The 72,089-nt window shown below is 37.0% G+C and overlaps 2 protein-coding genes across 2 annotated transcripts; one reads left to right on the top strand and one right to left on the bottom strand.

Moving 5' to 3' along the window:
- Positions 1-5,845: 5,845 nt before the first annotated feature.
- Positions 5,846-7,202, bottom strand: LOC113295823. The gene is made up of 6 exons (XM_026544154.1): positions 6,981-7,202; positions 6,850-6,892; positions 6,634-6,812; positions 6,475-6,537; positions 6,274-6,398; positions 5,846-6,172 (listed from the first exon to the last, which is right to left on the bottom strand). Exons 1-6 carry the CDS (start codon positions 7,185-7,187, stop codon positions 6,025-6,027), a joined length of 765 nt encoding a protein of 254 aa, XP_026399939.1. The 5' UTR covers positions 7,188-7,202; the 3' UTR covers positions 5,846-6,024.
- A 26,024-nt stretch (positions 7,203-33,226) lies between these two features.
- On the top strand, positions 33,227-37,206 carry LOC113295822 (nacrein-like protein M). Its single transcript, XM_026544153.1, has 3 exons — positions 33,227-33,236; positions 36,200-36,375; positions 36,736-37,206. Exons 1-3 carry the CDS (start codon positions 33,227-33,229, stop codon positions 37,204-37,206), a joined length of 657 nt encoding a protein of 218 aa, XP_026399938.1.
- Positions 37,207-72,089: the final 34,883 nt, after the last annotated feature.

Here is a 72,089-nt window from a genome sequence, read left to right as displayed (position 1 = left end):
TATTGAAATAAAAAACACAAGGATACAAGATACAAGTCTAGAAAACAACAAACAAACAAAAACAAGACCTAAAGCTAATTCTTGCTTTTTGCAGCTAATATACTTACAATAGCGTTTGGAGGCTCCTCCAGCCAAATTTGAGACCTAATACTAATTCTAGCTAATTTTGCAAGCTTGTCTGCTGCAATGTTACAAGACCTTTTTTGGGAAACAACTTGACAAGACTCTAACTGTTGAAGCATTTCTTGACACTCTAAGATGATGTTTTGATCTTCCCATTTAAAACCTTCAACACTACCATTGCAACTGCTAATAACAGACTTATTATCCCCTTCTATAATAACTTGATGGAGCTGCATATCTTTAATCCAATGAATAAATCTGAGCAGCACCAAAGCTTCAGCTTGATTCACATCTCTGGCTCTTGTTGAGAAGGCCATTGCTGTCAAGAACTTCCCTGTAAAATCGCGAGAAATTAGAGCAAACCAAGCATTAGTATTCTGAGATACAAAGGAAGCATCAATATTAATCTTTATCCAATTTTCAGGGGGTTTTCTCCGAGTCTCTTGATGGCTAGAGCAAGATCTATCTTGATTTTTTCCTTGCGTTTCAGAATTGTTCAAGTGCAAGCTATTAACATAAGCTATAATTCTGTGCACTATGTTTCTAGGATGATGAGATTTATTTTCATGCAGTTTTTCACTTATAGCTTTCCATAAATGCCATAAGGTACATGCAACTACACAAGCTAGATTGTTATTAGTAGCTTCCAGAGAATGGCCATCTGCGAACCAGGATATTATCCAATTTTTCGTAGAAGTATGCATGCTCTTAGACTGGTGGAGAACTGCTGATATACCAAACCAAACAGCATCTGAGAATCTGCAGCTACAAAGGAGATGAGTACTGGTTTCTTCTTCTTCATTGCAGAAAGTGCAGAGACTGCTAACATTGGAATTTTAGGAATAAGTATTTCTTCCGCACTAGTCTGGACCCTGAAGAAAGAAAAAAATGGTCCAAAAAACTTATTTTGGACCTCCGGTTAAACTGGACTTAATGGAAGGACCATCCATTAAACCAGCCTACTAAATTAGTACCTAATGGTAATTCCTACGGGCCCATTGAGGCCAAATGGTGTGCTTCTTCTCTATTCCCTCTCAGACAAAATATGCCCTGGGGTTTGTCGAAGAAAACTCATACAGAAGGTGCTAAGGCATGACCTATTGATGCGAGTACTAAATTGACCAAAAATGACGCAGAATTGCTAGAAATCCAATTGAGTATAGATCTATAATTGGTGATCTTCACTACTTAACGTGCACAAGACATGCAAAAAAAAGGGTTATTTAGTTTTTGGTACTTACATTTTGTCCATCATTAGTGTTTGGTCTAACTTTTGTCCAGCTTATGATTTGGTACTTGGAAATAACGTTGACTACCGTTGACTGCCTGAACCAGACTTTAATTAATTTTGGAATAATAAAAAAACTGAGTTTACAAATGTACCCCTGAAATGTGTCTAGGATCTAACGATTATAAACAAAGCATTTAGCGTACGATCATGATATAAGATATAAATTAACCCTAATTATCTAATCTTCTTCCTCCATTCCCAACTTCATCTATCCCCTAGAACTCGGCCACTACTTCATTTAAACCCCCGGCTTTTGCACACAAAATCAGAATTAGCTGCAAGCAGAAGCACCTTGATTTCTTCCGTGATTTCAAATTCAAAGCTAACCCACATCTCATATTTTTTCATTGATTTTCAGTAATCATTATATCCACCATTTATCCATAAGAATCAACAGCAACCTAATTCCTTTTCATTAGGTGTACAGACGGAGAATAAGAAATCAAGCACAACACAAACTTCATTAAACTTCTTAGCACATCACCAGTATCAACAGCATCAGATCCCCTTTTTTCAAATGATTTTTCAATTGTAATTTCACTTTTTCTATCGAGACACCCGCTGCTTTGTTGTTGTAATCCAAATCCATTTGAAACCCAATTTTTCTGGTCTTGTGAGCTCTTGAAACCACTACAATCTAGTCTAATTCCTCATAAATCTAAGACAACAAGAACACATTTTTAACTAATTTTTCTTGGCCAAAAACCAAATTCAAATCCCAAATCAAACTGAAAATCCTAAACCCGATTCAACCTAGAACCATTACAACTATTAAATCTTGAAGAATAACTTTTCCATCGATCACTATATTTAATATATACAATAAGTTTAACAATCAAATCAAGTTTCTATGGATTTCTTTTTCCAAGTTTTTGCCAGTGATAATGTTACGATCTTCTTAATATCTTCTTCATATCGTAACTCGAATATCGATCAAAGGAAATGGTAGAAGGGTTTACAGACGAACCCACCGTCCGGTAATTGTTTAATTCGAGGAAAATCGGCCTCCCAACGATTACTTCGAGTGTAATCAGACTCCAAACTAGAGAGAACTCTAATCATAATTCATTTTCACTGGATAAGTATTTCATTACAATGGGACTCGTTATATAGAGTTTACATAGACACGGTTACAAAACCAACTCACAAATAATCTTCCCTACAAAGCAGGAGTTATCCCATTCCCCACTAATTTAAACCACTAACAACTACTAATTCAAAAGCCTATTAGATAGGCACATCAACACGTTGTAATTACTAACACTAATCCTAATTAACCGTAACATTCCATCACCCTTAAAAAATAACCTTGTCCTCAAGGTTATGCTTTACTGTTCTTCATAACTTCATCCGCATGACTTCTTCAAATAATATAATGTTGAGAATCTTGAAAAGCTTGCTTAAAATCTTCAAAGGCATGTAAAACTTCTTCGACTCCCTTCAATAATTCTTGAGTTTGAACTTCCAAGAGAAAACAATTATTTTTTTATTTTTATTTTAAACAACTAAAAAAGAAAAATATAAATCAATTTTTTTTCTAGTCAATCAGAATTTCAAAATCAGGAGAAATACTTAACAAAAAATAAGAATATTTTAAATATCCTCTTTAACCCAAATAAAAAATCTAGGTAAAATATTTGGACAGGTTGAAAATTTTCTCCATATAAGTGAAACCCATTTTTTTTATAACTCAAAACCTAAAACAATTTAAGCAAATCCTAATAAACTAAGAATATGGAAAATTTTAAAAATTAAAAATTCTCCAAGTAAAACTGTTTTTTTTTTTTTACAAAAATCAAAAACCTAAACCAACTGTAAATAAAATCCTAATCTGTAAAACGAAAATAAAAAGAAAAAACATTAAATAATAGAAACTACTTCTCTGATGATCTTCGGGATAGGTAATGGTGAAGATTTTGTGTTTTGCGGAAGCGAAAACCTTGCTCTGGTACCATTTGTTACGATCTTCTTAATATCTTCTTCATATCGTAACTCGAATATCAATCAAAGGAAATGGTAGAAGGGTTTACAGACGAACCCACCGTCCGGTAATGGTTTAATTCGAGGAAACCGGCCTCCCAACGATTACTTCGAGTGTAATCAGACTCCAAACTAGAGAGAGCTCTAATCATAATTTATTTTCACTGGATAAGTATTTCATTACAATGGGACTCGTTATATAGAGTTTACATAGACACGGTTACAAGACCAACTCACAAATAATCTTCCCTACAAAGCAGGAGTTATCCCATTCCCCACAAATTTAAACCACTAACGACTACAAATTCAAAAGCCTATTAGGTAGGCACACCAACATGTTGTAATTACTAACACTAATCCTAATTAATCGTAACAGATAACAAATGAATAAAAATGGTAAAAGATGATAAGAAATTTGATTTGTTGAGAAAATAGAATAGCCAGACAATCAAGATGCGTTTGGTGATTATTGATTCTTTTTTTCTTTTAGTTACCGACCGTTTCCCCGTGAAGTTGGATGGTGATAGCGGCGACAATGGGTTTAGAGAAGACGAGTTCCCACTTGCCTTTTATTTTCATTATGTAAACATTGGTAAAGGGTGTGATTGTAAATTCACTTAATAATTTAATTTTATATAATCTTTTTAATAATTTCTAGACAGAAGTCAAGTTTTAACTGAGTCAACCGGAGTCAATATCATTTTTAAGCACCAAATCCTAAGTTGGACAAAAGTTAGACCAAACACTAATTTTGGACAAAATGTAAAGGTTTTCCCTATTCCCACCCCTAAATTTCCTATTTCCCATTCATATTAATTCTCATCCCAAATTATCCTAAGTACCATCCAAGTAAATTTTAAAAGATCCTAAATCCTACCTTTGACTTTATTTTTTACACCTTACATTTTTATCCACCCCACTACTAAAATCCCTAAGAAACAAAATCCTGTATCATTTTCTTTTCACCACCACCGTAGGCCGTAGCCAGCCTAGTCTTCCCCGACCGAGCCGCCCTCCTCTTACCTCCTCCAATGACCACCACCTCGAATTCGTTGCCTGATTTATTGGGCTAGTTGATGAACCTTTGTTTGTGTTTGGTGAGACGATGAAAGATACTAATGTCACACCGAATGTTGTGATTAATAAGGGAGGCAAGGAGAATCTTTGATGAGATGAGTAAGAGAGGGATATGAGGACGTATAATTGTCTCATTCATGGGCACTGTTTGTATGAATGGAAAGAAGTAAAAGCATAATTTGGTGAGACGGTGAATGGAAGGGTTTTGCCTGGAAGAATAACTTTCAATATATTGCGGTCATCCATAACTGGACGAATGAGATCGTTAATGGTCTCCATAACTGGACGACCAGTTCTTCGTAAATTTTAGAAAAAATTTAAATTATAAAAAATCTACTGATTTAACATGAGTGGTTGATTAGGTAATTAATTATTAAATCTTTTTCACTAAATGAGTTTTCGATAGATTATTCTTCTTGCAAATTCGATTGAACTAGGGTTGGTTTTCTTTGGTGAAAAAATAAAGGTTTAGGAAGAAGAAGAATAAGAAGACAACAAAAATGGTAATAGTCATACTCAAAACCAATTTGACTTTTGTAGGTGATACATAGGAAAATCTAAAATTGAAAAGTAAATTTGTTTTAAAAATTGTAAAGAGGATGGGAAATAGGAAAAATGGGGATGGGAAATAGGTAAAACCAATGTAAATACCAAAAGTTAAATAACCCAAAAAATAATTACGGTTAAGTTGGTTTGTCAACATATGTAGCATACTAGAAGTACTCAGCTTGTAGCTGCTACGAGGATTTTGAGGTACATTTAGGGAACATTAACTTATGGACTAGAACTCAACAGGGTATTTCATTTTTACTGGGATTTGAGATGTTAACAGGGTAATTAGTGTGGATGATAGAAGGTGCACCGGTAGTTACTGTATGTTTCTTGTTTCTAATCTAATTTCCCGGTCTTCAAAGAAACAGACAATTGTTACTGAATCATCTACAAAAGCAGAGTACAAAGCTTCTTTTTCTCGTAGTGTAACTGAGATCGTTTGGATCTGTGATTTGCTCAAGGACTTGCATTTCGCTTTACCTGCATTCCTAAATTAAGTTGTGACAACATGAGCTCTATCTCCTTAACATCTAACAGTCCTGCCCTCCAGAATGTAGCATGTACAAATTGCTTACCACTTCATAAGGGAACTGGTTCAGTCCAAAGCATTAGCCATGGTCTATGTCTCCACCTTGGATCAAATAGCTAACATCTTCACCAATTCTGATTCGAGCGCCCAAATCAGTTCTCAGCCTACACGGAACTCTGCTTCTTGTTCTGAAATGATATGCCCGGCTGAGACCCCCATTTAGGAGGGTTTAGTAGATCACGATGAGACCAAAAAACCCAAAATAAACACCAGATAAAGTAAGAGCAGAATTCTTTTAGATTGAAAAATAATTTGTATTGATGTGTGATAATCAACAGTTGGATATACATAAGCTGGTTGACGTGTTTATGGCATGAAGATATATTGGACAAAAGAGCCCACATTTACTCAGCCAAAATACAAATACGGACAGGTTTCCAGGTGCAACCTATATACAATTCACAGGTCAGACCTACTCCAATCCTTGTTCCGAGGTATCAGATATATATCGCCATAAAATAGCTCCCACAAGATTGTTCAGCGCATGAGAAGTCATTGGCACAATGATGCTCGAAGATATAATTGCTGCATAACCATAAGCCAAGCCTACAAATGTTGCCCTGGAAAAAGTGGTGTTAATTCTTGTGAAGGATCACGAGCCAAGCTTGGATGAATTTTGTAATAAAGTGATTTTGTGACGAGTTCATCGGAGAAAAATTACCAGATAGCAAATGAATATTGTCGACCACTACCCAAATGCAAAACCCCAAACATGCCAGCAACCACGAGAACACTCTTCCAGTCAAGTCCAAAGAGTGGCATCAATGCACCACGGAAAAGCAACTCCTATGGGTTAACACATAATCACACATATTAGCTCATTGTCTGAAAAAAAAAAAGTTGTTCAAACATAGATTAATACCTCACTAAGCCCAGGCAGACATGCTACGAGGATGTAATCCAAAGGTTCAAGCTGACTGAGGACCTGAAATTTAAATGCTTGTTTCAGATTCTTCACTGAAAACGTTCTAGAATTCATTAAAATCACCAAAATTTGAGATGGATAAACACAAATGTATGCCATTTGATTGGATGCTTCACTAGATTCGGCAAAATTAGGCCAGGTTTTGAGTAGTAAGAATCGAGCCGACGATATAAGTACGACTAATCCAGCTATCAACTCAAGATGCCAGGTCTCGAAATCAACTATATAGCAGCAATCATTCAAGTTATTCTCTTTAAAGTTACGATAAAATACGGCTAGCATAGAGATACATACATGATAGTAGTGTAAAACAGTCATAGACTGGCCATCCTTCTTTGACAACAAGATGAGATCCCTACAGAGCCGGCCATTACAACAAATTCCAAAGAACATAACAAAGCCAAAGAACATAACAAAGAATAGAGATGAACAGCAAAACCTACCAGCCGAATTAGCAAGCCTACTGCGAACATCAATCCAGAAGTGACAACGCAAGCCTGAAGTACACCTCTTCTAGATGGACTAGGAAGTGCACTCTTCATAACAACGTTATCGTTAGTTAATTCTACTCCAATATTATTACCAGAAACAAAATCACCTCTTGAAGAAGATTCATCGGTAAAATCCCTCTTAAGTTCTTCCTTTTTCATTTTGCCTTCTTTTCCATCACTTAGAAAAAGAATTCGGTGAATATCTTCCACACTTAACTTGTGGAGATATGCTTCTTATTTATATTAGGAAAAATATTAGATTTGTTACAGATTTAGAATATATCCTAACAAACATAAGAAGAATTCAAATCTGTTTAAAGTCCAAATTTGTAGCCTATGGACTAGAGTTGTTGAGAGTCTTTGGGAAGACTTGGTGTGTTAACTAAGTCACGTACTAACACCGCCCCTCAAGTTGTACTGGAGTTGACGGATGTGCAACTTGGATCGAAGAATTTGAAATCTTGGTGATGAAAGACCCTTCGTAAAAATATCCGCCAGTTGATCTCGAGAACTAATGAAACGAACACATAGCTTCTTGCTTGCAACCCGTTCTCTAACAAAATGGTAATCGATTTCAATATGTTTAGTACGAGCATGAAAGACTGGATTCGCAGTCAAATAAGTGGCCCCCAAATTATCACACCATAGAATTGGCGCCGAAATTGAAAATCCCAGTTCCACTAATAACGACTGTATCCAAACTAATTCTGACGTCGCAATGGCAACACCTCTATATTCCGCTTCTGTGCTGGATCTCGAAACCGTTTTCTGTTTTCTAGCACTCCAAGAAATTAGATTACCGCCAAAAAATACACAGTAGCCGCTAGTAGATCTTCGATCATCTAAACTACCAGCCCAGTCAGCATCTGAATATGCCTGAAGAGAAAAGTCTGTGGACGGGCTAAGATGTAAACCATAGTCAATTGTGCTCTTCAGATAGCGAAGGATGCGTTTGACACTCTCCCATTGTTCGACATAAGGATTATGCATATATTGACAAACTTTATTAACAACAACAGAGATATCTGGCCGAGTAAGATGAAGATATTGTAAAGCACCAACAACGCTGCGATATAAAGTAGGATCAGACATCTTCTCAGTACCTTGTTGCCGCATCTTAGCACTTGACGACAACGGGGTAGAAACTGGTTTAACTCCATCCAGCTTCGTTCGCTTCAGCAGATCCAATACATATTTCCGTTGTGTGAGTGCTAGTCCACCATTTTTGCGCAACACCTCTATGCCAAGAAAGTAATGCAAATCCCCCATATCTTTAATAACAAATTCCGAACCAAGATCCCGTATGAGATTATTAATGGATTGTGGATCCGAGCCTGTGACTATAATGTCATCTACATAAACAAGTAAATATGTAATCGAAGACGATGTTTTTAAAACAAAAAGAGATGTATCCGCCACAGAACCCTTGAACCCAAGAGCTAATAAATAAGTACTCAACCTCGAGAACCAGGCCCTCGGAGCTTGTTTAAGACCGTACAGAGACTTATGTAATTTACACACATGAGTAGGACGATTCGGATCCACAAAGCCAGGGGGTTGCTTCATATAGACATCTTCATATAATCGACCATGCAGAAATGCATTCTCAACATCTAGTTGCTTCAAAGACCAATTATGCATTACCGCAATAGAGAGAACTAGTCTGATAGTGCAAGGTTTTATAACCGGGCTGAAGGTCTCACTGTAATCAACACCCTCTTGTTGATTAAAACCCTTCGCAACAAGCCGAGCTTTGTAGCGTTCAATGCTGCCATCCGAGTTTTGTTTTACACGAAAAACCCATTTGGAACCCACGATATTCATACCAGGCAGTTGTTTTACAAGTGAGTACGTACCATTTCGGATAAGAGAATTGATTTGGTCGCCCATTGCTGCTATCCATTTTGGTAATTTACAATCCTCCGTGTAGCAAGAAGGTTCCATAAAGTTTGAGTCCAACAGGGGATGTTTGGTGGCCAAGAGACTGAATTTTTGGGCAGGCTTCACTATTCCGGACTTTGATCGTGTCTGCATGGAGTGAGTAGGTATAGCTGCACCGGCGTCGATGTCTGCTGGAGGGTGAGACGAAGAGAGCAATGGAGATGATGACGTTATAGACGCCTCAGCAGACAAAGTTGCAGAGGGAGGAACTGGAGAGCCAACAAGAACTGAGTCTTGGTGTGACATAGCAGCAGTTCCACCGGTAGAGGCAGCAGTGGTAACAGGAGAACCATGACGTGAAGATTTAGTAACCGGTGGTGTAGCACTTGTAGTTTGCTCAGCAGAAGTTACAACAGCAGGTACAGGTAAATTATGTGAAGCACAGCCAAGAGACGTATTTTGAAAAGGTGAATGAAGAAAGACACTTGTGTCAGATGGAATCATACCTTGCGATGACTGGGTTCCTTGCTGCTGCTTGGCCTTGAAAGGGAATGTTTCTTCAAAAAAACGAACATGACGAGAAACATATATTCGTCCACTTTCACGATGTAGACAAAGGTATCCTTTGTGTGCATTGTTATATCCTATAAACACACACGGCAAAGACCGAGGCTCTAGTTTATTGGAGTTGTAAGGACGTAAACACGGATATGCTAAACAACCAAAGACCCTAAGAAAAGAGTAGTCAGGTTTTTTATTGAACAATAACTCTAATGCAGTAGTAGAGACACTTTTAGATTTTGGAAGACGATTTATCAGGAAGCAAGCCGTTATAAAAGCGTCGGACCAATAAGAATAGGGAATCGATGCTTGGAAAAGAAGTGCTAAACCAGATTCAGTGACATGTCTAATTTGCCTTTCAGCAATTCCGTTTTGTGCAGAGGTATGGGGACAAGTGAATCTGTGCTGAATGCTAGAATCATTTAAATAAGATGTGAACTTTTTGTACTCTAAAGCGTTGTCAGACTGAAAAAATTTTATCCTGTGATTTGTCAGATTTTCAACTTGCTTTCGAAAGAGAATAAATATATTTAAGGCTTCAGAACGTTGAACCATCGGAAAAATCCAAGTATAATGGGAATAAACATCCATAATTAACATGTAATACCGAAAACCAGTTCTAGACAATTTTGGTGAAGTCCAAATGTCAGACACAACTAAACTCAAAGGAATATCATAAGAAGTACTACTGTGAGAGAAAGGTAATCTCTTACTCTTGCTTACATGACACGAATGGCAGTAATCAAAAGACTTATTCGAAATAGGTAAAGAGAATCTACGACAAATGCTTGAGACAGTTCTTATCATTGGGTGACCTAGACGTTGATGCCATACTGGCAGAGTTGAAGCAACATGAACTTTGGGTTTTATAATATGATCCAGCTTGTTCAAGTCGTCAAAGATGTAAAGACCATTCCTATTCAGGCCGCGCAGCAACAGCTCCCCCGTCATATTGTCCTTCATAAAAAATTGAGAAGAGTGAAACTCAAAGAACACATTATTGTCTTTACAAAATTGTGAAACAGACAGTAGGTTTCTGTTGATATTGGGAACATGGAATATGTGATCTAACGAAAACACCCTGGAATTAATAGTAAATGTTGCATTGCCAACATGAGAAATAGGAACACTATTACCATTTCCAACTTGTACTTGTTCAGTTCCGTCATACTCATGAGGTATAGACAAATTTCTTAAATCCGATGTCATATGATGTGTTGCGCCAGAGTCAGTCACCCAGTTGTTGGTTGTATCCGATCCTGGAAGAGCAATATAAGCATCCAGAGTTTTTGGTTTAGGAGTAGAAGATTTCTCATACCGAAACCAACATCTAGGAGCCTGATGACCATCTTTTTGCATATCTGACAGGGTTCCTCAGAAGTTTTTGTTGACTGTTGTCCACGTTGTTGCATGTTGAAACGTTTCTGCTGGTTGTTGAATTGGTATTGTGGATTGTGATTACTGAGGTGATTCTGTGAACCACGGTTTTGCTGGTGCATCTTGGAACTGGATTTGAACTGTGGTGTGAGTCCTAAGACAACTACATTGACAGCCGGTTGTTGGATGGAGGGCAGCTGCTGTTCGATTCTCATATTAAAAGTGAGAAGATGGGAGTAGAAGGTTTCCATATCCATGTCGTCTTTTGTACTCAGTGCCGTGACAATGGGATCATAGGATTGATTCAAACCATTACTTATTGACTGCATTTTTTCATCATTGGATACATCATATCCAGTTGCTGCAAGCTGTTCAAATAGATTTTTAGCATCAGTTAAATATGTTTTGAGGGACTTGTTACCTTTGTTCATAGAATATCTGCTATTTTTCCTCTTCCTTACGCGCTGAGTTACTCTTAACTTTCCATATTGATGTGTACGAATATTAGGAGAATATTGACTGCACTTTCACACGTAACTTCCTTGATTATTTTCTCCAGAAAAGCCGATAATAACTCAACGTCATGTTTACTTCCAAACTCGGCTCCTAGCCAAATTTGATACCGTCCAGCAACCTCACCAGGCATGTTTAGTTAATTATAGCCCATTCGTAACAAATCCAACAATTGAATCTACTTCTAATTCGTCCATAAAATCGAACCCTAATATCAGTTCCGCTGCAAAGTCCTTTCCCGCCAAAATCTTGAGTTTGAAATGTGAAGAAGAGATGCCCCTATCCAGCTCCGGTGTCCCTTTAGCAACTGCCTGGAAATGGGTCACCCCTTAGTAATTAGGTTACCCCTTATCCAAAATCGAGGGTCCGTATTGTGAGTTTTCTGGGACATTTTCCGCACTTTTTCGGGGTTCCTTCGGGGTATTCCTGAGGTGCTTCCGGTACTCTATCAACGGAGGTCCAAACGCCGCATTTTCAGCCAATTTCGCCGCAAAACCTTATTCTTCTAAAAACACCTACAAATAAATAAAATAACCAAATAAGTATAGAATCTAGCACTAACACTATATACAATTGAGATATAATAGACACATAAATGCGTCTATCAAATACCCCCAAACTTATTATTTGCTAGTCCCGAGCAAATCAAAACTACAAAAAAAATCCTAACTCACCGTCGCAGGCATCGTCGATTGCATTTAGCGTATGCAATAAGCCTTTAAACCCCTAGGTGTCCCTAGTGGCCGAGTTATAGTCTCGGGAGGGCTTACCAGAGATATACCCACAAAACCTGTACTCCTAATTGGTCACAAGTTTCCAAAGAGCTATGAGGACATACATATTCTCAACCTATCTCCAAGTAAGTAGAATGCCAGAGAAATTAAAGGTGTCAGCTCTAAAGCTGACTGAAGAAAAGGGGAGACACATCTGCATGACTGCTAGATAAAGAGATATCCGCTATACAGCTAGATAAACATTGTAAGATGCGTCCGCTGCTTTACAGCTGGATAAGATTAGGAGAGAGATAAAAATGAGAGGGACATCTGCTACACAGCTGGACTAATTACGTGTGATGAGTTAAACCAGTGCTAGAAAGATCTTGTGCCAGATTGAAAGCGGACTAACAAAGCAACCAAATGTATCTTTCTTCGACTCTCTCATAGTGCTCAGTAGAAACAACGTCTTCTTCGGTCTTCAACTGTTGATGATAAACTATCGAACCTCATCGAACCTTGACAATTAACTCTTCTCTTCGATTTCTTGCTTGACTTATAAATTTCTTCTTCCCTATGGCCTTATTGAACAAAAAGAACGTAATGATGTTTCATATTTATTTTTATTTTTTTTAATTCTTTTTTTTTTCACTTTTTTTTTTTTTTTTAAATAGAAAAAATTACAAGACAAAAATTTACATGGCCATGAGAGAAGGACTTTCAAAACTTGGATCTTCGCAACTTGTGATGTCTTGGTATCATGGATTCTAACAACTTATATCATTTGCTCTTATAACTTCAACTTTGATTTTCGAATTATTCTCTTCTATTGTTGCTTCTAAACCTAAAACGTCTTCACTTTCTTCATAGATTTTGATGTCGCTCCGCTTGTTGATGATGATAAGTTTCTACTGAGAGATTCGCAATCCAGTAACTAAGACTACATTGTGAGGTTGCTTTGTCTTTCTGGCATTTCCTGACCTACTTTCCTTTCCATCATGTATGGTTAGGTCCATCACGGTTACCCTCTAAAAAGAACAAGTTCTCTCCTGAATTTCAAGGATCTCAATGTCTTTTTCTCTAATGTCTCAATAAGTTGTTATATGTAGCATTCCAATTTCTATCTTTTCGGTGAGAAACAGTATGTAAACTTAGCTAACCGGATACCATGTGACGCTAGAAGTTTCAAAAATGCGACTAAAATGTTTCTCCCATACCCCCAAACTTAAATCTAACATTGTCCTCAATGTTCTAAAGATAAAATTAAAAGCATGAACAAGGAGAAACTGTTACCACTTGAAGCAAAAGAGATAAGGAAAGATATTTCCGTGTCGCAAGAATATTGGGTTACCTCCCAAGAAGTGCTAAGTTTAAAGTCTTCAGCCAGACGTAGGAAAGGTATTAGTCACCACGTAGAATCATATAGTAGTAGACGGAATAACTGTGGGTCATCTGGATCAAAAAGTGTTACCCACAAGAAGAGAAAACTGCAACAGACCAAGAAGATACCGAACATACCCTTGCTTAAGACAACTACATATAGTTGTGGTTCAGGTTCAGGCTCTATTAAATGGTCTAAATAAAAGGTTTTCATCGGTTGGATTTCCTTAAAGCTAAGATCCGGTTCAGGTATTAGAGTCTGGAAAAACTCAACTAAGAACTTATAAGCAATGGAGATGATGACGCTGTAGACGCCTCATCAGACAAAGTTGCAGAGGGCGGAACTGGAGAGCCAACAGGAACTGAGTCTAGGTGTGACGTAGCAGCAGTTCCACCGGTAGAGGCAGCAGTGGTAACAGGAGAACCATGACGTGAAGATTCAGCAACCGGTGGTGTAGCACTTGTAGTTTGCTCAGCAGAAGTTACAACAGCAGGTACAGGTAAATTATGTGAAGCACAGCCAAGAGACGTATTTTGAAAAGGTGAATGAAGAAAGACACTTGTGTCAGATGGAATCATACCTTGCGATGACTGGGTTCCTTGCTGCTGCTTGGCCTTGAAAGGGAATGTTTCTTCAACAAAACGAACATGACGAGAAACATATATTCGTCCACTTTCACGATGTAGACAAAGGTATCCTTTGTGTGCATTGTTATATCCTATAAACACACACGGCAAAGACCGAGGCTCTAGTTTATTGGATTTGTAAGGACGTAAACACGGATATGCTAAACAGCCAAAGACCCTAAGAAAAGAGTAGTCAGGTTTTTTATTGAACAATAACTCTAATGGAGTAGTAGAGACACTTTTAGATTTTGGAAGACGATTTATCAGGAAGCAAGCCGTTATAAAAGCGTCGGACCAATAAGAATAGGAAATCGATGCTTGGAAAAGAAGTGCTAAACCAGACTCAGTGACATGTCTAATTCGCCTTTCAACAATTCCGTTTTGTGCAGAGGTATGGGGACAAGTGAATCTGTGCTGAATGCTAGAATCATTTAAATAAGATGTGAACTTTTTGTACTCTAAAGTGTTGTCAGACTGAAAATTTTTTATCCTGTGATTTGTCAGATTTTCAACTTGCTTTCGAAAGAGAATAAATATATTTAAGGCTTCAGAACGTTGAACCATCGGAAAAATCCAAGTATAATGGGAATAAACATCCATAATTAACATGTAATACCGAAAACCAGTTCTAGACAATTTTGGTGAAGTCCAAATGTCAGACACAACTAAACTCAAAGGAATATCATAAGAAGTACTACTGTGAGAGAAAGGTAATCTCTTACTCTTGCTTACATGACACGAATGGCAGTAATCAAAAGACTTATTCGAAATAGGTAAAGAGAATCTACGACAAATGCTTGAGACAGTTCTTATCATTGGGTGACCTAGACGTTGATGCCATACTGGCAGAGTTGAAGCAACATGAACTTTTGGTTTTATAATATGATCCAGCTTATTCAAGTCGTCAAAGATGTAAAGACCATTCCTATTCAGGACGCGTAGCAACAGCTCCCCCGTCATATTGTCCTTCACAAAAAATTGAGAAGAGTGAAACTCAAAGAACACATTATTGTCTTTACAAAATTGTGAAACAGACAGTAGGTTTCTGTTGATATTGGGAACATGGAATATGTGATTTAACGAAAACACCCTGGAATTAATAGTAAATGTTGCATTGCCAACATGAGAAATAGGAAGACTATTACCATTTCCAACTTGTGCTTGTTCAGTTTCGTCATACTCATGAGGTATAGACAAATTTCTGAAATCTGATGTCATATGATGTGTTGCGCCAGAGTCAGTCACCCAGTTGTTGGTTGTATCCGATCCTGGAAGAGCAATATAAGCAGCCGGAGTTTTTGGTTTAGGAGTAGAAGATTTCTCATACCGAAACCAGCATCTAGGAGCCTGATGACCATCTTTTTTGCATATCTGACAGGGTTCCTCAGAAGTTTTTGTTGACTGTTGTCCACGTTGTTGCATGTTGAAACGTTTCTGCTGGTTGTTGAATTGGTATTGTGGATTGTGATTACTGAGGTGATTCTGTGAACCACGGTTTTGCTGGTGCATCTTGGAACTGGATTTGAACTGTGGTGTGAGTCCTGAGACAGCTACATTGACAGCCGGTTGTTGGATGAAGGACAGCTGTTGTTCGATTCTCATATCAAAAGTGAGAAGATGGGAGTAGAAGGTTTCCATATCCATGTCGTCTTTTGTACTCAGTGCCGTGACAATGGGATCATAGGATTGATTCAAACCATTACTTATTGACTGCATTTTTTCATCATTGGATACATCATATCCAGTTGCTGCAAGCTGTTCAAATAGATTTTTAGCATCAGTTAAATATGTTTTGAGGGACTTGTTACCTTTGTTCATAGAATGGAGTTGTTTCTTGAGACTCATCATGTGAGCTCGTGTTTTTGGAGAAAAGTAGCTTTCTAGTTTATCCCATACCGCTTTGGCAGTATCCAGACCACGTACATGACACAGAACTTCCGGTGTTAGTGTTGAATTGATCCAACCAACAATAAGAGAGTCCTGTGCTTCATATTCTGTATAGAGGGGATTTATTTCATCTGAATCAGGGAGAGTTCTAGGTGGGATTTCTTTGCTTCCATCTATAAAACCAGTTAAACCATATCCTTTTAAGATTGGTTTGAATTGGGTTTTCCATAGAGAGTGATTTGTTTCTGTGAGTTTTAGGGTGACAAGGTGATGAATTTGGATATTTCTCATGCTGTTTGTTGTGGCTGCCATAGTTGTTTTCTTTTTTTTGTTTGGTATTGGTTTCTTTGCGGAAGTGTGTGTTGGATCGACTCGTGATACCAACTTAGAAAAAGAATTTGGTGAATATCTTCCACACTTAACTTGTGGAGATATGCTTCTTATTTATATTAGGAAAAATATTAGATTTGTTACAGATTTAGAATATATCATAACAAACATAAGAAAAATTCAAATCTGTTAAAGTCCTAGTTTGTAGCCTATGGACTAGAGTTGTTGAGAGTCTTTGGGAAGACTTGGTGTGTTAACTAAGTCACGTACTAACACCATCTCTTCGCAATTTCTTTACTGAGTTTTTACTAGCAAAAGATCTTACCAATGTATGCAAGTGCAACATCTTCCTTGGAAACAACAGCTGATTACAAATCTCACAACCTACACAAAAAATTAAGAAAACCCCACAATGAAAAACTGAACACAGATTCAGTTCAGATATGTAAGAAAAGGTTCAGAAAGTAAACAATGATATAAGGGTGTGATGAAACCACTAACCAGGTAATAAAGAAGTATTTCTCCATTTTAGATGATGATGCTGAATTGAGGATTTACGGATGCTTGAGGCTGTAACAAGTGTTCCCATCTTAACAGAAGAAGTTGCAAACCCTAATGAACCATCACAGAGCTTCTGGGCATAAAAGAAGGTTTTTGTATCACAGCCTTAAAAACAAAACGAAACACAGTTGCACAGAAAAATGAATCGATAGATTTTCAATTTGAATAAGTGCAGTATGGGGATTTCAGTTTTTTTTTTTTCAATTTCAAAAGTTCGTTTGGAGAGAAATATTTCCATTTTAGACCTTCTTTTAAAACATGGTTTAATTGGGGGCCTCAACAAATTCATATCCACTCCATTTATTGGGGTTCCAAAATGTAGTGAAAATACTATTTTGTCCTTCACTAATAATGCTCCCTACGTCCCAAATTAAATGAGCTAGTTGTAGTTTGCACAATTCTTAAGGCAAACAGGAAAGGGGAGTATGTTTAAGTATTTTTTTTACAATTATATCCTTATAGATAATAACTAGTACTCCCTCTGTTTCTGAAAGACCGTTCTCTATTCCTTTTTCGTCTGTTTCAAAATTGTGTCCAACTTCTGTTTATAGTCATACTTTTTCAATGAACTCTCTAATATACCCTTGAATTATTTTATAATCATAAATCAATTTTTAACGTGACCCAATATAAAATATTAAAGAAATTAGTATAATTAAGGAAACAAATATATCATTCATTCTTTTTAAGAAAATATACATTTAACTCTAAAAAATAAATTCCTTATAAAGTTTATACTTCATAAATTCGATATCTTTTATATTTCGTATTTATAATTCTCACTACAATTTTGGATAGTCTTTATTACTAGCATTTTTATTAAAATAAAATAGGTAAGTGTTGTGGTATTTTTCGTGCGGTAAATAAGAGTTCGTTACTCGGACTTGAAAAGATTTTTAAAACAAAAATATATACACAATTTGTCACAGGATCAAGAGATACTAGGACTCAGGATTCCACCAATTCTTATACTCATGCGAATCAACTATTAATTCTAGACAATTATAGCTTATAATGATAACAAATATCGACTCCTTTGCCAAAAATATATTTTGTAAAGTATTAGATGTAAATTATAAGCATGATGCATCAAGAGTTCCTAGACTAAGCATACATCATCAGATAATCACAAATAATCAAGAAAAATCATAAAACAACTCATAATAGTGCAAATAGTCATAAAAGAATTAAATAGAATTACTCATGCATAAAGAATGGTTTCCTCCATCATCCCAGTAATGGGGTTTAGCTACTCATAATAATCATGTTCTAAAAATAAATATTTGATGCTCAAAATATTATTAAAAGAGTGAAAAATATAATACAGTGAAACTACGACCCTCTTTAAGCGTCCAGAGAAGAACGATAAAACACCACTGATGTAAATAACGATACCTCACTGCTGCTGTTGACGCTGTTGTTTTAAGACCCACAACAACAAGTCGTTGTCACTGTTGATAAACGACTGTCTTATGGAGTCTGTTCTTCGTGCTCTTTAATGGCAGCAGCAGCAGCAGAACTCCTCCTTCCTGCAGCTCCCGTTCTTCGCTCCTCTAGCCTCTCTCTGTTCTCTGCTCGACCCCAAACCTCTTGATAAACTTTTCTCTCACTTCCCACCAGCCTTTATATACACAACAGGGTCCAAATAACTCGATTAAATCTGAGTTTATCTCCCTTTTTCCTTTCCCTCAAGTCTCGGTCTTCTCTTCAACTACAGGTCACGAATATCTGCTATTTTTCCTCTTCCTTACGCGCTGAGTTACTCTTGACTTTCCATATTGATGTGTACGAATATTAGGAGAATATTGACTGCACTTTCACACGTAACTTCCTTGATTATTTTCTCCAGAAAAAGCCGATAATAACTCAACGTCCTGTTTACTTCCAAACTCGGCTCCTAGCCAAATTTGATACCGTCCAGCAACCTCACCAGGCCTGTTTAGTTAATTATAGCCCATTCGTAACAAATCCAGCAATTGAATCTACTTCTAATTCGTCCATAAAATCGAACCCTAATATCAGTTCCGCTGCAAAGTCCTTTCCCGCCAAAATCTTGAGTTTGAAATGTGAAGAAGAGATGCCCCCTATACAGCTCCGGTGTCCCTTTAGCAGCTGCCTGGAAATGGGTCACCCCTTAGTAATTAGGTTACCCCTTATCCAAAATCGAGGGTCCGTATTGTGAGTTTTCTGGGACATTTTCCGCACTTTTTCGGGGTTCCTCCGGGGTATTCCTGAGGTGCTTCCGGTACTCTATCAACGGAGGTCCAAACGCCGCATTTTCAGCCAATTTCGCCGCAAAACCTTATTCTTCTAAAAACACCTACAAATAAATAAAATAACCAAATAAGTATAGAATCTAGCACTAACACTATATACAATTGAGATATAATAGACACATAAATGCGTCTATCAGTAAGTAACTAAGGGTAGTCAAGTAAAATAGTATGGTCTCTTTAATATTCTGAGAAAGTCAAAGCGGACTATCTTTTTGAAACGGAGGGAGTAAAATTTAGAAATGATCTATCTCTTAAACTATACCACGGTTTTTCGTAAACTTTATATATACCATTGAAAAGCATTTTAAAACACCTACGTAACGAACATAAACATGACTATCAAATTATACACATTTCTTATAGTAACAATAATCAATTAAAATGGTAGTTTTAGAAATATCCCCTTGATTAGAGATATAGCTCATCTATTTATGGGACAAAATTTAAAACCAACTAGTTCATCTAATTTGGGACGGAGGGAGTAAAACTTAAAATTCTATTAACCCTAACCTTAAGCCCCCAATTCCATTTACACTTAGAATTTTCACTTAAAATTCTATTAACTCTCCTCCCCTCCCCTTTCTCTCTGTCGACTCTTTCCTCCCCCATTAACGACCCCAAGAAGAAAAAAAAAAGATTCAACTGATTCATCGTCGTAATCGTCGATGCGAAAACTCTAATCGACGATTAACTTCTTCTATGAATATGGCTCGTACTAAGTAGACTTATAGAAAACCTATTCAGACCCCTAATCTCGTCGAAACAGTAAAAGCAAGGGTTTATGCGAGAACCAGGCACAAATCAAATCAGGCGGAATCGAAGCAAGGTACGACTCCAATTAGAAGGTTTGTGAACTAAAACCCCCTAATGTACTTGCCTTTTGTGTTTAATTTGATATATTGATTGTAAAATTATGTTTTATAACCGAAAATTTTCGGTTACAGTAAAAGGGTCGTCAACCCGTGGTCCCTAAACCCTAACGATTTTTCTTCTGCATGTAAAGACTATGAAAAATCGTTAGGGTATACGATGTAGGAGATAACAACCCTAATTCCGGTAGTTGAAAGTTTTTGATCTAGATTAGATTCGTTATTATATTATAGTAACATATGACGATCCTCTATAAACTAGTTACACAATGAATTAATTCAAAATAAAATCTCCATTGAAGAAAATGTTGAAGTTACATAAGCAGTAAAAAGAAAATTGAAAACCATAGAGATTATCTTCTCTCTGTTACACATTAAACACACAGACACAAAATAAATATTTGTGAGATGAAAAGCTAACGTACACTGACTGGATGCCAATCCTACTAACATACACATGACCAATGGAAGAGTGGCAGCTCATAGAACACACCTGAACCAATGAAAGAGTGACAACACATAAACTGATTTAAACAGAAACAATTGTTGTGTTATTAGCCCCTCTCAAGTTGAGTAGAGTTGTCTTTGGCAGAACTTTCAGCTTGTCTCTCAAAAGAGCAAATATAGGTCCTGACATACCCTTTGTGAAGATATCATCAGCTTGATCAATAATATAGATGTAAGAAATGTAGAGTTCCTTGGACTGAACTAATTCTCTGACAAAATTGTAGTATATTGCCAAATGCTTCATCCTTGAGTGAAAAACAAGATTGGAAGAATAAGAGATTGCACTTATATTATCACACAGCAGAGAAGGAGCAATGGGAAGAAAAATATGTAAGTCCCTGAGAAGTTTGCAGACCCATAAAACTTCAGCTGCAGAATTGGCAAGACTCCTGAACTCTGTCTCAGTAGAAGATCTGGCAACTGAATGTTGTCTTTTACTAGACCAGGAAATAGGGCTTGAGCCAAAGAAAATGCAATAACCTCCTGCACTTCTTCTAGAATCAGTGTCACCAGCCCAGTCAGCATCACTAAAACCATGAACAACACTTAAACCTTTGCTAAACAAAATGCCATAATCCATGGTACCCTTGATGTATCTTAGTATCCTCTTAGCAGCAATAAGATGATCAGTTGTAGGATTTTGCATGTGTTGACACACTTGATCTACAACAAATATTATTTAAGGTATTGTCCATGTAAGATATTTGAGAGCATCAACAAGAGATCTATAAGAAGTAGGATCAGCAAGAAGAGTACCTGAGGCAGCAAGAAGTTTGCAGTGGGGAACAACAGGTGAAGAACATGGTTTAGCACCAGCCATGTCATACTTGTCAAGAAGATGAAGAGCATACTTTGCTTGAGACATGAAAAGACTAGAATCATTTTTCTTGACTTCCAGACCCATTGATAGGGTAATGTGCTTGCAGATTAGTTATGTGCTCCTCACAGTAAGACTTAGAGTTACTTGTTAACAGAATATCATCAACATAGACAAGAATAATGGTGATTATTGAGCATGATGTTTGAACAAATAAAGATGAGTCTGCAAAAGATGGCTTGAAATTGTAGGATAAGAGAACTTGTTGGAGCTGGTCATACCAAGATCTAGGAGCTTGCTTTAGGCCATATAGAGACTTGTGAAGTTTGCACACATAGGTAGGAAGCTCAGGATCAATGAAACTAAAAGGCTGGGTCATATGTACTTCTTCTGAGAGATGTCCATGCAAGAAAGCGTTGCTTACATCTAGTTGAGCAATGTACCAGTTGTAGTTGACTGCAAGAGAAAGAATAACCCTAATTGTAGTTGGTTTGGCTACAGGGCTGAAAGTTTCAGAGAAATCAATCCCTTCATGTTGATGAAATCCTTTTGCAACAAGTTTGTCTTTGAATTTATCTATAGATCCATCAGGATTATGCTTAACCCTGAACACCCACTTGCAGCCTACAACATTTTGTGAAGGCTGAGGTGGTACTAAAGACCAAGTACCTGCAGTTTGCAAAGCATTAAATTATGCATGTATAGGTAGTCTCTATTCAGGACACTTTAGATCTTGGGATACACAAGCTGGTAATGAAGGACTTTGATACTTTAGCAAGGTTGCAGATAAAGTGTATTTAGTGGAGTATTGCTTCTTTTTAAAGATACCAGATTTACCCCTTGTAATCATAGTATGATTGTTATTAACTTGAGGTGCATAGTAAGTGTCTGGTGATATAGGAGAGTTAGTTGGTGGTGCGGGAGAAGTAGCTGGTGGTGCAGAATGACTAATTGTGCTTGTAGAGGTTGCAGGAACACTGTAGAAGTATCAGCTGGAGTAACTGTAGAGAAGTCCTTAGTAGTAGTAATAATGTGAGAAGCAGGAGGAAGAACTTATTTAAGAGGATACACAGCTTCTTAAAAAACCACATGTCTAGAGACATAGACTTTACAAATAGAAATATCTAAGCACCTATAGCCTTTATGATTAATTCATTTAGTTTCGGCTATATGATTGCATCTAAAAAGTTTATATGTGTTTTCTTTTGGTCATGAAGTGTCTCTATGGAAATTTCATTAGGATCCCACTAGTTTTCGTACCTTTGCTAATTTTATTGACAAAAAGGGGAGAATTAATGTGTAGTTCACAGTACAAATACAAATGGTTTTCAGATCATTATGTAAGGGGGAGTGGTTTTCATGTGAGATGAAGTATTGACTAAGGGGGAGTGATACATATTACCATAGTATTGTTGTCAAAGTTGTGATATAATTACTTTGACACTGTGTAACAATGATTGAGAGCTTTTGTTTTCTCATTATTATGGCTACGGATCTTCAACAGCGATGACGCTGATTTGAATATATTTGGAATCATTGGAGTACTTGGAAGTGACGAAGATTTTGAGTAATGTTGAAGAACCAAGGAGATCATGCATGTGGAAGAGAAGCTGCAAAGTTTATTTATTTTATATTCCATATGTATTGATAGTTTTGTCACTAAAATTGAAAAAGGGGGAGATTGTTAGAGCGTCGAACTCGCAAGCGTTGCTATCTCAAGCTTGTTTGTCAAGTTTAGTTGCCAAAACTATAAGTCTTGATTTCTAGTCTACTTATAGCTAAGTCTCGGACTAAGATAGAAAGTGTAGTTGAGCTCTAGACTCCACGGCGTTCATCATGCAAATAAGAAGAACTACTCAAGGAACTGGTGGATCTTCATCGACTAAAAGGTATGTGGAGACTTGAACTTATCTATCACTCAAAAGTTTATCTACTCTATCTCCTATCTTGAGACAAAAGTCGTATTGCTATATAGACTTCGATTATACACATTTGTTATTTTGAGCCGAGTTTATCTCGCTTATCTATTTCTCGAAATATGTGTTGGTAAGCTTTCTCTTTGGCCAAGTTCATCTTTACAAGTGACGAAAGTCATGTTGATTATTTCAATATCTTGAAAATCGCTTTGATGAAAAATAGTGTGTGAATAACCTCTATTTAACATCCTCTAAGAATGTTTCAATAGTTGAAATGAGAGTTTAGAATATATAACCTTGAAAGGATATAAACATTGTATGTGAACTCATACTTGTGTAAGTCCAAAATCCTTGAACTAAAGTATGCGTACTTTTCTGTTCAGGATGTCCGGAAGCTAAGTCCGCGTACCCGTATGCATACTGCCGGAAGTTCACATCCCGTGAATTTCTGCTGGAGTATGTGAACTTAAAACAAACTCAATCCGGGTACTTAAGTACGTGTACCAGTATGCATACTTGAGTGGGTTATTTTCTAAAAACGGTTTATTCGTGAACTAAGACTTATATAAATGTAGGATCATAATCTCGCAGCAATAATGTCTCAGCGAAATTATCAACAACACAACAGCGTCGCAAAACAATTTCAGAAACGATATAATAAACGACGTCAGCTAAAAGAAAGATATGATGGTCCTGCGAAAATTAGAGAGTTTGCGAGATTAACATTTGTAAGGTTGCGAGAATATCGCAAGCCATATCCGAAAATAAAGGACAAATTAGATGTCATCCACTATGTATTTCCTTATAAATAGTCGTTCAGTTGTAAAGGAGGAGAGAGATCTTTTTTGAGTCAGAAACAAGTAAATAGGAGAGAGAAAATCTAGAGCAGTGGTTATTCTTGATTCCTTTATCTTTTCTTGTAAGATTGTTCAAAGATTCATCAATTAGATGTCATCCACTATGTATTTCCTTATAAATAGTCGTTCAGTTGTAAAGGAGGAGAGAGATCTTTTTTGAGTCAGAAACAAGTAAATAGGAGAGAGAAAATCTAGAGCAGTGGTTATTCTTGATTCCTTTATCTTTTCTTGTAAGATTGTTCAAAGATTCATCAATAAAATTAAGATTATTAATCTAAAATGAGTTGAGTGTTAATAAAATCATATGAGGGTTGTAGTGTAGGATTTCCTGCAACTACATAATGGCGCTAGAAACAGGGACGTGAAGATCGAAAGTTGAAGATTGTTGTTGAGATTGTTCAAATCAAGAAAGTGATTAAAATAAATCAGTGAACCAGTTAAAAGAAAAATGATTAGAGTCAATGAAAATGACAAAAGATTGGAGTGTAATATGATAACAAAAACAATGATTGATGAGTTCCATGAAAACATTAAAGGAAGAATACATAAACGAAATTTTGAAGGAAGGAAGGTTATGGCAGTACAAAAGACATCATCCTTGAAAGATTGGGAAAAGCAAAAAATCACATTCATGGCGGCAGAAATACCAAAAGAAAATTTGAACCATACATCTCCATTGGTCATTACAGTGCCTATTACGCGAAAAGAGAAGGGGACAACAACAAAATCCACGGAAGAACGGATATTGAACAGAACTTTAGTCGATACAGGAAGTTCAGTAGATATAATATTTTATCATGCATTCAGGGGAATGGGATTTAAAGATGAAGAAATGTCCAGTTCAACATATCTTGTTCATGGCTTTGGAAAATCCACAACAAAACCTAAAGGAGAAATAGTGGTACGAATTCCACTAGGAGAGATCGAAACACATGTGACACTATGCGTGGTGGATATGGAATCGCCATATAATATGTTGCTAGGAAGACCATGGATACATGCGATAAAAGCTGTAGTATCAATGTTACATCAATGTATTAAATTCCCCACACCGAATGGAATAGGTAAAATTAAAGGAGATGTTGACAATGCGAAATTATGTCATCAAATTGAAGTAAAGCACTATGAAGGACAAGCAAAAAGGAAAAAATTTCGCAGAAAGTTGGCAAAGGAGGCAAAGAAAGAAGAAGAATTTAGAGTATACATGATAAGGGCAAAAAAAGGCAGGGGAATACCCAGCGAAATTTCGGAAGAAGGACATGTGAAAACAATAAAAGAACCAACACCAATGGGAGAATCCGAGTCCAGTTACACTGCCGCAGAACCAACAAAAGAAGTAAACGTTGGGACTATGGAAGAACCTATAATATTGAGAATTGGAACCAAGATGGATGTAGAAGAAGAAGAAACAACTGTTAACCTTTTGCGAGAATATAAAGACGTTTTCACAGGGAGCATGGATGAGATACCGGGAATAGATCCATAAATTGCATGTCACAAGTTGGAGATTAACAAGAATGTGAGACCATTTAAACAAAGAATAAGAAAAATCGCAACAGCATACCATTCCCAAATAGAAGAAGAACTACAGAAAATGCTTGATGCAAGAATTATAAGAGAATCTAAATACCCAGAATGGATAGCGAATATGGTCATTGTCCCAAAGAAAAACAAAGGAATAAGGATTTGCGTAGATTTCCCTGATTTAAACAAAGCTTGTCCTAAAGATAGTTTTCCGTTACCAGATATTCCTCAAATGGTGGAATCCGCAGCGGGAAATGATAGGGTATCGTCTTTAGATGGGTACAAAGGGTATAACCAAATCCCTGTCGCTGAAGAAGATCAAGAACATACTGCTTCCTTCGCTCCTAGAGGTTTATATTGTTACACGAAAATGCCATTTGGTTTGCGAAATGCGGGAGCGACATACCAAAGAATGGTAGAGAAGGTATTCGCAGGATACATAAAACATTAGAAGTATACGTGGACGACATGTTAGTAAAGAGTAAAGAAGCCAAAGACCATGTACATGACCTGAGGGAGATTTTTGAACAAATGCGGCGGTACAACATTAAATTGAATCCTGAGAAGTGTACTATTGGAGTTGCATCGGGAAAAATTTTAGGCTACATTGTATCAAAAGAAGGAATACAGGTTGATCCAGAAAAAGTGCAAGCAATTCTTGACATGCCAACACCAGCAACGATAAAAGATGTACATAAATTGAATGGACTTCTAGCTTCCCTGGGGAGATTCATCTCGCGATCATCAGACAAATGCAAATATTTTTTCGATATATGGTGGTTTTTCAAAATGGTTGTAGTAATAGTGGTAAAACTGGGTCTTTTCAGACTTGTGAAGAAAATAATTTTTTAGATTTAAATTAAAAATAAAAGATAAAACAAATTCACAATTCAAAATTATGTAAATATTATGGAAAGACCAGGGTTTAGGATTTCACCATTCACCAAAATTCATGTGATTCAATAATAATTATTATCATGCAATTCTAGACATTATAATTCAAATCAAAAGTAATTGTGATTCTAATCATTGCCTAAATCAGATTTTCAAAACATCCATTGTTAATCGCAAGCATGAAATATCAAAAGCAATAAACCAAGCATATTTCATCAAGAGAAAACACAATTAATTAATAAAAATCATTTATTCAATTTTCATTCGGTGCAATTAATCATAAAAGGATTGCATAAATGAATTTAAATGAATTTTACCATATAACTTTTGGAAGAATGGCTTCCTCCATCACCCCTGGGATTGGGTTTATCTCCTCATCCCAAAAACACACCCACAAGATAAATTCATGGCTAAAATAGGTGTTTTTATTGATGTATATAAGATGAAACTGGAATTAGCAACGCTGTAGAAGTGTTACAGCGTTACTGTTACAAAGGGGTAAGTGCTATTGAAGACTGTTGTAAACGAACGACACTGGTATTGTTATTTAAGACTGCTAAAGAACGTCTGACTATGTGAGTCTGTTCTTCGTGTTCTTGAATCTCTTCAATGGCAGCAGCAGCAGCATCACTGTCTTCTCTGTAATCGCTTCTCCTCGGCTCTCCTGGACTCTAAACTCTCTCCTAAGTTTTTCTAAACCTTCTATGATGAAAACACAGCTATTTATAGCTATCCAACTCCTTAGAAACTCGATCAAATCCGAGAATAATCTCATTATTCTTCTCGGGCAGTTTGGAGAAAAATCACTTTCCTGTTGATTCACGTGATTCTGTTGGCTATTCTCTCGTATCCAAACTATTCTCTGACTTGGAATGAACTGAATTGGTATATATCCACGCAAGAATATCCGATAAATCTCTCTGACCAATCCCAAACCCTAAACAGAGAAGTCGTATCTTGTTGGGACTTTGATCAATTATTCCGACTTATCCAGCCCAATTGGATGGGTCTAGACGATTGCATTAGGCCTGTTATGTCTTCTAGAGTCCGTAGGTACCAAATACACCCGTTTAATCTCCTCAGAACTCGCTAAGAATTCAACTCCAAAACTGTTGTCGCTGCAGCCAATTCTTCCCGCCAATTTCTGTTTTGAATTTTGAAGATGACCTCCCCCTATCCAGTTCTGGTGTCCCTTTAGTACATGCCCTGAAATGGAGTGCCTCTTATCCAAATTAGGGATGCCTTTAGCAATTCTTCTGGGATGTTTTCTGCACTTTTTCAGGGTTCCTCCGGGGTATTTCCGGTACACTATCAACGGCAATCCAAGGGCCACATTTTTAGCCAATTTTGCCGCAAAGCCTTATTTATCCAAAAACACCTACAAAAGCATAAAAGACCATAATAAGTACAAAATCGAGCACTAATAATATATACAAATGAGATATATTAGACACATAAATGTGTCTATCAATATACTCAAGAAGGGTGCGAAATTCAAATGGACTGATGAATGCGAAAAGGATTTTCAAGGGATCAAAGAACACCTTATGAATACAACCATTTTACAAAAAGCAGAATCAGGAGAGGAATTATTGATCTATCTTGCGACGACGTCGCATGCATTAAGTGTTGTGTTATTCCGAATAGACGCAGGAGTGGAGAAACCCATTTATTACATTAGCAAAACTTTTAATACTGCCGAGAAGAATTACTCAAAGATTGAGAAGTTGATCTTAGCATTAGTTTATGCATCATTTAAGCTCCGCATATATTTTCAAGCGCACAAGATAAGGGTATTAACGAAAGTACCAATTGAATCAGTGATGAAGAATTCTAAAAGATCAGGAAGAGTGGAGAGATGGAATGCACAAGTAGGCCATTTTGATATTAAATATGAAATTTTGTCTTCACCAAAATCACAAGTTGTTGCAGATTTCTTGGCAGAATTTCCTTTAGAAGAAAACGAAGCGGTAGAAGAAATGATGGATATAGAAGAAGAACACGGAGATCCAAAAGATTTATTATCAGAACCAAATATATGGGAGATATTGGTAGATGAATCATCAAATGGAGAAGGCAATGGAGTTGGAATTGTTTTAATTTCACCATAAGGAGTAAAGATGGCTTTTTCATTCAGATTGGAATTCGCGTCCACTTAATAACGAAACGGAATATGAAGCTGTGATACATGCCTTAAAATTCGCAATAGAAATGAAAATAGAAAATGCCAAGATCACTAGTGATTCGCAGCTAGTTATTCGCCAAATAAAGGGAGAATATACTACAAATGAACCATCCTTAAAGAAATACAAGAAGCTCATTGAAGAATTGTCAGCAAAAATCCCAAAAATAAAATGGAGGCACATTTCAAGGAAGGATAACAGACTCGCAGACGCTTTTGCTTTCATCTCAAGTATGATGACAGATCCAACTGTGAGATGCATAAAAATACAAACACTCCTGTCACCATCAATCAATAAAGAAGAAGAAGAAGTGGATGTGATGATAATAGACGGTGAAGAAGAAGAACAAACGAACAATATCGCAGATTGGAGAACGAAATTTCATGCATATTTGGCGAAAGGAGAAACACCAAGAAATAGATTGGAAACACACAAGTTAAAAAGCCGCGCAACAAATTACGAATTAAGAGATGGGCTGCTATACCGAAAATCCTTTAATGGACCATCACTCAGATGTTTAACACGAGAGGAAGGAGAAAAAGTGCTAAAAATGTTACATAGCGGGATGCTGGCAATCATAGCGGGGAAGATCTTTGGCACATAGAGCAAAAATGCAAGGCTATTACTGGCCATACATGCACGAAGATGCAAAACAAATATCAAGACGTTGCGAAGATTGTCAGCGCATGGAAAGAAAATACATGCACCTGGAGCACCATTGTCATCTTCAACCAGTGTGTGGCCTTTTGGAAAGTGGGGCTTAGATATTGTGGGGCCATTTTTACCAGGTTCTGGACAAAGAAGATACTTAATAGTCGCAACAGATTATTTCACAAAATGGACAGAAGTGAAGGCAGTACAGCATATTCGCGACAAAGATATCTTTACATTCATATTCGAAAATATCATTTGCAGATTCGGAATTCCTGCGCAGTTGGTATCTGATAATGGGAAACAGTTTGAAGGACAGAACATAGAAATGTTACTTAATGCATTTAAGATAAAATGTGGAAAGTCTACTCCTTTGTATCCACAAGCTAATGGGCAGGTAGAAGCAACAAACAAAACAATGCAGATATATTAAAGAAGAAATTGGAAGGACATCACAGAGCATGGTGCGAACAAGTACATAATGCAGTATGGGCTTATAATACAACTAGAAGAGAAGCTACTGGAATGTCACCTTTTTGTTTAACATACGGAGTTGAAGGTGTTACCAACAGAAGTTGTTATTCCGACAACAAAGAGAGAAGCTTGGGAGAAAAATCTTAGTGCGGGTTTGATCTTAAACAAACTTGATGAATTAGAAGAAAGAAGAGAAAAAGCTTTACAACATATGGAGAATTATCAGCGAAGATTAGCCCGAGAATATAATAAACGTGTCAAAGTACGCGAATTCAACCAGGAGATTTAGTTCTGAGAGACACCAATATATCAGCGAGAAAATGGTGGAAAATTAGCGAAAAAAAATGGGATGGACCTTACATCATTAAGGAGATAGTTGGAACAGAGCTTATAGATTAATGGATCCAGAAGGTAGAGATGTTGGTCATAGACTTGACAGACCATGGAACAGGTTGTACTTAAAAAGATATTATCCGTAAGAAGCTTTGAGAAGTTATGGATTCTGAAAGAATAATTGCAAGATTATTCATATCAAAACAAGATCATGATGTGCGAAACTTTCGCAGAGATAATCAAGAACAATGACATAAAAGAAAGGGGCGAACCTTTATGGCGTACACCCTAGTTCGCGAATAAAATTTCGCAAGAGGCAAATGTAAGACCTAAAGTACGTCATATAAGGGGGTACCTGTTGCATGGCTCAGGGAAAGGCTACACCGCCACCGGAACCTGAGTCATGGAGATTTGGGGTCAATAAAGCCCATCCGGGAGAGGCACCTTGGATTCTCAGCTTAAGCATATGACTTAGGTTGGGCGACTAAGGTAATAAGGACTCTCCCAAGGAGTGCAATCTGATCAAGGCGCGAGGTACACGGTTGAGTCAAGAGTGCCAGGGGCGTTTGAAGCGTACCTTGCCATTCTTGACAAGTCTTGGCTTATACTGCACTCGGCCTGAAGAAAACCCCACTTAGGGTGCAGTCTCGTAACCATAAGCCCTATAGGTAAAAGGGATAAGAGGCTGCGAAAACAACTGGTTGTTGTTAAGACTGGATGGGAGGAGCTAACCTTGTATGGTAGAAGTACGCCTCCTTGAAGGGGCAACCAGGGGGAGATAAGGGCGGCACCCTCCATTAGGGAGCTGATAAGTGTCTTAAGACGCAAATGTCATGAGGCTTTTTATTCGCAAGGGTATTAAGGCTTGTCATATTTGTGCAACAATCCTGAAGAGGCAATAATACAAAAGAAAAAGATAAGACGAGATCAATGGGTTTTCGCATGAAAGTGCGAAGACGTCCTGCGATTTCGTCGCAAGACGGCAATGTCATGGGGCTTTATTTTCGCAAGAATATTTAGGCCTGTCATATTGTCGCAACATTCCTGAAGAGGCCATAATACAAAAGAAAAAGTTAAGGCAAGATCAATGGGTTTTTGCATGAAAGTGCAAGGACGTCCTGCGATTTTGTCGCAATGACAAGAGGTGGCATAATAAGACCTTTAATTAGGAAGGCAAAATAAGACCACATGATAAAAAAAATATTTATAAGTATTCATAACAGATTATTTTTCGAAGAAAGATAATGAGAGGCAAGTATGGGAATCAATAAACAAGAAACATTATCTTTCTCACCAGCAAAATACTAAAAGGGAAAATTGATTCCAAAGTTGGTTGAAGAATATTATTCGCAAAAAAGTAATAATGATAGATAAGAAGCTCATGCCAATATTAATTCCAGTAGAAGGAGATAATAGACGTTCTTCGCCAATGTTCTCATTATCGCAAGCTTCTCCTTCATTTGATTCTGATCTTCGCCTTGATTAGCACCTTGATTTCGCCAGCAATTGCTTCTTCAGAAGAGATTTCTTTTTCATTCTCATTTTGATTAACACCAGCAGATGCTTCCTTAGAAGGAATTCTTCTTCATCTTCCAAGAGATTATCCTCTGCACCACTTTCGTAATCATAATCACTATCAGCAGGACGAGGAACTTCATCATCATCTACTTCCAAAGGTTCGATTGATGTAGGAGGAAGAGATTTAGACAAAATATATTTACAGGACTTCAGCCCGGAGATGAACTTGACGAAGAAGTGCTCTCTGATGATTCCTATCTTGAATATCCTTAAAGTAAGCAAGATAATCAAGTCTTCTTTCTGCTCGGTCGCGAGAACTAGTAAGGACAGAGACAAGTAATGCATTTTCTTTGCGAATTTTGGCATATTTAGCCTCCAAAGCAGAAATGGAGGAATGATTCTTCTCAGACTCTGCGAAAGGTAAAATACAAAATTTCAATAAGATGAAAACTCAAAAAGATATGACAAAGAAAAGATAGTTAAGGCAGCCAAACTATTATGACTACCTTCCTTTTGCGAAATAAGATGTTGAATCAAATTCAGACAACTATTCTCCCAACGGCCCATCGCATCATCAAATTTATCTCCAACTAAACCTTTAAGTCGAGACTGAAGATTTTTCTCTTTAGAAATAAGAAAGGCATTTTTCTTCGCAAGAGAAGAATAAGATTCTTCTAATATGGAATATTGTTCTTTAAGTTGATTCTCCTTTACACTTAAAGCTATTCTACCTTGAATGAGTGTACTTTTTTCAGCAATAGATGACTCTGTCACTTCTTTAAGTTCATTTCTCAAAGAGCGAAGAGATTGTTCTTGGTCATCACATACTTTCTGAAGAATGCTAAGTTGTTGCGAACATATCGCCATCTTGTTTAAACAAGATCGCTTCTCTTGAGATAAGGTTTTATTCTCATCTGATAAAGTTTTCATCCCTAAATTAGCTTTAGTTAAAGAATAAGAAAGGCGAGATATTTCATTACTTAATAAATCTTGCTTCTGAACTAATTGGGTATTTTCATTGGTAAGATTATTTATATGATCAAGAGAATATGAATAAAGGTTATGTAATTGGTTATATTGATCCATCAAAATCTCTTTATCAACACGGGCTTCTTCAACAACAGGTTCAAATTGATATCTCTCCATTATTCGTTTCTGGTTTAAGGATTAACATGCGAAAGAGGGATTTCAAGGATAATTAAATATGGGAAGGAAAAAACCATTAGAAAGGCAAATTGAAGACACATATAAGAAAATCATATCTCTCAATTCATCATTCTTCTTGCGAAGGTTGTCACGATCCAGCAAAACATTCTGAAGCTTTTGATTTTCGAGGCGAAGAGCATTACACTCTTTTTCCAAAGCTGTTTGCGAAGCAGCTCTGTCAGAACCGAAATACTTACTCAGAATTTCGCAAATACTAGACTTGACAGGATCAATGGAAGACTTCTTTCCATCATCTAGGACTTCAGACAAAACTTTGAAAGCAATATCTATTCCTTCCACGGTTTCTTTCGAAAAGGGAAGAGGCTCGGGTGGAAAACTAGCGATGATAGAAGGTTGAGAAACATTATCAATGGGAAGAGAAGAAGTTTCATTCGCAGAAGGATCAATAATGGGGGTTTCAATCATTGAAAAGTCAGTTGAAGAAATGAAGTCTGAGGCAGCTTTTTCGCGAATTGGAGATGATGGTTTATCTTGCGAAGATGTCGCAGGAGATTTATAAGAGATAAGTAAGTGGAATGGAACAGAGGTTTCAACAGTTTTAAGGTGGCGAGATTTCTTAAGAGGTTTATTGACATCCTTATCACCCCGCGAATTACAATCTAGATAAGAAACAGAGGCAACAATATTGTTATTAGAAAAGAATAATGTTTCTTATTACCTTCTGATTCGCAGACTTTCTTTTATGCACAACAATCTTATGCTGCGGTTTGGGAATATTAGGGTTCTGAACCGTGAATTTAGTGTTGGAGGCGCTTTTGCTGAAATAACAAGAGTATGGGAATCACATAAACAACATCAAATAACGCAGTAAGCAAGATCAATTTCAGCAAAACCCATAGGAAAGAAAAAATAAAACTAACCTTGATGAATCCATGGAAAACACTAGCAGGAAGATTAATTTGAAGAAAATTACGAATGATTAAGATCTACAGAGGAAATAGTATGAAGATGAAGGAGAACTTAAAAAGATTGAAAGAAGAAGAAAGAAGAAAAGTTGCAATAACAGAATTTGCAGAAGAACGATGAAGTTGCAGAGAAAATAAAAAGAAATAAAAAGAGAGTGAGAAAGAGTATATATAGAGGGAATTTTTCCTCGAAACATAAACACGATTAATACGGCAAGATATAAGCGGTTAAAAAGCAACAGTTACAAAAGACGTGTCAAAAAATAGATGGGAAAAAGGATACGTGTGATAAATGCAGAATATGAAATGATGGATAATTGCGGGATTTCTCACATCATTCTCTACTTCGCAGAGAAGATATGAGAAGAGGCAAGATGTAGGATCATAATCTCGTAGCAATAATGTCTCAGCGAAATTATCAACAACACAATACAACAGCGTCGCAGAACAATTTTCAGAAACGATATAATAAACGACGTCAGCTAAAAGAAAGATATGATGGTCCTGCGAAAATTAGAGAGTTTGCGAGATTAACATTTGTAAGGATGCGAGAATATCGCAATCCATATCCGAAAATAAAGGACGGATTAGCTGTCATCCACTATGTATTTCCTTATAAATAGTCGTTCAGTTGTAAAGGAGGAGAGAGATCTTTTTTGAGTCAGAAACAAGTAAATATGAGAGAGAAAATCTAGAGCAGTGGTTATTCTTGATTCCTTTATCTTTTCTTGTAAGATTGTTCAAAGATTCATCAATAAAATTAAGATTATTAATCTAAAATGAGTTGAGTGTTAATAAAATCATATGAGGGGTGTAGTGTAGTATTTCCTGCAACTACAATAAACTAAGGAATGCATATTTGCAAACCGTGGATATAATGTTCATGAATTGATTCGAGTGAATCAAAATCGTTTTTGTTTCGATTGTGTCTTATATACTTCTATGAGATCTAAGCAATTGAACAACTTTCTAACTAGTTCTTATGAGTCATTTGAACTAGTTATTGTGAAGATGAATAAGGTTAATATGAAAGTGCTCATATGGCTAACCATTGGTTAACTACTGTTGAACCAACTAGGTGTACACGTTTAGGTACGGTTACACAAACCTAAATGAACGTGCATTTCATTTGTGTATAACAAGCTAAGATTCGATCTAACGGTTGAAAGATATTAGCTTGAATATAATCAGGTTTTCATCTGACGGTGAATATTGAATGCTTTGTTACCAAGGTAGCATTGATTGCAAACCCATTTGAAGACTATATAAAGGAGAACTCTAGCAACTGGGAAACCTAATCCATACACCTAATTTGTGATACTAGTTGTATAAGCTAGATTCTATTCTCCTTTAACCTTAGGTTTCTACCGAGACCCTGTAGGTTAACGACTTGAAGACTCCATTGGTATTGTGAAGCCAGACCCAACTATTTTCTCTGTAGTTGCGTGATCTGATCTTGCTGTTTCTATCGTATTGAGTACAATTATAAAATTGGCTCGAGATTAATTTCTCTGATAGGCAAGATAAATAAGTAGTCACAAACATCTTCGTTTCATCGTTTGTGATTCCACAATATCTTGTTTCGCTAGTCGATTAAGATTATTGTGAGGTGATTGATATTTCTAGGTTGTTCTTCGGGAATATAAGTCTGGTATATCAATTGGTTCCTGTTCCTTGATTTATCAAAAGATAGAACAAAACTTATAGGTATTTCTGTGGAAGACAGATTTATCTATTCCTGTAGACTTTTCTGTATGATACAAATTTTTTTATTAAAGTCTTCGACTTTGGGTCCTAGCAACTCTTAGTTGTGGGTGAGATCAGCTAAGGGAATCAAGTGCGCAGTATCCTGCTGGGATCAGAGACGTAAGGAGCGCAAATGTACCTTGGATCGGTGTGAGATTGATTGGGGTTCAACTACAGTCCAGACTGAAGTTAGCTTGTAGTTGGATAGTGTCTGTAGTGGCTTAATACAGTGTGTGTTCAATCTGGACTAAGTCCCGGGGTTTTTCTGCATTTGCAGTTTCCTCGTTAACAAAACTTCTGGTGTCTGTGTTATTTCTTTTCCGCATTATATTTTGTTATATAATTGAAATATCACAGGTTGTGTGTTGAATCGATCAATTGGTAAATCCAACCTTTGGTTATTGATTGAAATTGATTGATCCTTGAACATTGGTCTTGGGTACCGTTCGAGTTAATATCTCTTGTATTCAATTAGACTCGCATATTTCTATTTGCTAGAGTAAGTATTGAATCGAGAAATTGAGAAATAACTCCTTGATATACTTTTCTTAAGATTGAGTCTGACTGTCTAGTTGATTCTCTTGAAAGTATATTGGAGTTAGTCCATACAGATCGTTGAACGAAATATTGGGTGAGGTTGTTAGACACCCACTTTTTCAATGGTAATGGTGGTGGTGGTGGTGGTAATGGTGGTTTTGGTCGAGGTGATGGTGGTGGTGGTGATGATGATGATAATGATGATGAGAAGGAGGAGGATGGAAATAATGGTGGTGGTGGTGAAGAGCAGGAGGAGCGGGATGAAGGTAATGATGGTAATGGTGTTGGTGGAGGTGATGATGATGATGATGAGGAGGAAGTAATGATGGTAATGGTGGTGGTGATGATGAGGTGGTTGCCTCGCACCCTCGGACGGCACCGGCGGTATAGGCGGAGCCTAAATCCACAATTGCACCCAGAGCGAGACACATTCCCGCCTAACATTTGCAGCCGGAACGTCTTCGCAGTGGGAAAGCTAGAGGAGAACCTAGTGATGGCTGCAAAGTTCTATTTGGATATCCCGGAACGTGGGCTCGCACCATCTATGAGACAATCGTAACAATCTCAACTTTGCTTGTTATTTGATTTGTTGATGTGCACTTTCTAAATATTTTTTTTATATTTACTTGTTTTTCTTTTGTAGGATCATAAGAAAGCCGTACGCCTTTTTAGGCGGCAATCTTCTTATGTGAAAATGAACATGTGGCCGCTAGAAGGTGAATGTGCAAGAGTCAAAGAGATTGTTGAAAACTCTGGTTTGTATAATGTCGTTCTGAACTCTGTGGTTGCATATGATAAGGTCGCAATATCAAGTTTATATGAGAGGTATTACGGTGAAGTCGATACATTCAAATTCCCTTTTGGCGAGATGGCATTGACTCCTAATAATGCAGACCATATATTAGGGTTGCAGGTCGAAGGAAAATCCACCAATGACAAGTTCAAGAAAAGGCTTACTTGGAAAGAAATTTATGCATTGACAAAGAATTTGTTTGGCTGGGATGAAGAGACGACAAATGGCCTTTCCGTGAAGGGAAATAAATACCCGAAGAAAGAGAACAAACTTTTAGAGATTAGGAAGATGTATGCTGGGTCGAAGATCAGAGACGGATAAAATGGTGACCTCCTCTCTGAGATGGAAATTCGTGCTACGACGGCTGCATATTTGTTGTACGTCCTTGCATCGGTTATATTTCCCGACAGCAAAGGTAACAGGGTCAGCGTCAACCTTCTTTAGCTTTTGGATCCCTTGGAAGAGGTGAATAGGTACTCTTACCGTCATAGTAACACATTTGAATGTGAAGCTTGCGAAGGAATCTCAGGAACAAACTCCTCAAATTAATGGGAATTTGTCTCTACTCCAGGTAATTGGATCGATGTAAGTTGTTTGCTTTATGTATGTTTTTTTCATTGATTTTTCTTTTTAATATTTATTGGATTGTTTTAATTTTTGTATGGTGTCAATATAAGTATGGATATACGATCATTTCCCCTTATTATTCAAAGATAATGAAGACGTCAAACTCAACCTAGATTGGAGCAATCCTAAACCAAGAGGAACCCGATACTTGTTCACTGGGTCTCAGGATAAGGAACAAAAGGACGTTTTGCTAGAAATGCGCCAAAAATTGGATAACATCACAGCTTAAGAGGTAATCTTATCCGTATAAGAATGATAGAGTTGGCACAATGGAAGATGTCGTGTATTACCATGGCCCTCTGTTTTACCCTTACGGATTTTCAATGTATAATTCGATGAGAATCATGCGTCAGCTTGGGTATATTCAAGATTCACCCAATGAGGATATGTACCACCATTCAAGCACAAGATAGACGAATGAGAGGCTAACGCGTCATACATGAAGTTGGTTTACGACCCAATTTCTGAGATCAAGCATTGAAATGATAGACACAATTACAGAAGCAACGTAAACATCAGTCTTTGGGAGCATGTGAATGAAGGTCACGAGGCAACACCATATTACTTTCAATGGTACGAAGGCTTCTCTCATGGTTGGGTGATATGGAAAGATCTTGTTGGCGGTCGGAGGATCAAGAAAGCATCTTACTCTGCTTCTACCCTGACACTAGAGATGATTCTACCATTCTTCAGCTTGTTGTAAGTATTTATTTGTAATTGCGTTATTCATATACATACAATTATAAGTTTGTTAATGTGTTAATCTATATTGGTATATGAATGCAAATAGAGGAAACGAATGAAGATTTTCATTAAGGGATTGTGTTGCTCGGCTGACAAGGGCGAGGTATTGGAACCTGAGAGACAACGTCGGTTGGCTGATTGCTGCTCACACATTGAGCATCCAGAGGCGAAGAAAATGTAGGATGATCTAAATCGTCAAAGTTAGAGGACCCGCAAAATAGCTAGACAACTAAGACAAGAACGTGCTGATCAATGTGAAGGAATCCAAGGTGAGGAAAGCCAAGAGGAAAAGGGAGATGGTGATTCTCAACGAGGTAGTGGAAGTTGATAGACGCATTTATGTGTCTATTTTGTTCTCAATTTTCTGTATTGTTAGACTCGATTAAGTACTTTTGTGTTATTTTGTGTTCTTGTAGATGTTTTTAGAGAAATAAGCTCTTGCGGCGATATTGGCTCAAAAAGTGGTGTTTTATACCCCAGGATAGAGTACCAAAGGCACCCCAGAAATGCACCGGAAGCGTCCCAGAAATGTGCCCGAGGAATCCAGAAAAATTACTAATTCCATCCCAATTGCTAAAGGGACCCCAGGGATGGATTAGGGGGAGGTCACTTTCTTCCCAGAATTTGAAAATAATATTTGGCGGGAAAATTTCTTTATGTACTGGCAGATTTTCCAATCGATTTTTGAAGGTGTTTTAAGGTGATTAAATCGCTGAAACTTAATGGGTATATGTGATATTTATATAAGAAGATATTTTGGTGGTTGGGATCGATCAAATTTGGCCAGATAATCGATTCTCGATTAAAACAGGAAAGAAGAGATATCGGTTAAACTTGGAAAGAAAATTACGTGAAGATGCTGCATGGGTTGTGGAAATTAAGTGCAGATATTCTCCTAGGTTGCGTATCAACATATTGTGGAAATTTTCAAGACAATTAACGCATGCATAGAAAGAAAATAGGAAATTATTCCCAAGAATAATTTTCCTTTACTGTGAAGATTTTGAGGAATTAATGGAGAGATTTGATGCGCCTAAAATGTATAAATAGTAGCTACATGAGTCCTGGAAGGGTTGTCGAGAGTTTGGGGTCGAGAGGAGAGCTCAGGAGGCGTGAATCAAGAGTTTTCAGAACTCTGTTGCTGCTGCTCCTGCTGCTCGTGAAGAACAGGGAAACGGCGACGGTTTATTCATCCGTCGTAACAGTTTCTTCAACTGGATTGCAACGTTTATCTTCATTGTAACAGTTTCTTCATCCTCGTTTGCAACATTTATCTTCAGATTTGTAACGATTATCTTCAGCATAACAGTTGAGACTTGAAACAGTCGGTCTGTAACGCATATACGCTGTTGCAGATTTCCTGTTTCATTGTTTTCTCTTCTTGTAAATACGAATTGAGCTTAATAAAATATTTTGAGAGGTATTTCACCATGATGAGCTAAACCCAACATTGGGACAACGGAGGAGGCGATTTTCGTCAGTCTGGTAAATTTAATTTATTCTTTTTATGACTTTTGCATTGATTTAAAATTGAAAAAATGATTTTGATTAATTAGTTATCATTTTATTTGATGCGGCATGCTTGCTTAAATGTTTGATGTCACATGCTTACGATTTATAACTAATATTCTGAGAATCTATATTGGCAAAATAAGAGTCCGTACATTTTATGTTTTGAGCGATAATTGTTAAGGATAAATAAAATGTACCATATGCATGAGAATTGACCATGTCCTTAGTCCCAGTAACTCTCTACCAATTTGTCAATACATTTGTATATATATTTATTTTCTAAAAAAAATTTATCCTTCACAAGTCCGAGAGTTTGTACCTCATTACTACAACCCCACGAAAAATCATTAATCAGAAGTCAAGGTCATCGTAAGAGAAGCCAGACATCAGGTAGTCAGGGAAGTCAGCGAGGCCTAGGTGGAGGTCGTGGTCATGGGTGATGAGATGTTCTTATAATTTTTTAAAGTACGGTCTTTATTGTAGACTTGAATTTATGTTTTTATGTTTTTTTGCTTTTTGTTTGATACAACTATCTACGGATGTTGGTGCTACGGGTTTGGTTTGAATGGTTTATTAAAACTTTGTTGCTTTCATTAATATGTTAGAAGTTGTTCTTTAAAAATCAGTGTTATTGTTATTCGTATGTAGACGACAACCCATACCCTAAAAAGCTAAAATATATGATCCAACATAAGCGTTGTCATCTTATAATTTATCAGACTAACGACTCCAAACCTGGCAGTCTATTCAATACTGAATCACAACAAAAGTCGTTAGGTTATTTATATAGCAGACTAACGACCCTACGCAAAAATTAGCAATGGGAGACATGTTTTTTTTTCATCATTATAATTTTTTCCATTTATTTGGAACCAAATGACGACACCTTACCAAATAAGAGTCGTATATTAAAGAGCTTTATCTCTTTCTCAATATAATCAGTAAATCAACGAGATAGAAATCCGTGGGACTGATTGATATGAGAATAACGCAGATGGTACCAAAGACCAATGCCCGAGTGTCAATCAAGTCATATCTAACAAACAAAATCGAATTTATCAACTATGATTGAACTACGGACAACCTGTGATATTTCAATTATATAAACAAATATATTGCGGAAAAGAAATAACATAAACACCAGGAAACAAATTTAACGAGGAAACCGCAAATGCAGAAAAACCCCTGGACCTAGTCCAGATTTGAACACCACACTGTATTAAGCCGCTACAGAATCTAACCTACTACAACTTAACTTCGGACTGGAATGTAGTTGAGCCATAACCAAGTCTCAAACCGATTAAGGTACATTCGTGTTCCTTACGCCTCTTGAATCCCAGTAGGACTCTGCGCACCTGATTCCCTTAGCTGATCTCACCCGTAACTAAGAGTTGCTACGACCAAAAGTCAAAGATATATAAAAAAATCTTTCTCCCACGGATAAGTGTATTCTCGTTGTTGTTTCTCTCTTTAGATAAATCAAGGTGAACAAGAAATTCAACTAATAATCCGGTCTTATACTCCCAAAGAGCAGCCTAGAAATATTAGTCACCTTACAATAACCTAACTGATTAACAGAAGAACTTATTGCGGAATCTGAAAACGCGGAGATATAACAACCACACCCAATATTTCGTTTGACAATCTATATGGACTAAACTCCAATATATTTCCGAGAGCACCAACTTAAAAGTGAAACTCAATCAAGAATTATTTCAAAGAGATTTATGTCTTTCTAAATACAATCAGCAAATCAAACAGATAAAAATTCGTGAGCCTGATTGAAGTAATAATAACTTGGACGGTACCAAAGACAAACGCCCAAGTGTTAATCAAGTTATATCCAACAAACAAGGTCGGATTTATCAACTGTAATTGAACTACGCACAACCTGTGATATTTCAATTATATAAACAAATATAATGCGGAAAACAAATAACACAGACACCAGAAATTTTGTTAACGAGGAAACCCCAAATGCAGAAAAACCCTGGGACCAGTCCATATTTGAACACCAAAATGTATTAAGCTGCTACATATTCTAGCCTACTACAAGTTAACTTCCGACTGGAATGTAGTTGATCCCTAACCAAGTCTCACACCGATTAAGGTACAGTCGTTTTCCTTACGCCTCTAGAACCACGCCGGCCTCTGCACACTTCTTTAAAAGAAGATCTCTAAACTGTCTTGTGATCAAAGAAACTGAGTTGTCCATATCTTCATCTGATGATTCAGTCTCAATAGGATCAACCACAGAGTTACCAACACTTTTACTTTTATCAAGTAATTCAGTGTTCTTTTGTGCTTTGAACGCAATATCCTTTCCAGTTTTGGATATATGCTCATGATCAAAGATCTTTAACTTTCCAACAAGAGTATTCCTGGAAAGTGTTTCAAGGTTATTTCCCTCAACGATGGCATGTTTCTTAGAATCATATCTAGTTGATAGCGATCTGAGAATTTTCATCACAATGTCCTTTTCAGAAATAGTCTTACCCAACGCAAAAGATGCATTAACAATTTCAGAAACTTTGTGATTAAACTCATCAAATGAATCTTCATCAACCATACGAAGGTTTTCCCAATTAGAATTTAGGTTTTGAAGCCTAGATTCTTTCTCAGAGGTATTCCCTTCGAATACGGTTTCTAATATATCCCAAGCATCTTTAGACCGAGTGCACGTAGTCACATGGTGCTGAAGATCCGGGGTAATAGCGTGAATGGTAGTATTTAACCCGTCAGAATTTTGCTTTGTAGAACTAATTTCGACTTCATTATATCTACCAATATCATACCATTGTAGGATCATAGCCATTAACAACAGGAACCCATAATTGAAAATCACGCGTTTGTAGAAAGGCACGCAAAGCAATTTTCCACCATAAGTAATTCGAGCCATCTAAGACTGGCGGTAGGTTTATATAGATAACAATTTTTTCCACAGAGTCAGATTGCTAAAAACACGGACTTATGAGGTCTAAGCGTGTTTGCCAGCTCTGACACCAATTGAAAACGCGGGGGTATAACAACAACACCCAATATTTCGTTCGGAAATTTGTATGGATTAAACTCCAATATAATTTCGAGAGCACCAACTTAAAAGTGAGACTCAATCAACAATTATATCAAAGTGGTTTATCTCTTTCTTAATAGAATCAGCAAATCGAACTAATAAAAATCCGTGAGCCTGATTGAAGTAAAAATAACTTGGACGGTACCAAAGACCAATGCCCAAGTGTCAATCAATTTCTATCTAACAAACAAGGTCGGATTTATCAAATATGATTGGACTACGCACAACCTGTGATATTTCAATTATATAAACAAATATAATGCGGAAAAGAAATTACACAGACACCAGAAATTTTTTTAACAAGGAAACCGCAAATGCAGAAAAACCCCTGGACCTAGTCCTGATTTGAACACCATACTGTATTAAGCCGCTACAGACTCTAGCCTACTACAAGTTAACTTCGGACTGGAATGTAGTTGATCCCTAACCAAGTCTCACACCGATTAAGGTACAATCGTGTTCCTTACGCCTCTTGAATCCCAGCAGGACTCTGCGCACTTGATTCCCTTAGCTTATCTTACCCACAACTAAGAGTTACTACGAACCAAAGTCGAAGACTTATAAAAAAATTTGTCTCCCGCAGCTATGTCTATCCTTTATTCTTTTTATTCCGTATTTTGATAAAAAGATGAAGGTGAACAGGAATCAACTAATAATCCGGTCTTATACTCCCGAAGAGCAGCCTAGAAATATTATTCACCACACAATAACCTAACTGATTACCAGAAGAAGTTATTGCGGAATCACAAGAGTCTGGGACGAAGAATTGTTGTGATTACTTTTTATATCTTACATATCGGAAATGAATCTCGATTAAATCTTAGAGAAGATAAAACTCAATACGATAGAACAGGTAAGATCAGAATACACAACTACAAAGAAAATAGTCGGATCTGGCTTCATGAATCCCAAATGAAGTCTTCAAGTCGTTAACCTAATAGTGGTTTTAGAAAACCTAGGTTAAAGGAGAATTAACTCTAGTTTGCAACCAGGACACACAGAAGTGTCGGATTAGGTTTCCCAGATGCTAGAGTTTTCCCTTATATAGTCTTTCAAATCAGGGTTGCTTACAATCAAAACTAAGATATCTTAGTAGCAAAGCATTCAATATTCATCATTAGATGAACTCCTCATTTAAGATTCAAGCTAAGTCTGCTTAGAAATTAAGTAATCAATCTCCACTGTTAGATGGTGTTAGCTTGATACACACAAATGAAATATACTTATATTTAGATATGGATGAACTGTACCCAAACGTTTATACTTTGTTGGTTCAATAATAGTTAACTGAAGTTAGCCATATTAACACTTATTAACTTAGTCATATTCATATAACCCTTCTATATTAAATATGATGATCAATCAATCATGATAGATAATCAAATAAATCTAAATGTGTTTCAAGAGAGTTGTTCAAATGTTCATCATTCCATAGAAATATATATATGAACCATTTGAAATAAAATCAGTTTGGCTTGTAATTGTACAAAGTACTTATACAAGAAACAATTCATGAACATAATTCCACGGTTTGTAAAACTATTTCATATACCTTAATATATTAAAGTTCCAGGGACTTTAGTTCGCAAAATAACCTGAGTTCATGAGTATGAAAATCCATACTTGTCAATTTTAGAACTTGGCCAATCTGTTCGCAAACTGAGTACGCAAACAAGAGTTCCAGACATTGTCTTTATCCAGCCGTTTGCAGACAAGGTACGCGAACAACAATTCCGGACATGGCCTTGTCTAGCTCACAAACAAGGTACACGAACAACAGCTCCGGACCTTTACAGGTCAACCAGTTCGCAAACAATAGTTCCGGTCTGAACTAGACTTACACAGTTAGTATACAAGGTATACACTCTGCATTATATCCAGACATAGTAGTCGTTATAAAACTCTCATTTAATCATTGAAACATCCTTGGAAGACAACAATGGTAATCTTACACATACCACTAGATTCAAGTAATTTTCAAGTGATTAATCGATCAATACGAGACTTCCCAAGTTGTCATTAAATATATGTCTCACACAAATCATGTAAAATGTTCAAGGTAATTTTCACATGATCATCTTTGACTTAATATTTAGTTTCCAACAAATAAATTTGTCTCTAGATAAACTCGTCAAGAATACAATGAACTTAGATAAAGCTAAAAGCTTCCAACACGTATTTCAAGAAATAGATAAACGAGATAAACTCGGTTCGAAATATCAAATGTGTATAACGTAAAAGTCTATATAGCTATGTGACTTAGTCTCATTAGAAGATAGAACATAATATACTTCTGAGTGATAGATAAGTTTTAGTCTCCACATACCTTTTGTTGATGAAGTTCCTCCAAGGTCTTCAGTAGATCTTCTTCAATTGGTGAACGCCGTGAAGACTAAAGCTCAAACACACACTTCTATCCTAATCCGAGGCAAAGATTTAAGTAGACTAGAAATCAAGTGTATATTTTTGATCAAATAAACTTGACAAACAAGCTTGAGATAGCAACGCTTGCGAGTTCGACCAAGCAGTGCTCTAACAATCTCCCCCTTTGTCAATTTTAGTGAGAAAACTATCAATACATATGGATTACAAAATAAATCAACTTGTAGCTTCTCATCCAACATGCTTAATTTCTTTGGCTCTTCAACTTCGTTGAATTCTTCGTTACTTCAAGTTCTCTATCGATTCTGAATCTGTTCAACTCAGCATCATTGTTGTTGAAGATCCGTAGCCATAAAAATATGAAAAACGAAAGTTCTCAAACATTGTTGTATAGTGTCATAGTATTATTATATAGAATCAAATTCCAATTGCATCACAACTTTGAAATAATATTGTTATAGCATTGCTCGGTTGAACCCACCAAGCGTTGGTATGTCAAGTTTGGTTGTCATATTTTAGTGAATCAAAACTCGTATTAAGAGTCGCTTGATTATGTACTAGAGTCAACTTCGTATATGTTAGATTGAAAGTATTAGGATATGAGACATTACAAGCATTGCGAAGTCTTGAAGATGTGAAGAAGCAAGGATCTACAACGACAACAATCATCCTTCCACTTGAGGTTAGTGATATTTGACTTGAACTGTTTCATTCCCTAACGTATCTTTCAAGTCGTGCATATTGAAAACAAAACTGCGAAACATATTTGAACTCTAGATAGACATAGTATTAAGGAATACAATACGAGGTTTATTGCTTAACCATTAAACTTTGTAGATAAGACATCGTCAAAATAATTTGAATGTTATTGTGATTATGTATGGGTATGAGGTGAGGATTTCATCCTAGGGAACAATGTTTTACATGTGTTCTAAGGAAGTAAGTTCATAAACTTGTTTGTGAACCGAAAAGGAAATTTTCAGGTGTTATTGGTTTTGTTATTCATTGCATATCTTATGAACAACCAATATGTGTGATTGAGTATAACACCAATATGTATGATTGAGTATAACCGCTCACAATTTGTTTGTGTTCTTGGTAGAACTATTCACAAAGGCCTGACTTATGTATTGGTATGACTTTTATAAGTGAAACCGATCTTAAGTAATCACCTGAGATGGTATGATCGGGTTTGTGATTTTATGTCTGACCAAATATGGGAAAGGGGAACCGATCCTAGTAAGAGGTGCAGTACATCACAAAGGGGAACCGATCCTTGTATGGGGTGCAGCAAAGTCTATAGAAGAAAGGGGAATCGATCCTATGGACATGTGCAACATATACAAGGTAGATACCATACATATGTGGGGAACCGATCCTAGTACCTAGTCAACCGAATTTTGGAACGCTAGTGTGACTATGCACGGTACTTACATGGAAGGTAGAACCGAAACTTGTTTTGGTAGAACCGTTAAACCCATGATTGTGATTGAATGTTTGTTTGATCAATCACATAGTTCTTGAAAGTCAGATGAACCAATTCTAAACTTGTTTGGAAGTGTGGCAAATCGTTTTCAAGGTTGTAAGTGTGAATGAGAACTTACAAAGTAAGGATGTCGACATACTTTGAACACGTGCTCTGAATGTTTATTTCTTTAATTGTTCAAAGTTATTCCTTAGCAGAATCCCAGGATTGAAACATAAGTAAGTTAAGAATCTTTTAATTAAGGTTATTAATTTCATTTTGTAGGGAAATATAAGAATTAGTAATGTGCATTTACTAATAAGATTTTCCGAGAGATTTCGATCATTATTTTTGGACAGAGCATTTCCAGGAATTATGGAAACTGAATTTGTGCTTTAATGAATATCTTGAGAATATTTTCGGTTTTGGAAATTTCTTGGTTCCAAACTTCCTTGTCTATAAATACTTGAAGTTCGCCTTTCTAGCAAACTAATCCTTCGTAACAACAGACTTCCTCTTTTGTTGTTGTTACTGGTGTAGACGCCTATTCAGAGAGGAGAGTAACCTAACTAGGCGAAATATCTTACGACCGCTCAGTTTAAAGTCTTCTTTGGGATTGAGAAGCTCTAGCGTGTATCGTTGGTGGGAAACTAGATAATTGCGGTGTATCTTTTGTTTTCGATTGATTTGAGACTAACGGTGGTTGAAATATGATTGCACCTAGTTTGTTTATGTTTGAGAATCTTCTCTTCTGATATAAGATTCATTCAAACTAGTTCAGAGTTTCGACAAGGATCTTTAGATTGTTGTTAGTTCTAAAGACGATCTTGTGATAATCCATTGTTAACAGACTTCGTTCTGTGCGTGATTGATCACAAGAGATTTAAGTGATTGTGTGCAGGTTTTTATTGAAGATTTAAGAAGATTTGAAGACAAATAAGATATTGAAGATATGACTTGGGTTTATAATCTTTGGTGTGCACAATACTTGTTTCGGTAAAAGAGGATCCAATTAATAATCTGTTTATCCTTGTGGTAGATTGGATTGATTAATTGAGTAGATCGGCATCAACACAATTCTTTGGATTAAGAGTGTTGTTGGCTTAATCTTAAACGATTATTTCGGTAATTGAATATAAGATAGATCTAAGGACCTGACGAAGGAGTTTATGTTAAAATAAACGGAAGAGCCTTTGTCCGACTCATATCACTTGGTTGAAGAGAGTTGATACCAAACAGATTTGTTGTTCCTTTACTGTTTGGAAAACGAACCAAAGGAATTGTTCTAAGTACGTGACTTATTTATAAGTTGGAGGCGTGGGAATACAGACGGAACTAGGTGAACTATAGGTTTAGTTGCTTGGTCTCAACTATACGAACTTAAGTGTAATTTTGTGTAGCGGCTTAATCCTGAGAGTATTCAATTCTGGAAAAGGTCCCGGGGTTTTTCTACATTTGCGGTTTCCTCGTTAACAAAATCTTGCTGTGTCGTTTACTTTATACTTCCGCATTATAATTTTTTTATTATAATTAAAGTAAATTACACAAACGTTAATTCCTATTTACTTGATAAGTGAATCCTATTGTGTTTGGTTAAGTACGAACCTTTTTATCAAGTACCATACTTCGTTGTTGTATTGTCTCGATCTCGTATCCATAGACGATCACACAAAGTGTGAACCGATTAGTTGTATTGTCTCGACTCAGTCCATAGACAATCTCTTTCGGAGAAAGGACTTATAGGTAGGAAAAGTTTTAGCTTGAGGTATATTTGGGTACCCCCGCCTTTTCAAATACTATGGTGATATGTATTACTCCCCCTTAGTCAATACTTCCATCTTATAATGAAAACCACTCCCCCCTTACACAATGATCCGTAAAACATATGTATGTAGTGTGAACTACCAAATAATTATCCCCCTTTTTGTCAATATAAATTGGCAAAGGTACGAAAACTATGGGATCATAATGAATTCTCAAAAGACAATTCATGACTAAAAGAGAACATATCAACTTTGTTTCGATGATTTCACATAGTCAAAACTTAGTGTATTCATCAAGGAGTTTATTAAGATACAAGTTAACTCCTACAAAATTCCAAAATCACTCTTGTTAGAGCATTGCTCGGTCGAAATCGCATGCGTTGCTATCTCAAGCATGTTTGTCAATGTTAGTGATCAAAACTATAAGTCTTGATTTCTAGTCTACTATATCTAAGGTCTCGAACTAGGATAGAAAGTGTAGTTGAGCTCAAGAACTCCATGGAAATCATCATACAAGACGAATGACTACTCAAGGAACCGGTGGATCTTCATCGACTAAAAGGTATGTGGAGACTTGAACTTATCTATCACTATAAGTCTATTTATCTTCTATCTTGAGAAAAAAGTCGTTTTGCTATATAGACTTAGATTATACACATTTGCTATTTCGAGCCGAGTTTATCTCGTCTATCTATTTTTCGAAATATGTGTTGGTAAGCTTTCGCTTTAGCCAAGTTCATCTTTACCTAGTGACGAAAGTCATGACAAGTTTATATCACTTTGAAAATTGCTTACTTTGACGAAAAATAGTTTGTGAATAACAAACTATAGAATATCAACGTCCTCTAAGAATGTTTCAATGATTGAAATGAGAGTTTAGATAATATAACCATTGGAGGATATAAGCATTGTTGTGGAAACACATATATGTATAAGTCCGTATTCCTTGAACCGAAGTTTGCGAACTTTGTTGATCAAGAGAACCGGAATAGTGGCGTGAGCTAAGTCTGCGAACTCAGTCTGCGAACCCATTCCGCGAACTGGCGGAAGTTCTCGACCCGAGAAATTCTGCTGGAGTTTGTGAACTCCGTCCGGGAACTTAAGTCCGCGAACCCAGTCCGCGAACTTGAGTAGGTTATATCTAAAAACGATGTTTGTGAACTTATTCTTATATAAACTAAGGAATGCAAATTGCAAACCGTGGCTATATAGTTCATGAACCGATTCGAGTGAATCAAATCGTTTTTGCTTCGATTGTGTCTTGTGTAGTTACATAAGATTTCTTGCAATTGAACAACTCTCTAACTAGTTCATTTGAGTCACTTGAACTAGTTATGGTGAAGAAGAATATGATTGATATGAAAGTGATCATATGGCTAACCATTTGGTTAACTATTGTTGAACCAACAAATGTACAAGTTTGGGTACGGTTACACAATCCTAGAAACGTACATTTCATTTGAGTGTAACAAGCTAGTTTTCGATCTAACAGTTGAAAGATATTAGATTGAATCTAATCAGGTTTTCATCTAACGGTGAATATTGAATGCTTTGTTACCAAGCTAACATTGATTGCAAACCATGATTTGAAAAACTATATAAGGGAGAACTCTAGCAACTGGGAAACCTAATCCCCACACCTTCTGTGTGATACTAGTTGTGCTAAGCTAGAGTCGATTCTTCTTTAACCTTTGGTTTCTTCTTCTAAACCAGGTTAACGACTTAAAGACTTCATTGGGATTGTGAAGCCAGACCGATACTACTTTCTTGTAGTTGTGTGATATGATCTTGTTGTTTCTGTCGTACGAGTACAATTGTAATAATTGGCTTGAGATTGATATCTCCGATAGGCAAGATATAAAAGTAATCACAAACGATTCCGCAATATCTTTTTTTGCTGCGTCGATTAAGATTATTGTGAGGTGATTGATAATACTTGGCTGTTCTTCGGGAATATAAGTCTGGGTTATCAATTGGTTCCTGTTCACCTTGATCTATCAAAAGACGGAACAAAACTCGTAGGTACATTCGTGGGAGATGGATTTATCTATTACCGTAGACTTTTCTGTGTGATACATATTTGTTTATTAAAGTCTTCGACTTTAGGTCGTAGCAACTCTTAGTTGTGGGTGAGATCAGCTAAGGGAATCAAGTACGTAGCATCCTGCTGGGATCAGAGACGTAGAAGCATAACTGTACCTTGGATCAGTGTGAGATTGATTGGGGTTCAACTATAATCCAGACCAAAGTTAATTTGGAGTAGGCTAGTGTCTGTAGCGGCTTAATACAATGTGTGTTCAATCTGGACTAGGTCCCGGGGGTTTTCTGCATTTGCGGTTTCCTCGGTAACAAAATTATGGTGTCTGTGTTATTTTTTTTCCGCATTATATTTTGTTATATAATTGAAATATCACAGGTTGTGCGTAGTTCAATCAATTAGAATATCCGACCTTTTGGTTGTTGATTTAAATTGATTGACACTTGGATATTGGTCTTTGGTACCATCCAAGTTATCTCTCTAGTATTTCATAAAGACTCGCAGATTTCTATTTGCTTGAGTATATATCAAATCGAGAGATTGAGATATTAACTCTTTGATATACTTTTTGTCTCGATTGAGTCTGACTGTCTAGTTGATTCTCTAGAAAGTATATTGGAGTTTGTCCATACAGATTGCTAAGCGAAATATTGGGTGTGGTTGTTGTACCCCCGCTTTTTCAATTGGTATCAGAGCAGGCAAACACGTTCAAGACCTTACAAGTCTGTGTTTGTAGCGATCCGACTCTATGGACAGAGGTGATATCTCAATTAACGTACCACCAATCTTCGATGACTCTAATTACTTGTGGTGGAAAATTTCTATGTGAGCTTTTCTTCAAGCACGTGATTTTCAATCATGGGTATATGTTGTTAATGGCTATAATGCTCCCGTCGTGGCAGTTGGAGATGTAAACGTTCCCAAGGATATTGGTGAATACACCCCTGCCGAGATAAATGCTACAAAGCAAAATTCCAACGGTTTGAATGCCATTATACATGCCATTACCCCAAATCTTCAGCACCATGTGTCAAATTGCACGAGGTCTAAAGATGTGTGGGACATCTTAGAAACCGTATTCGAAGGTAACTCCAGTGAAAAGGAAGCTAGGCTTCAAAACCTTAATTCCGATTGGGAAAACCTTCGTATGGCAGATGAAGATACATTTGATGAGTTTAATCACAGAGTGTCTGAAATTGTTAATGTATCTTTTGCATTGGGTAAGACTATTCCTGAAAAGGACATTGTGATGAAAATTCTCAGATCGCTGCCATCTAGATACGACTCTAAGAAGCATGACATCGTTGAAGGAAATAACCTTGATATACTATCCAGAAATAGCCTTGCTGGAAAGTTGAAAATTTTCGATCTTGAACTTGAACAAAGAGAGAAAAGTCATCAGTTTAGGAATCATGTTGCTGCATCTGGCTGTAAGTATCGACGTTCTAAATTGACTGATAAAAGTGATGAGAATTTCTTTAATTCGACTTTGTCACTGTTTATACAACAACTTAAGAAATCTCTTAGACAAAGAAAAAGAAAGTCTCAAAAGAAAGCTCAGTCAATCAATAAAAAAGTTCAGAAAAACTATGTTAACAGTTCTAGGTGCTATAAAAGTATTCACAATACTTTTAAATGTCCTGATACGGAGACGAGTGAGATAACTAAATCATGGATGGCTACTCTTGACTATTGTCCTGAGGATGATGTATATGATGGTTCTCTTAATATTTTTGTTGATAATCACATTTGTCCTCCTAACAGTCCTGATTATTCCATGATAAAAAATCTTACTTCCTCAGAAATTCTTCAACCAGTAAAGGAAGTCTTAATTAAAAGGATTGAAAATCTGGAATACCAACTGTCTAATTTAAAATTGGAGTTGATCAATCATGATTCTTACAAAACATATCGAACCTCTTCGACTATGAATTGTCAGTAAATTCCTCCTATATCATCCTTAATTCACCTAGACGACAAGGATCATATAGAAAATCATAAGAATTTATCTATTCCTGTGATTTCCTCACATGTTAATCAGGATCACCTTAAAACCTGTGACATGATGAGTGCCAAATATTGTATATATTTATCCCTTTTTGTTGGCATTTAACTCATCTTTTGCGCATTAATTCTACATTTTATCCCATATTCTGTATTTTCATTGTTTTCAAGAATAAATATTTTTCTTACTTAATTTTGCATTTTTAGGTAATAAATAAAGTCTGGATGACTTGCGGAGCAAAAAGAGCAGAAAAGTAGTGAAAAGCCGGGAGAAATCACGCAAGGAAGCCGCGAAGAATGGTGCGCACAACCTCATTTTCTACACACAAAAACGCCTCCGTTCTCAGCCATCAGATCAGTTCTCAGAAGCATCCGATGGTCGCTCCTTCATAGAGCATCAAAATCGGAAGTCTCTGCCAAGCACCACAGCGCTGAAATTCCAAGCCTTCAGATTAGATGGTAGTTGAATCCAACGGTTGATCCCTTGCTGTTCATCAAAGTTTGATATCTCCGCCTTACATTACAGCACCTAACCCCATCTGGAGCCGTCAGCTTCGTTGTATCACCTAATCCAACGGTCGCTCAGAGCTTGTTTACATCGTGCCGTTCGATTCAATTAGTAACTGATTATCCAACGGATCTCCTCGATGCGCATCAACTTCAGATGATCCCGCCTCACACCCTAGCGACCGAACACCTACACCCTAAACAAACGCATCCCTTCTCCCAAAATCAACTGAGCTCCTTCTTCCCCGACATTTGCAGAGCCACCTCTCTGCCACCACCTTCCCCGACCATTTCCAGCCACCACCTCACCTCTGCAACACCATCACTTCTTCACCAACATCATCAGTACCTCCCCAGTCCGTTCCTTTATCTCTCTAGCCATCTATTTTAGTGACTTCTCACCATTCTAAACCCTAGGTTGGAAATCACTAAAATAGATGAGGCTCTAGACATCAATCGAACACAGGAGAGGAAGCAGGAAGATCAGAGGAGGAATGGGTCGAAGATAAGAGAGTCAATTCCTCGATTTTGGGTAATGAAAGTTAAACCCTAATTTTTGGGATTTGGGGGAAACCCTAATTTTAATGTTTGGGTATAACTTGAGGGTTGGGTATCACTGTTAAAACTTGTTCTTGGACTAGCCAAGTTACCAATTAGGTTTAATTTCAATTTTTAGTTTAATTCCAATCTTTATTTTAACTGTTCAATTTTAGGGTTTTTATAATTTAATGTTCTTATTTTTAATTCTGTTTTGATACTAATGTTTAATTTTTGTATGATAATTTCCTGTTTTGATGTTTAATTTCAATGTGTGTGCTGTTTCATGTTTTGTTAATGATTTAATCTTTCACTGTTTTAGTCCCTGTTAGTGTTAGTTTATCATGTTAGGTTAATGTTGTTCACTGTTAATGCTTGATGTTCCTGTTGATGTTTGTGTAATGTTAATGTTTAGTTCACTGCTGTTAGTTTGATGAAATGCTAGGCTAGAAACCTTTGAAGCACTGAATTGATTGAGTAATGGAAGAAATCAGTGCTCATAGCAAGCTGATTATCTTGCCATTCCATTTTTGTATGCTTAGGTTGCACTGATTTGATTGAGCATTGGGGGAAACTAGTGCTCACTAGTGACAATGAGCAAGCTAGTTCTCTTCCCACTCTAGAAGAATGCCTTAGCTTTGCTCTGTTAGCTTCTCCACATCCCTGCCCTTGGCCTTAGGCCTTGGTTTGTTTTGTCATCTTTCTTTGCTGTCTAGTATTTGCTTTGTTTAGTTCTTGCATTGTTCTCTGCTTGTTTTCTTTATTGTCTTCACTGTTTTGTTCACTGTCATCTTTTCTTTCTCACTTGCCTTGCAATGCTGCATTGCTTTTCTTCCTTGCTTGTGCTGCTGTCTTCTTGGCCTTGTGCTGCTGTGCACTGCTTGTGCAGCTGCTGCTGCAACCCATCTGCCCTGCAACTCTCCTGTTGCCTTTTCCTTCCACTGCTGCTGCTGCTGCTGCATTGAGCCCAAAAGCCTCAGAAGCCCAAAAGTCCAAAGCCTGGGTTTTTAACCATTGGCCCTTTACAAACCAAAGCCCAGGTCTAATCAAAAGACCACAGTCCACTGTTAGCTCAATCCCACTGAGCCCAAGCCTAAGTTTAAGGCCAAAGCCCATTTACACTTCAAAGACTAACTGAGCCCAAGCTCAGTTCATTTTATTGTTATCAAACCCATTAGTACTCAAAGCCCAATTTAAGCCAAAAGGCTTCAAAGCCCATTAGCAAATTTAGAACCCAAAATAGCTAGAAACTACAAAACACACCCAGTCTCTGTGGATCGACCCGTACTTGCACGAGCTACAACCGACGACCGTGCACTTGCGGTATTACTGTAGGCCCGCGTTTTTCTGCGCTTAATTTTATACATATCTCCGGGCCCACCAAGTTTTTGGCCGGGGATAATTTTTAGGACCTTTTAGAAGCCTACCAAGTTTTTGGCGCCGCTGCCGGGGATTGGTGTTGTGTTTTTCTTGTGTTTTTCTTTAGCTATTTTGTATTTCACTGCATAGCATTTGCATCTGCATCTGCTTCACTTCATTTGCTGTTGGACCTGCTGTTCTGAACCTGTTTTCCTCTGCTGGGACGCCACCAAGGAAAAGAACCAAAACCCAACTGGGTTTTTGCAACAATATCAGAGCAGCTGGGCTGTGCTTAAAAGGTAACCCATTTAAGAGAACCCGAATTGTGGGCTTCCAATTTTTTAATTGTGGGCTTGTAATATTAAAGCCAATTTTTGGGCTTCTCTTATTTTCTGTTGGGTTTGTAATAATTTATTTGTGGGCTTGTTTGTTTAATTTGTGGGCTTGTATTTAATTTTTGTGAGCTTGTTTAAATTGGACTTGTATCTTGTATTCTGGGTTTAAACCCAGCTGAGCTTGTAACCGATCACGCTAGTTGAACTCGTTAGTGGGCCGAGTACCCAAATTCTAGGCCGAGATTTTGGACTCAGTTCCACCAAAAGTTTTCAACCAAGCGGAGCCAAAGCAGACACAAAACAAACAGTGGGCTTGCTCCCATTCAAAAACCAAATTTTATTTTCTTTTTTTAAAAAAAAAAAAAAAAACCAAATTTTACTTGCTCCCATTTTAAACCAAAATTTTTCTTTATCCCATCTTAAACCAAAAGTTTTATTTTACTCCCATTTCAAAACCAAATTTTCAAATGTCTCCCACCAAAACCAAATTTTTCCCAAAAATCCAAACCCTTTAAAAAACCAAATTTTGGGCTTTGTAACATAGTTACTTAGCTTTTGAGCCAATCATGTCTGGATTTTGGTCTGCTCCTGGGGATGGAAATAAAACTCTTAGAGAACTTGCTTATGGGCATGTGCCACGTTATGAACCTTCCACGGACCATGATGTCAATAGTCATAGGAATTATTATGGACACTTTCAAAGTCCCGAGCCGCAATACATGAACCCTAATGACTATTCATACATGCATCATTCATCGCAACGTGAAAATGAACATTTTGCTAGTGCCTCACTCACACAATCATCACTTATGGATCAAATAGAAGCTCGAATCACAGCTTTAGAAATGCAATCACATGAGGAATCTGTCACATCTAATTTTCTTAGGCAACCTGAAATCTATGCATGTCCCGCATGTGGTAGTTTAGACCACCCTGTTGAGAATTGTCATATTTTGCATAATTTTAGGCAATGTAGAGAAAATCCAAGGTATGAAATGCCCATAAATTGTGAGAATGGTAGTCATTGGGACCATAATCAATCCTTTGAGGGTTGCGATCAATATTTTGTAAACCCTAATGACCATGCACACATGTACCATTCACCACAATTTGAACATGAAGAATTTTGTACTCCCATGAATTTAGACTCCACCACAGAAGCTTTAAGACTCTGTCAGCAAGACTATGATAGATCTACATCACGAATTCATGCACATTTAGATCAGATTTTGCTTCACCGACAAAAGGAGGAAATTCATGAGGAAATGTATGTTGTCCCTAATGAAGTGTCTAGTCCCATTCATGTAAATAATGTTGAATATGAACCTAATTTAGAGGAACATGAATCGACTAATGACACCACCACTGTTAATGAGGACCAATATGCATGCTACCATGATGATGATTATGATGATATGTTAGAAGAACATGAAAATATTGTGGAACCTGTTGGTTCAAAACATATGGCTTCTCGCCCTCGACCTTCATGAATGTTGTTTTTCTAATACTCATTGTAATTCATATGATTTTGATATTGACATGGGATTCGTACAATTATTCTGTGAAGATGAGCATGACATAGGAATAGTTGAATCTTCTGTAGACACTAATATGCATGAAAATATATTTGATGTGTCTGATTCTCTACCTAGGTCACATTGTGATATTTCTCCTGATTTGCCGATGCATGAGAATAAATTTGTTGATGATGTTGATTGTGATCTTGCCAATTGATTGATGATTGTGAGCATGATGTGACATGTGTAGATGAGTTAGGAGATTTTGATTTGATTGATAATGATATGCCTATTCTTCTACCTAAGTCACAATCTGATGGCCTTCCACCCAACCTAGATTTGGTTTGTACCATATTGTAAAACCAATTTTTCTGAAAATTCCTAATCTAGGATTGGAACTGTGTGCTTCCCAAGTCCTTTGGACTATTTTGCTTCTAATATAAATCTTTGAGGAACCACAGTTGGAATTGCATGTTTGCCCGTCCCTAGCACAGTTCATTTCGAGCTAGACCTTTGCATGATGAACCCCCGAAACTGCGCGATTTTGTTTTCAAAATTATATCTTCTGTAAAATCCAGGTTTGGGGGTAGCTCATTTTGTTTCACAGTTTCACTTGCGTTTCTATCATATTATTATTGTGTGAAGCTGTTGAAATGTCTACACTTTGTCTTTTGGGTTGATCCTCAACTCTTTAGATTGTTAGTGTATGGTGAATTTTTTGTATATAATCCAGTAGATAAATTTTTAAAAACCCTTTTGTTCCTTTTGTATATATTTTGCTAATCCAATATGATCTCGGCTGAAATATGTTGGATTTTTGCCTTGAATAACGGAGTTTTAATTCTGCTTTCGCCGAAATCGGGTATTCTCTCTCCTTTTACTCTACTCAGCATGTTCCTTTCCATATGTTGCATTTTAATTCTTTCCATATTTTGAAACATTGAGGACAATGTTTAGTTTAGGTTTGGGGGTATAGAGTAGATACCACGATAATATGCCATAATTGAAAACAAAACTCCATCTTTTTGAAAAAAATTGAAAAAATTCCAAAAAAATTGAAAAATCAAAATTCAAAAAAAATTAAAAAATGAAAAATCATAAAAATGGAGCTCATTTACCTTGAAATGTTGACTCTTGTGCAAATATGTATTTTTATTAGGAGTCTTAGTCTAGATATTTAGGCACCCTGATTCTAGCACAATTCACATAGTGATAAGAAATTTGCACGCGCACGATCTACCAATACATGTATGGCCTCGATCTTCAAGGTGTTTGATAGGAAGTTACGATTGCCAATCACTTTAGAATACTTAACGAAACTTGACTAGCTTGTTCTTTGGTTGGTTGGGATAGAAGGTGGAGGTTACATTAAGAAAGACAACCATCGAATTTAACTGGGTGCATCAAAAAGGGCTACCTCTTGCAAAGTGTCATGTAATCTTTTGTTTCCTTTTGTATATGTATCAAAAGTGTTTCCTGTTAAAAAAAAAAATATATATATATATCAGAAAAATACAAAAAAATCAAGTATTTATCAATTCCATCATCTCTTGTTCCAAAAATAAAAGAGAATAGTCAATGTAAATAAGAGTCATGTAAATAGTCATCTTTTGTTGTTTCATTGTAATAAGCAAGGAGGGTGTATGCCATTGATGTACAACGCGAGTAATTGTGAAATACCTCCAACTCATTCACAATTCTCGTAAAGTCCGGACAGCTAGCTAGATTTCGACCTCAGTTCTTAGCCTGAGAAACTATCTCTTGGTGATTAGTAGTCATAACTTCAGATCTTTCTTTACACATGTGTAGATACACTTTACACTCTTATCACATGTCTTTTTTTGTTATCAGTGCTAGGATTGTGCCTTCGATAGCTAGATTGACATCTCCATTTTGCTGTGAGCTTAAACTGTTTTGCACATGTCACATTTGATGGAATCTGAACTTATATTTTGACCTAGAACTTTGTAGGTACGTTCTAAGCAAACCTTCACGAGACTTCAACTCGTCCACTAGGGACACTTAGTGGTTTAAAAGGCTTAGTGCATACGCTAAATGCATTCGAGAGACCAGCGACAGTGGTATAGGTAGGATTTCCTTAGTTTGTTTTTACTTGAGGACAAGTAAAATTCAGGTTTGGGGGTATTTGATGAGTGCCAAATATTGTATATATTTATCCCTTTTTGTTGGCATTTAACTCATCTTTTGCGCATTAATTCTACATTTTATCCCATATTCTGTATTTTCATTGTTTTCAAGAATAAATATTTTTCTTACTTAATTTTGCATTTTTAGGTAATAAATAAAGTCTGGATGACTTGCGGAGCAAAAAGAGCAGAAAAGTAGTGAAAAGCCGGGAGAAATCACGCAAGGAAGCCGCGAAGAATGGTGCGCACAACCTCATTTTCTACACACAAAAACGCCTCCGTTCTCAGCCATCAGATCAGTTCTCAGAAGCATCCGATGGTCGCTCCTTCATAGAGCATCAAAATCGGAAGTCTCTGCCAAGCACCACAGCGCTGAAATTCCAAGCCTTCAGATTAGATGGTAGTTGAATCCAACGGTTGATCCCTTGCTGTTCATCAAAGTTTGATATCTCCGCCTTACATTACAGCACCTAACCCCATCTGGAGCCGTCAGCTTCGTTGTATCACCTAATCCAACGGTCGCTCAGAGCTTGTTTACATCGTGCCGTTCGATTCAATTAGTAACTGATTATCCAACGGATCTCCTCGATGCGCATCAACTTCAGATGATCCCGCCTCACACCCTAGCGACCGAACACCTACACCCTAAACAAACGCATCCCTTCTCCCAAAATCAACTGAGCTCCTTCTTCCCCGACATTTGCAGAGCCACCTCTCTGCCACCACCTTCCCCGACCATTTCCAGCCACCACCTCACCTCTGCAACACCATCACTTCTTCACCAACATCATCAGTACCTCCCCAGTCCGTTCCTTTATCTCTCTAGCCATCTATTTTAGTGACTTCTCACCATTCTAAACCCTAGGTTGGAAATCACTAAAATAGATGAGGCTCTAGACATCAATCGAACACAGGAGAGGAAGCAGGAAGATCAGAGGAGGAATGGGTCGAAGATAAGAGAGTCAATTCCTCGATTTTGGGTAATGAAAGTTAAACCCTAATTTTTGGGATTTGGAGGAAACCCTAATTTTAATGTTTGGGTATAAATTGAGGGTTGGGTATCACTGTTAAAACTTGTTCTTGGACTAGCCAAGTTACCAATTAGGTTTAATTTCAATTTTTAGTTTAATTCCAATCTTTATTTTAACTGTTCAATTTTAGGGTTTTTATAATTTAATGTTCTTATTTTTAATTCTGTTTTGATACTAATGTTTAATTTTTGTATGATAATTTCCTGTTTTGATGTTTAATTTCAATGTGTGTGCTGTTTCATGTTTTGTTAATGATTTAATCTTTCACTGTTTTAGTCCCTGTTAGTGTTAGTTTATCATGTTAGGTTAATGTTGTTCACTGTTAATGCTTGATGTTCCTGTTGATGTTTGTGTAATGTTAATGTTTAGTTCACTGCTGTTAGTTTGATGGAATGCTAGGCTAGAAACCTTTGAAGCACTGAATTGATTGAGTAATGGAAGAAATCAGTGCTCATAGCAAGCTGATTATCTTGCCATTCCATTTTTGTATGCTTAGGTTGCACTGATTTGATTGAGCATTGGGAGAAACTAGTGCTCACTAGTGACAATGAGCAAGCTAGTTCTCTTCCCACTCTAGAAGAATGCCTTAGCTTTGCTCTGTTAGCTTCTCCACATCCCTGCCCTTGGCCTTAGGCCTTGGTTTGCTTTGTCATCTTTCTTTTCTGTCTAGTATTTGCTTTGTTTAGTTCTTGCATTGTTCTCTGCTTGTTTTCTTTATTGTCTTCACTGTTTTGTTCACTGCCATCTTTTCTTTCTCACTTGCCTTGCACTGCTGCATTGCTTTTCTTCCTTGCTTGTGCTGCTGTCTTCTTGGCCTTGTGCTGCTGTGCACTGCTTGTGCAGCTGCTGCTGCAACCCATCTGCCCTGCAACTCTCCTGTTGCCTTTTCCTTCCACTGCTGCTGCTGCTGCTGCATTGAGCCCAAAAGCCTCAGAAGCCCATAAGTCCAAAGCCTGGGTTTTTAACCATTGGCCCTTTACAAACCAAAGCCCAGGTCTAATCAAAAGACCACAGTCCACTGTTAGCTCAATCCCACTGAGCCCAAGCCTAAGTTTAAGGCCAAAGCCCATTTACACTTCAAAGACTAACTGAGCCCAAGCTCAGTTCATTTTATTGTTATCAAACCCATTAGTACTCAAAGCCCAATTTAAGCCAAAAGGCTTCAAAGCCCATTAGCAAATTTAGAACCCAAAATAGCTAGAAACTACAAAACACACCCAGTCTCTGTGGATCGACCCGTACTTGCACGAGCTACAACCGACGACCGTGCACTTGCGGTATTACTGTAGGCCCGCGTTTTTCTGCGCTTAATTTTATACATATCTCCGGGCCCACCAAGTTTTTGGCCGGGGATAATTTTTAGGACCTTTTAGAAGCCTACCATGACACCATGAAACAGGAAAAGCTTTCTCCTTTCAAACGTTGTTTGCAGAAGAAGAAAAAGAAATCTCATACAAAACCCTCATCCTTTGTAAAAGAGATTTCCAATAGAATGCATAGTTTACAAAAATCAACAACCAAGGTATTCAAATCTGTGCTAAAAGAAAGAAAGAATGATGAAGATAATTCTTCTTTCTTAAAAACAATACAGAAACAAGGTATAACATACACTTCATCCCCTCAAAAGAAGTTACTCAATCCTGCAGAGGATTGGAACAACTACAGCTTGTAATACTGTGTTGATGATTTTTTGTCTATCCCTCTTAAACAAAAATCATAATCTTCAAGAGGGTTGTGATTGATGAGTTATGTTATTTGTTTTTAGTTTTAACGTTTTTCTACTCAAAAAAAAAAAAAAAAAAAAAAAATTCTGAGGATAAACAAATTTTGTTAGGGTTTTGTTCAAAGGTCATTTTTGATATTTATATCCTATCCTCAGTTTCTTTTAAAATGAAGTTTTTCTCCTTAGCATAAACATTTCTTCTATCTTCTCTATCATGTCCTCCTCAAGTCTTTCAAGCAAGGAAAGTGATGTTTGGACTGTTCTCTTTCCATCTAAGAAGATACGATTCGATTCTTCTGATAATGTGATGAGCCCTGATACTCACATTTCCTCTCTGGACGGGAACATCTCTGTTTCTCAGTTTGATAAGCTCTCTTTAACCATGAATCTTGTCTTGGAACAAGTTCGTGCCCTAAAAAGTGAACTTGAAGCTTCTTCCAAGAGACTCGAAGAAAAGATGGATAATATGGAATCGATAATTGATCTAATCGAAGATGAGCTTGATGGATACAGAGAATATAAGAAGTGTACTCAAAGTAAGTGAAATGCTTTATAAGAGTTTTTTCCTAGTAAATTTTCTATTTTTCTTGTTTTATTTAGAACAATAACTAGAGTTTGGAATAGCCATTATTGTGATTACACATACCTATGTCCAACGTTTTCATCTTCATGATTTAGATTTATTGGTTTAAATTCTAAATTTATTTGGAAGATGATTTTTGCAGTATTAATCTTTATGGTTTTATATATTGCAATATTGTGCGTCCGTGAACTATGATTGTCCCATACCTTGTCAAAAGTAAAGTCTTTCGTATGTCGATATGCATGTATTGATAAAAGAATGAATAGACTTTTGACAAATACAAAAGTTAAGCCTATTATGTAAATTATTGATGGAAGATAGGTTAAAACCTTTTGTTTGCAAGGATTATGTCTATTGAATGTCATTATGCGAATAGTGATGGAAAATTGAATGAATCCTTGTGTATTCCGCAGTATTGATCTTCCATGATCCATATTTTTATGTATTACTGTGAGGCTCTGTAAAGTGTCTTATGTTGAGCACTAAACGGCCAAGTTGATTATTTTTATGATTAGCTTAGTTGTTGTTCCGTGAGGTACTTTATGTCGAGCATATTCAACTAAATTAATCATCTTGTTTGGTTATTTAGTTGTTGCTCCGTAAGTTTTCTTATGACGAGCATGACCAATTAAATTGATTACTTTTGTGATTAGTTTGGTTGTGTATTTCGATTAGATTAATTATTGGTTCTCTTGTGATTAATCTAATTGTATATTTTTTTGAGTCTCCATAGGGTCAATCAACCAGAAATTTAATCAATCAATTATAGAACTTGAAGAAAAAGCAGAAATATTAGCACAGAAAGAGGCCAGACTCCAAACACGACAAGCAAGGGGACACAGAACAAGAAAATGCATAATAGTTTCACAAGGGTCAGAACATCTGTTACAAGTGACAGAGTGCATATGCATTATAGTTTGAAGAACAGTTTTAGCAGGCAACACATTTCTAGTAGTTTTTCAAGTAAAAAGTTGAATAAGGTGAGGAACATTAATTTTCCAAATGCACTTCCAAAGTTTATTACTACGGGAGGGCCCAGACCCTCTAAGTCCCAATTAGGTATATTTAGAGGAAAATTTACCATTCTTTGGAAGCTACAAATCCCTCCTATATATCAGAAGTGCATAACTGGATTAAGGGAATAGTGATAATATTCTGAGCAGAAGCATCATCAAAGCGAGTGTTTAGTTTATTTAAATACCAAGTTCTAGTAGTATCATTAATAAAGTAAGAGACTTTAACACAAGGGTCGGGAGGGACCATAGGGTTAGGGGTAGCATATCCCAAAATAGGAATCCATTTGTCACACCAAGGATCAATAAACTTTCCATCTCCAACAATCCAGGAAATAAAAGACTTAATCATTTCTTTAACGGTGTGAAGGCATCTCCAAGTCCAGGAGCAGTCACTAGGACAAGCAACATTAATAAAGTCAGTCCTAGGAAAATAACGAGCTTTCAACACATTACCCAAAATGAAGTCAGGTTTCTCTATTATTTTCCAGGCATTTCTATCTAGCATAGCTAAGTTATTAAGCTCAGATTTCCTAAAACCAAGGCCACCTTCAGACTTAGAGGACGACAGGGCATCCCATCCCAGAAGATGGAGTTTTCTATCTGTAGGATCTAGAGTCTCTCCCTACCAGAATTGGCAAAGGTGGGAATCCATTTTACTACATAAGTGCTTATGGATAAGAAAAGCGCCCATTTGATACAAAGGAATAGCCTGGCCAACATGTTTAACCAAAGTAGTTCTAATATCTTGGGATAAAAGTCTATGGAGCCAAGAGGTAATTCTAACAATCACAGCTTGGAGGATACCCATATGGCTCTGAATCTTAGAGGCCTGGAAAGCTATTGGGGTACCAAGGTATATCTATTATGGATATCCAGAATGTTTGATAAATGATTCATAAGTGGGGTGGGCATCTTTTTACTAAACAAAATACCAGACTTATCAAATTTTATTTCTTTCCCGGAAGCTAGGCAATACTTTTGAAGATAATATTTTATAGTTCTAAATTATTTTTCAGTAGCTTTAGAAAACAAGAGGGAATCATCAACAAACAAGAGATGTCTCATACAAGGGGCATTCCTACAAACTCTAATACCTTCTACTAAGCCTTTACTGGTTAGGTTATCAGTATAGGCAGATAAAGCTTCAGAGCAGATAATATAAAGATAAGGATATCGAGGATCTCCATGTCTCAGATCTCTTTCAGGTTTTATAAGACCAGTAGGACTACCATTCAATAACACAAAATAAGAGATTGTAGAAACACATTGATGAATAAGATTAATCTAATGATCAGACAAACCCATTTTAAGTAAAACTTTACCAAGAAAAGACCACTCTAATTTATCATAGGCTTTAGACATATCAATTTTAATAGCAACAATCCCCTCTTTATTTTTATGATGATTGACTGCATAGACAACCTCATTGGCTAGCAGAATGTTATCAGATATGCTTATTTTTGGGACAAAAACACTTTGATTCTGGGATATAATATTATCCATGAGAGTTTAAGTCTATTATCCAGGGTTTTGGATAGAATTTTGTAGATGAAATTACATAAGCCAATTGGTCTGTATTGGGAGACTAGTTCAGCCAGAGGGACCTTAGGGATCAAGGCAATATTGGTAGTATTGAAAATTTTTGCTAGGTGACCAGTTCTAAAACAAGTTTGGGTCATGTCTATGACAGCCTCCCCAACAATATCCCGGTTTTTTTTTTGATAAAATAGGCATGTGAAGCCATCAGGACCAGGAGCTTTTTTTCCACCGATTTGAAAGACAGATATTTTAATTTCCTCAGCAGTGAGGGGGAGATTTAAAAAAGAGTTATCCTCAGGAAAAAATTTGACAGGCATATTTTTTAAAATTTCATCCTGAAATTGCTGAGGTTGAGAAGAGTAAAGGGTTTTAAAGTAATCCACAAAAGAAGTTCCTATACTCTTTTTTTCAGTTAATACAGTACCAAGAGGGTTTTTTATGAAGCTAATGGCATTTCTTTTTCTCCTAAAGAGAGTGACTCTGTAGAAATATGGAGAATTTCTATCTCCTTCCAAGAGTCAGATCTCTCTATATTTGTCCTTCCAGTAAAGCTCCTCAAGGTTGTGCAAATATTCCGGTCTAGCCCTTAATCTAGAGGTAAAATAAGAGTCAGTAGGATTGGAAGTTTGAAGATCTTCTAGTTCTTCTCTAATAGTTTTGATATTCATTTGGATGTTATCAAAAGAGGTCTCATTCTAGTCCCTAAGGCCTTTTTTTGTATTAATAGGCTTTGCTTTGAGTTTATAAGCAGGGGAACCAACCACATTGATATACCAAGCATTAGCTTATGCAAGTGGGATCTTTATCCACATGGCCATGAAGTGAAAGGGTTTAGGCATAAAATTAACTTCAAAGTTAAAACCAATATGCATGGGGTAATGTAGATTATTAACATAGAATTTAGGGCATAACAATTCAGCATACTGATTAATGAGACACCTATCAAGTCTTTCAAGAATAAGATCAGGACCTTGTTGCATATTAGACCAAGTGAACTTAGGACCATCGAAACCAGGATCATGCAAATCAAAAACATTACTATAAATCCTAAGATTAAAGAAAACAGTGTCATCAACGTCTAAGCCCCCATTTTTATTCTCGGGACCTAAAAGGGTATTAAAATAATCTACATAGAAATCCGGTTCATCTAATGGTATAGGTGGCAAAAGGCATTGGTTTTCCCAGAAGGTTTGTCTTAAAGAACTATTAGGTTCACCATAGATGAAGAAAATGTGGCAAGTTTTAGAGTGAATAATATCCTTAGTAGTAACATAGATGCCCATATTACTAGTGGAAACAATGCAAAGTTCAATTCCTTCTTCCAAGCCAGCACAAAACCACCACTTCTTCCAACACGGGGCACATAAGAAGTACAAGGGAAACCCATATTCCTCAATCTTCAAGCAGCAAAGTCGTTTTGCATTTTGGTTTCAGATAAGAAGACAATATCAAGGTTGACATTCCTAAGCAGGATACTAATATCCTTATTGGCAGATTTTTTTACCAAGACCACGCACATTCCAGCATATTAAATTCACATTATTAACAGGAAATGAAGTAAGGACAGCTTGAGAGGAAGAGGAAACAATATGGGTGGGGGAATAGGTAACCTGATTAGAAGAGTCCTAATTTCCATTAGATTGAGAATTGGTACTTCCACCAGCAGAATTAGTCCGTTGGGTAGCATCCAAGTTCAGATCAGTAGCCTCATGATAGGAATTGTTGCGGACACCATTATCAGTTGAAGTAGCATCAGTAGGTACAGTGAAGTTCCCAAAATTATCAGGAGAAGGATATTGAGGGTACGATGAGGTAGGTTGAAAGTAGAAATGTATCCCAATTTGGTGATAGGAGGGCAAACGGTAGAATAATCTAGCTCATAGTTATCAAATTTGGGGGTAGAGGTAATATAATCAACTAGGAGATAAGAGGTTGATCTAGTCCTCTTCCGGAGATCAACACGAGGATTGATTTTTCTTTTCGGGGTAGAAAGAGCATCATGTTCAGCTGCTAAAGATATAGCTTGTTCTTTTGATATAACCTTTTTCTGTGAAGAAGTAGTTGCAGTTTTGAATCTTCTAGCCGAGTTATTGGTACGGATCGGACCTGAGTTGCTCGATTCAGGAATATGACTTAGAACAGAAAAACCTACAACTTGACTGGCGACTTTCTTTAGAATAACTGGTGAACCATTGACCAACGGAACAAACAATTGAATTTTGTGTGTTTCTCCTTCATGAATCTTGAGAGTAGTAGATATACTACCAAATGGTCCCATGTTGATCATGCTTTTGAGAGGAGCCTGATTGGTATCATTAGAGCTATGGACAATAAAAACATCTTTTCCTTTATCCACATAACCATTGGGTTCCAACATTTGACTTTGTGTATCTGGAGCTACTTCAACTGGAGTCATTAAGGAATCAACAATTGGGTTGTTTTGTGCAAATATAGGAAGATCCTTTGCTTGATTTGTTGGCATCATGAGCTTAGACACTTATGCGTAAGCATATTTAGAAGCATAAGAACTAGCTTCCCTGATAAGTATTTGTTTTTCTAGCCAACTAGGGAAGACGGCATCTAATGACAAAAATTCCTTGGGACTTTAAAGTACTCGCATTCAATGGGAAAAGGTTCTTATCTACCTCTAGTGAGAAGTAGAATACCAGTTGGAAGAGCTCGTTTAATAGGGATTCGAACATAGATTTTAACATTCTTCTTGAGAGGATGATTATCATACGATTCTTTAGAATCGATAAGTTCTCCAAGATTAATCGTAAGCTTCCTCGGATCTTCAAATTCAACATATTCTTTTGGAACATTGCATAATATGAGCCACATTCGTTCTTCCTCAAACGAAACTTGAAAGTTTGCAGGCCATCCAGTAGGTGGAACAACTCGTAACGCTATAAGAAAGCCACAAGCAAACCAAGGGCGTTGTTCATTAACCCTATTGAAGTCGCTTTCCGTTAAGAATCTGATAAGAACTTTGTTTCTCAATCCACTGAAGTTAGTAACAGTAGGAGTTTTGGATAAAGGCCATTGAGAGCAGATGTAGTATCTGATAGAAGAGGTAGGCACTAAAGTCTCACTACACACATAACCCACCATACACCATTTCCAATTAGAGTCATTCTCAGCTAGAACAACTATTTTATCAATAAACACTGATTCAGAAAGGGAAGCAGGGATATTTTTGAGTAAAGTAAGCTTTTCAGCCATTTGAGAAAAAAGGTTTTGAATAGTAGTAGCAAAATGAGTATCACTTGAAGAATTAAAAGACTCCATATAAACAAAAATCCAGATATTGATCTTAAGGGACAAGTGAATATCTGTAAGCTTAGGATTAGATGTAGGGAAAATGTATATTTGTATCTGGAGATGACAATGCCAAGAGATAGTAGAGATCAGAGAGAATAATGACAGGTCATGGAGATACTGGTAGGACTTGAAAGAAGCCTACGACTATGTCTAACTGCAAGTGCACAATGTCGATATGCAACACAGGGCAAGCACAGGTCGATCCTCAGGGACAAGGTGGGTGCTAAAGTTGCTTATAATGGTCTTTACTAACTGATTCTATGTGACAAAGTGACAGATAATGATTTTTGTGTTGTGTTGAAACACAACTGAGCTATTTTGGTGTAACTGAACTAGTGACAGAAAGTAAAGCTAGAGTGTGAACAAAACATGAAAGTGCTAAGGTCCTTTTAATCCACCATTGACCTATACTATGAACTCAGCTGATAACATCATTCTTGTCCTTATAGCAGGTAAGGGTGAAGATTATACTCTTCCCTTTTACCTAAGGTGTTTCACCAGTGGATGAATCAATCACAACTAAGATATCAATCCTAAGCACTAACTGTCTAACTAAAGCACAACTAGTCAGAGGATTCATAACAGTCTCTAAGGCATGAGTTGTGGTATAATCACATAGTTTTATCCTAACTACAATGCATACATGGCATGCACTGTGAGAGCAAAATGTGACAAACCAAGATTGAAATTTTTCTAGAACAATTTAAGCATTCAAGAATCACACAAACAACATAAATAACATAGTACAAAGCTATGGTTTCATCTCAACCTTAGCTTAGTGAACTAAAACATGATCAAATTATATTACTGGATGAAACAGATGAAATAATAAAATTACAGAACACTAAGATCTTGGTGCTCCGGCTATCCCGGGCATGAATCCTACTCACACCCACACACTCAATTTATAGTTACAATGAGTTCTAAAAAAAATCCCTAATTTCCAAAACTAGGGTTTCGAAAATTACCTAACCAATTCGTACCACCCATGCTGGATAACTGCTCTATCACTTCGACCCATGCTTTTTCTTCTCTCCCCCTGCTCCAATTGACGCCTATGATGCTCTAATTGTTCCCTAACTCGAGTTGTTTTATTCACCCCAAACCTAGGGTTCAGTGGTTGTGATATGAGTAAAAGGACTAGGCTAGGGAGATGGTGGAGATGTTTGGAATGATTTGATGGAGATGGTGGCAGTGAACATCGGGGTCTAGTGGTGGCAGGATATGGTGGTGAAGGAGTTGCAGGTGATGGAAGAGAGGAATTTGGGGAGAAGAGGAGAATAACCCGATGGAGAATGGGTTAGGGAGTGTTTGGGTATAGGTGTTAGGTGTTGTAGTGTTGAGAGGTTGTATCAAATTCGATGTCCAGCGAAGATGATACGTTGGTTGATCACATCTGGATTGAATCGAACGGCTAAGATAGAACAAGCTTGCAGCGACCATTGGATGCGTGATACAACAATTCTGACGGCTTAGATTGGAGTTAGGTACTATGATGTTTGACAGGAGCTTCAAGATTTGATGCTCGGTGATGAGGCGAACGTTGGATGATGTGATGGATCCAATCTGACGTCTCTCATGGAAATGGGTATGGATATTGGAAATGGATTTGGGTAAGGGTTTTGAGCCTTGGGTATTCCAAGCCCATATCTTCTTTAAGGACAATTCTTCCTCTTCAAGCCCACTTCTAGTTGATCCGGCTCTTGCAAACATCATTCTTTGCTGCCTTTCTGCGGGAGTCTTTGCCGTTTCTTTGCTCTTTTCGCTCCTTCAGTTAACCAGGATTTATTTAGTACCTAAAAATGCAAAATTAATTGAGAAAAGTATTTATTCTTGAAAACAACGAAAACACAGAATATGGGATAAAATGGAGCGTTAGTGCACAAATGATGAGTTAAATGCCAATAAAAAGGTGCAAATATATACAATATTTGGCACTCATCAGATACCCATAAATAAAGTAATAAAAGTTTGTATAGGAGATTGAACCTTAAAAATAGAAACTCTGAGAGGATGAATATAGTTTATGCTGGTAAAGTGAGAATGGATTTGTGAAAGATTCAGGTTGGGTGTGTGTTGGTGAGGTTCAGTAGCAGTGGTGTTGGACAGTGTATCGGTAGTATCTGCATGATCCGTGATGGCTGTGTAATATTGATATTTTGTTGACGTAATCAGCCGAGACTGGTGGGATAATAAGACATCTACAATAATGGTAGAACCCCGAAGGTATAAAGTGTATTTAACACATGTGGTGGAGATTTAACATCATAGGAATTGAGATCCATTCTTATATTTTTATTTGCTTTTGGGGTGATCAACAAAGGTTGAATACATCCAAACGTAATTATGGTAGATGGGGTGCACTGAGAAGTGGTATAAAAAACATGGAACGTAATAAAGAGATGGTGTTGTACTCAGAGTTTGGTTTTGTAGGGTAGATTGATTTGTGATATAGGGGTTTGAATATTGATTAAGAAATAGTTGATGGATTTAGGATTCATGTAACTACTCAATGTGCCCCAAGAGCCAATGGTGCCTCCTAACAGGTGCTGCAATAATTGAACCTACATAAAATCAAAAGCCAATATTAATACCCAAGGAATCAAACCTAGGTTTGGTGGCTTACCAATGTCACTCGTAATGGTGGAACCAAAGAGACTGGAGAAAAGAAGGGGATTAGGTTAGTGTATTGAGGCGGTAATGTCGAAGAGGTGTAATTAAGCCTGGACTGAGAGGTTAAATAGAATTTGATTGTGAATGATATTTTTCAAAGAGTCATGATGGTTCTGGGTATTGTGTATGGAGTATTGAACCGGCGTGCATGGTCTAGAGACACGATCCTTAACCAAACGCCTTAAATGGCTATGAATGGTATTGATTAAGGGTCTATAAAATGGGGTTATCAAAAGATAAAAAAAAAGTATACCCAGAAAAGGAAAAAATTAGGAGAAAGGATAAAGGTTTAGAAGATGGCCAACTCTGGTAATCAAAACATGCATGAGAATCCTGAAAATAGTCTTCCCGTCGTTCCACCACTATTGGCAGAGTACGAGCAAGCCAAGACTCTTGCATTCTCACTGAGAGATCAAGAGATAGAGAAACTTAAGGATGAATTGCAGGAGGAGATAAACAAGTATGCACAGGAATTGGTTCGTCGGAGACTGGAAGATGAGGTTGATGTTTTGTTTGCTGTTTAGAAAGTAAAACATTTTGAAAGGGTTGACAGGAAAGAGGAAGAGAGATCAGCAAAGGCAGATAAGCATAAGGGTTATGGAAGTGCAACTGAAAGTGAGTCAGAGGATTCTGAGAATAGATTTGAATACCCAGTTGAGGAAATGAATACCAGTGATGAAGATTCAGATGATGTAGAAGAGAGGAAGAGGATGAAGGCTTATCATGAGAGGAAACTTCGTAGAAGATTTGAAGATAAAAGAGCCAATCCGAGGATATTTGCCAGAACCATGCATGAAGGAGAATCGAGTGATGATGATGAAGAACTCTTAGAAGATGAAAGTGATGAGGATGATGATAGTGATAGTGATGAGAGTTCATCATCAGATGACAGTCAAATTTCTCCTGCATCATCAGGCAGTGATTATAGTGCTCAATACGAGGAAGAGGAGAACTGGAGCTACGATGAAGAGGACTTTTAGAAGTCCCTTCTAGGGTATCGAATGCAGCCAATTTTTCAAACTTTGGGAAGAGTTTGAAGATGATTAACAAGTTTTTTATGAATTGGCTTTCTCGATACTTGTTTTTTTCCTTCTTTTTGTTGATACGGATGATGGTAATGTTGAACTTCTTTTTCTTCTTCTCCTGACGGCCGACTTTGTTTTTGGTTTTACTAGTAGTTTGTTGTTGATAACTAGTGGTGTTTTCAGTAGTAGTGATGGGGTGTTTATGGTTGATAAACTTGAAGGTATTTTTTTTAGGTTGTGGGTTGTGAACCTCAAGAATTTCAATGGTTTGTAAGAATTGGTG

The sequence above is a fragment of the Papaver somniferum genome, chromosome 7 (genome assembly GCF_003573695.1).
Source record: "Papaver somniferum cultivar HN1 chromosome 7, ASM357369v1, whole genome shotgun sequence".
Lineage (NCBI taxonomy): Eukaryota > Viridiplantae > Streptophyta > Magnoliopsida > Ranunculales > Papaveraceae > Papaver > Papaver somniferum.
This window is presented reverse-complemented; position numbering and strand designations above follow the sequence as displayed.

What these genes read in the sequence shown, in the direction of transcription:
- LOC113295822 (XM_026544153.1), top strand. An exon ending in AAGGTAATGATGGTAATGGT is followed by an intron (nt 36,376 to 36,735) that starts GTTGGTGGAGGT and finishes TTTCTTTTGTAG; the next exon opens with GATCATAAGAAAGCCGTACG.
- LOC113295823 (XM_026544154.1), bottom strand. Translation starts at nt 7,187, where the DNA reads ATGAAAAAGGAAGAACTTAAGAGGGATTTTACCGATGAATCTTCTTCA. An exon ending in GTGAAGCATCCAATCAAATG is followed by an intron (nt 6,538 to 6,633) that starts GCATACATTTGT and finishes TTTAAATTTCAG; the next exon opens with GTCCTCAGTCAGCTTGAACC. An exon ending in GTCTGCCTGGGCTTAGTGAG is followed by an intron (nt 6,399 to 6,474) that starts GTATTAATCTAT and finishes GTTAACCCATAG; the next exon opens with GAGTTGCTTTTCCGTGGTGC.